This window comes from Simochromis diagramma, unplaced genomic scaffold (assembly GCF_900408965.1).
Source record: "Simochromis diagramma unplaced genomic scaffold, fSimDia1.1 OVJJ01000387.1, whole genome shotgun sequence".
Taxonomy (NCBI): Eukaryota; Metazoa; Chordata; class Actinopteri; order Cichliformes; family Cichlidae; genus Simochromis; species Simochromis diagramma.
The window spans coordinates 5,830-76,595 of NW_024387152.1; the positions used below are offsets into that span (position 1 = coordinate 5,830).

At 41.1% G+C, this 70,766-nt stretch overlaps 5 protein-coding genes across 7 annotated transcripts in view; 1 reads left to right on the plus strand and 4 right to left on the minus strand.

Annotated features, from left to right (window-relative positions):
* Positions 1-2,011: 2,011 nt before the first annotated feature.
* LOC120743896 (NUAK family SNF1-like kinase 1) lies at positions 2,012-14,494 on the minus strand. The gene is made up of 7 exons (XM_040047905.1): positions 13,926-14,494; positions 9,609-9,729; positions 8,533-8,684; positions 7,273-7,338; positions 5,614-5,733; positions 5,011-5,143; positions 2,012-4,903 (listed from the first exon to the last, which is right to left on the minus strand). The coding sequence occupies exons 1-7, from the start codon at positions 14,259-14,261 to the stop codon at positions 3,714-3,716; spliced, it is 2,118 nt and encodes a 705-aa protein (XP_039903839.1). The 5' UTR covers positions 14,262-14,494; the 3' UTR covers positions 2,012-3,713.
* A 2,033-nt stretch (positions 14,495-16,527) lies between these two features.
* LOC120743897 (bone morphogenetic protein receptor type-2-like) lies at positions 16,528-25,752 on the minus strand. The gene is made up of 11 exons (XM_040047906.1): positions 25,623-25,752; positions 25,194-25,403; positions 24,807-24,965; positions 24,225-24,326; positions 20,670-20,776; positions 20,344-20,565; positions 19,346-19,460; positions 18,926-19,083; positions 18,587-18,740; positions 17,310-17,446; positions 16,528-17,228 (listed from the first exon to the last, which is right to left on the minus strand). Exons 1-11 carry the CDS (start codon positions 25,657-25,659, stop codon positions 17,112-17,114), a joined length of 1,518 nt encoding a protein of 505 aa, XP_039903840.1. The 5' UTR covers positions 25,660-25,752; the 3' UTR covers positions 16,528-17,111.
* Positions 25,753-26,723: 971 nt separating this feature from the next.
* Positions 26,724-31,703, minus strand: LOC120744075 (kelch repeat and BTB domain-containing protein 12-like). 3 transcript variants are annotated; one of them, XM_040048226.1, is made up of 10 exons: positions 30,655-31,703; positions 30,347-30,522; positions 29,754-29,935; positions 29,521-29,653; positions 29,054-29,287; positions 28,582-28,940; positions 28,223-28,496; positions 27,574-27,721; positions 27,290-27,487; positions 26,724-27,209 (listed from the first exon to the last, which is right to left on the minus strand). In XM_040048226.1, exons 2-10 carry the CDS (start codon positions 30,515-30,517, stop codon positions 27,061-27,063), a joined length of 1,848 nt encoding a protein of 615 aa, XP_039904160.1. In that variant the 5' UTR covers positions 30,518-30,522; positions 30,655-31,703; the 3' UTR covers positions 26,724-27,060. The 3 variants fall into 3 exon arrangements, with proteins under 3 accessions (XP_039904160.1, XP_039904159.1, XP_039904158.1); XM_040048225.1 differs by having other exon boundaries at positions 31,254-31,702; XM_040048224.1 differs by having other exon boundaries at positions 30,347-31,703.
* A 10,525-nt stretch (positions 31,704-42,228) lies between these two features.
* On the plus strand, positions 42,229-58,886 carry si:ch211-117c9.2 (solute carrier family 26 member 6). Its single transcript, XM_040047396.1, is given in 19 exon segments — positions 42,229-42,388; positions 43,099-43,238; positions 43,499-43,609; positions 44,599-44,771; positions 44,886-45,050; positions 46,897-47,049; positions 47,262-47,344; positions 47,716-47,863; positions 54,686-54,799; positions 55,248-55,325; positions 55,441-55,536; positions 55,642-55,748; positions 55,863-55,932; positions 56,935-57,027; positions 57,186-57,316; positions 57,371-57,692; positions 57,778-57,832; positions 58,052-58,182; positions 58,307-58,886. Coding segments are annotated over 19 exon segments (2,337 nt in total). The 5' UTR covers positions 42,229-42,248; the 3' UTR covers positions 58,334-58,886.
* An 806-nt stretch (positions 58,887-59,692) lies between these two features.
* Positions 59,693-70,766, minus strand: part of si:ch211-117c9.5 (sodium- and chloride-dependent creatine transporter 1) — a 14,724-nt gene continuing 3,650 nt past the window's right edge. The window contains exons 3-14 of the mRNA XM_040047384.1: positions 68,405-68,536; positions 67,986-68,322; positions 67,580-67,712; positions 66,303-66,437; positions 66,084-66,187; positions 63,106-63,230; positions 62,884-62,996; positions 61,949-62,089; positions 61,399-61,501; positions 61,210-61,310; positions 60,963-61,133; positions 59,693-60,741 (exon numbers count right to left, since the gene is read on the minus strand). Coding sequence (XP_039903318.1) covers positions 60,613-60,741; positions 60,963-61,133; positions 61,210-61,310; positions 61,399-61,501; positions 61,949-62,089; positions 62,884-62,996; positions 63,106-63,230; positions 66,084-66,187; positions 66,303-66,437; positions 67,580-67,712; positions 67,986-68,322; positions 68,405-68,536 — 1,724 coding nt within the window. The 3' untranslated portion in view covers positions 59,693-60,612. The remainder of the gene's footprint in view (positions 60,742-60,962; positions 61,134-61,209; positions 61,311-61,398; positions 61,502-61,948; positions 62,090-62,883; positions 62,997-63,105; positions 63,231-66,083; positions 66,188-66,302; positions 66,438-67,579; positions 67,713-67,985; positions 68,323-68,404; positions 68,537-70,766) is intronic.

Here is a 70,766-nt window from a genome sequence, read left to right on the forward strand (position 1 = left end):
CCAGCTACCTGTATCTGCCCTCACCCGTCGCTAGGACAGATACGGATCGCATAATTGGCATCCCGGTACGATTCCGCATCCGCCGATAGGTCACATGACTATTTTTGGTCACCTGACCAAAAATATTCCGTCACATGTTGGGTCACTGATCCCTGCCATGTTGGGTATCTAACGACCCGGCAGGGCCTGCTGAGTACAGTGGTGGTGGAATCAGCTCGATCGGACACTCCTATCTGCCACTTTGACCTATTTATTCCGTCAAATTTTGGCCGATTTTGCCCTAAGTCCAGAACCGTTGGTGCTATCGACATGGGGTCTTCACCAGGGTGTCCGGAGGACCCCAAAACCCCCCCGTAGACACCACTTCCATCCCTCTATGACACTTACTTTTCCAGTTATTCCATTTTATTCCGTCAACTACTGGCTATTACCCCCTAACCTAACCCCCTAACCCTAACCCCTAACCCTAATTTAAAACAAATGTGTGAATTCGGAGAAATTTGAAGTATCCAGATGAGGTGCTGTTGTGTAACACCACAAGCTAAAACAGCTGTTTTTAATTCTAAACTTGGCTGTTTAATAATCAATCGTTATTGTTCATAAAGTCACTGCGTTACAAAAACAATCATGTGAGCAACATAAATCTTTGCACAGGCAAACATATAATCATCATGTGGTACCTATTAATGAATGTCCAGACAAATAACACAGAAAAATGAGATAATAAATAAATAAATATAATTTGCTTGGAACCAATCCATTAAATATAACGGTGCTTTGTCTTAAAGTGGCTAATGTTGCAATACCTTCAACTGTAAGAGAATCATTATTAAAAACATCCTATACTGTATGAGCGTGCCTTGGGACATAGATCACAATTTGGAGTCTAAAGCGTCATTAAATAGTCAGGAATTTATATGTTTGGGCATCATGGCAGTGCAGTGGTTAGCACGGTTCCCTCTGGAGCACTCCTACAGTTTGTCTCTCCATGCCCTTGTGGGCTTTTTTTTTGGATACCCAAGCTTTCTCCCAAAGTTCTAATACAAGCATTTTAGGTTAACTTGCACTTCAAAGCTAGAGCCTCCAGCTGTGCCACTGACACTGAGTTGGATAAGAAGAAGAACGTGGATAGATAGATGTTTTGATGATTTAAACATATTTCTTCAAATCACCTCCCAGTACAGTAGTTTTGATGACAACCCATCTTAAGCAATGATTGAGAATCCAGAAGTCTTGGGTGTAGATAAAGGCTGTATCACATTTACTCATCTACTCGCTGTGCATGCAGCATAAACATTAGCTCAGCACAGTTAAATGGTGGTTCTTATGTAACAAAATAGTCCCCATGAGACTGACGGGATATGAGGAGTGTTGTGAAAAGTCACCATCTGACCTTTGCTCTGGATTTCATCCTCTGCTGGCCAACTTTTTCTCCAATCATTCAATTCAAATTATATACAGTGTCCTAAAATGGGGAGAACACTTAAAGAAATTTACAACCAGGCAAGTGAATGGTATAAAATAATAATGTTTATCAAAGACCATGCCGGGCTTCTTCACATCTAAACAAGGCCTTCTGGTGAGTTTTGTTGTTTTGGAGATGTTGGCATTTTTTTAATCCATACAGAAAAATGTAATCCTTAAAATGAAAATCTCCAAACAACAATCTATGAAGTGTTTACTCATTGGACAGGCTTTCAAAACACAACATTGGAATAACTGTTTAATGAAACCTGCTTTTTCAAATCTGCTGTTTCCACAGTTAATGTTTCCTTTTTGTAGAGCATTTAAAGAAGGAAACTGTGCCTACTTCTTTTTATAACCAAGTCCATTAAAAACTATGAAAACAATCTGTGGGCCAACTAGAGCTGAGTTTATGGAGACAGAAACACAGAAGAAGACAGCAAGGTAACTAAATAGACATCTTTTTGTCTTCCACACTCAGACAAATAATCAAACTAACTAACATCCCTGCTTTCGAGTACAAACTCTATGGTTGTTCAAGATGCAATACGTCTTACAACATGCTGCTGATTTTATTTATCGTTTCATCAGAAAAGACATTGCAAACTGCTCAGATTCAAATAATTTATTTTACCCAGAAAAACAAAAATATTAAAAAAAAAAAAAAAGTTAAAGAGAATTCTTTGTATTTCCTCTCACAGTATGAAAATCACAGATTTAATATTGCATACATCTACTGCATACATCACCTAAACATCCAGAGCAGCACAGGTGGTGTCACGGTAAAAAGCAATGTGCTCTATCTGCTATTCACACTGTGTGTGTTGGTGCAAAGAAGCAAACTGTGCACAGTGAAACACTGTGTGGCATAAATATACTTGAAAACAAATATTGACATCGGCATTACTTTCCTTAGCATTTTAGATAAGCGGAATATAAACATTTAACAAATGGGGTTTAACCAATGTGAAGTGTCTGTTAACAACCATAGCTCCTCTTGTGCAAGCCCACAGTGCATAAACATAAGCAGGATGATGCGTGAACAGATAATGAATAAAAACACAATTTATTCTCAGATGAGAAATTAGAATTGCTGACAGATTATACAGGTTAATACTGAACACTTAAAATGTCCTGATATCTGCTACATTTTAGTGCGCTATAACCATGTCGCAATGTTTATATAAGGTTTATAAAGTGCTGCCACAAAGTATCCCAAAGGTCAACTGAGCAGAATTTATCATCATAACAGAAGTTGCTACAGTCTAGTTTCCATCCAAACACTGCACACATTTGAACACATTTCAGAAAATCATTAAGCTCAAAGCAAACTTCTATGCATATCTGTTTCCATATGTATGTGTGACTGCATGAAGGTGGATACTTGAGTATAAGTAGCTGATGATGTTAAATTTATTGCCGGGTGTTATCACAACCACTGCAGAACAACAGTGTGCAAATTATATATTACAAAAGATCGCCAGCAAAATTAGTAGCACTGCCAAAGTATGCAGAAAAAATGAAATTATATTTACATTTGTTTCATATATTAATTTAACTAATGCTCCCCCTCGCCATTAGTTCTCACATACATACTGTATGCTTCTATCTGACATGCTTCATGCACGATTAGTGTATAAAAAGCTAGTTTCAATTGCACTTTGCCACATTTCACTGTTATCAATACACACATAATTTTTTGAACTTTAAAAGTATTTTTTCTTCTTTTTTTCTGAACTTACACCTCAGATTTTATATCCAAAATGGTCAAAAAATGCAGGTGGATGGAAATATCTTTAAGTCTTTTGACTTACTCATACAATGATTGTCGATAAATCAAAGATGCGTGGATTACCACGTTAGCAGATGACAGCCTTCAGACAAAGATTTTGAGAGTTGTCACCATCAATCTGCAAAAATCTACAAGGAGAGTCTGTTGTGCAGGTGAGGTCGGACCGAGTCCATTCTGTCCTGTCTCTGCAAACTGCTGGAAATCAGGTCCCATTTGGAGGAACACAGTTAAACAGTCAGAGGCTACACTTTAATTTATCGCTGCAAATATGCTGAGACATGGTGCTTTACATCGGCAGTGCAATGGTCATGAGAGTCTGTGTACTTGAGATGCAACCTTTCTAGAGTTCATGAAGTCTTTTCAAGATCGCAGGCACTGATTATCACATAAAACTGAACTGAAGAGCTGGAATTAAACCCAGTTTTTCAGCACACTAAAGTTTCTAATACGCTTCGTATTACAGCATTTCCTTTTTTGTTTGTCGTTGTCCAACAACCCTGTCCGCCTCGCCTCTCAGCTGCTCCAAATCGTCCTCTGAGCTGTGCCGCACCCCCCTTGAGAAAATCTTGCGACGTGACTGGGAGCTAAGGTCCAGGAGATCAAAGGAATCGGAGGAGAAGAGGCTATCCTCGCTCACAACACTAGAGGGGCGGCTATGACGGCCCTCAGCATCCCCTGCAGTCTGGAGGAGATGCTGCAGAGCCTCTGGGAATATCGCAGGAGTTGGAGAGGGAGAGGACTGGTGGTTGTCAGGAAGATCCAGGCTGCGAGAAAACTTTCCATTACGTTTCAAAATACCCTTACGTCTTCTTACTGCTTCTGTGCGCATTGTGGGACTGTCTTCAACTCCAGGGAGACATGTTTGTTGTTTGTGGGAACAGGACTCACCTGCATTACTGTCTGTACTTCCTACACCTGAGCCCCTTCTGTCTGATGAGGAACCATAACCTGACTCCCCACCATACAAGTTCTTTAGTATCCCTTTCTTGGGCATTTTGGACGACGGCTGACTGAATGTAGTTGGAGACAGAAGGCTGGTTGATAGGACGTCAACATACGCATGAGTAAGACTGTGTGTTCGACAGGGCTGCGGTGCAGTGTTACAGAGCTGAGAGGGGGAGTTATCCCTGGGAGGGGTGTGAAAGACTGAATCTAAACTTCTCTGGTGTTTCAGAATACCTTTGGGCTTTTTTCTTTCAAAAGTGGAAGTGGAGGAAATCACCACGGAAGAAGCAGTTGCTAAACAAACGTCACTGCAAGCTCCCTGTGCAGTCTGGGGAATCGCATTCTCCTTGCGAGACTTCCTAAGACTCGATATTCCACCACGCACCCTTGCACCTCCCCCACATTCGTGCTTTAGAGGTAAGCTGAAGTAAAAGGGGTTGGAAGCGTGTTGAGGAAGACCGGAAGAGTCTGAGGACAGGCAGTCTGCATCCACCGTCAAACTGCTAGCAGCAGCAACCTGATTCTGCCAGTCGATGTAGCGAGCCAGCAGCGGGGAGGGGCACTCTTGGTGTGGAAATGAAGGGCAGTCACACACACTCTCTTCATATCCCCAGTTCACCCACCAGTGGTTAGCCACGTCCTCTATCGTGGCTCTCTCATCCACACGCACTGTCAGCAACCAGCCGATGAGAGCACAGGCGTCTGGAGGGGAAAGAGTCAACAGTTATTTATGGCCACTACGCTGACAAACCAGATCCCATTTGACAGCTTTAAAAATATATATAAAAAATAAAGTTATGAAGCTTTACCAGAGGAGGGGTTGGGTCTGCGATAGCGACCTTGGCTGATCTGCTCTGTGAGTTTTGTGTGACTGGCCCCATCGAATGGCATGCTGCTGTAAACAAGGGCATACAGCAACACCCCCAGTGCCCAGCAGTCCACCTAAGACACAAACACATACAGAATGAAATATTATATTATTTTAAAGCATATTCATGAACAAAAGAAGATGTACTATGGTTTAAAGCTACACTAATCCAGAAGATATGAATTTTACACTGCTAAATTAGTGTAATTTAGCATTGCACTATAAATAACAATGTTGGATTCATGAAAGACACAAAATGCAGCAGAACCAGCGACATCATAATTTTTTTACATTTTAAAGAGCTTTTTTTCATGCCAGCATCTGGTGCCTACAATACCCACAATGCAAGTTGTTAGAATTAGCTAATGTACTAGAAAGCTGTTGTTTTAAAAGAAAACCAGCCACATGTGGTGACATTAAATGATGATGTAATCTCACCAAAAGCAGCCCTCCAGTCTTGCAGTAAACAAAACTGATTATTCTGTGAACATTTTAAAACAACCTAACATTCATAATGCTGGGAATTAACAGCATGTTGACCAACCTCTGGTCCCTGGTATGGGAGCCCTTTCACGATCTCTGGGGCAGCGTAGAGCGGACTTCCACAGTAGGTTTGCAGCAGCGTGCCCTTGTGGAAATTATTTGAGAGGCCAAAATCAGCCAGCTGCAAAAAAGAAAGAATGCAAATTAACATATTTTGTTAATAATTATTTTTATTTCTTCCTACTGCTGACACTATTCAAAGCTTTCACAGCTGCTGGATGTGTCTGCGCTCATTTTCTGTGTCAAGTAAACACAAGAGGTTCATGTGACACTGTGAATCATAGATGGCGTAACAAACTAACAGCTGTCACATTACAAAGACAACAGATCTCAGTCCAGATGTCTCTCCACAAACTCAAAACACTGATATCTCAAACTTTATGTCACAGTGAACTAATCAGTTCACACTGAATCCTGCACTGAGTTTCATTCACTTTAGCACTCGGCCTCACGCAATCTAAATTCCTTTTCAGTGACTATGTACGGAAAGCTTTTAGTCATGTGGGAAAGAAAATACACAATAACTCAAAAGCAATTCCTTTTAAAGGAGCCAAAAATACTGCAGGTATGCTGAGCTTTTGCCAGAGTAAGTGTGAGCGAGGAAAAGGGGAGCGGGCCAAAAGCATCAGGCTGCTTACGCCCACGTAACGGAACAATCACTCACTCGAGGCTCCGAAAGCCATACGCAGACATACTGTGTCTCTCCTCTATCTGCAAAGATTATAAACATGCATGCTGGCTCACTATCAGCCCTCGTGGTGTTAAAAATATTCACAATGACAGCTTCACTTCCATGGTAGAGAGATACGGGGAAACAAAGACCTCATTGAAGACGACAACACTGTAAATGCAAGCCAGCTCACTGTTCATATATAGCCAGTGGCAATTAGCACATTTCTTTGGACTCCCATATGTTTGCATGCATTCAGCCTATAGTGAGACAGTTCTTCATGAAGCTGGAAGAGTGAATGAATGAATACCAAATGCTTACGAAAACAAAGTCAAACACAAAGTTACACTCTACAGACTAATATTCTACTTTCAACTTGACATGACCTAACATTTCACATATCCGCCTCTCTCTGCCCCATACAGATGCCATTAAGCAGCTATTGTGCAGACATAACAACGCATTGCACAGAGCCTCGGTCATTTCCTGCAGCAGATGCCGAGAAAGGCCGGTGTGGTGAACCTCCGGTGATGTGGTTGGCAGCGAATGAAGACCCGCAGAGAAGTCTGCACATAGCGTTTTCTTTTGACAGACAGAGCACACATACGTAAACCCCCTGACTGGCATGAATCCTCAAGATTGTCGCTAAATTCCCGGCATTCCCTGCTGACCATGCACAGCTCTGATATAGGGAGAACAATGCCCAAATAAGGCAAGAAATATTCCCTGGGTTCTTTTGTAAGGCCTTACATTGTGTTTTTTCACATTCACTGTGCATTGCTCAACGACACATTGAAATTCCTCTGGGTAGAAAATGCTCCAACATATATCCTGAAAGTACACTGTTCGCATTTTATGTTGGAGGCGGCAAAACAATCCACGTAGTATGGATCAGATGATAATGGGAAACTATGAATTATGTATCATTAAATGCTCAGGAAATGTGGCAAGATGGCTCAGTTAGTGCACAATATTTTCTTAGGATCCTACCTTTACATTCAAATCTTGGTCCAAAAGAATGTTCTCCAGCTTGAGGTCTCGATGCACAACCCCGTTCTGCAAGACAGGAGAAACACACTTGAGGTCCTGCTCTTGGAGAGTCTGAAGGAAGATCATCAGACTGTTTAATTATTCTCAAGCATGAGAAGGTGCTCTGTTTTTTCATCGGATGACGGTTTGAGCCGCCGACTGGTATTAAGCACAAGTGTGCAAGGAAAAGGCAGATGACTCAAAATCTACACTATTTGTAGCAAAATAAATTGCATATGTAGTACCTCATTAGGTGTGGTCACCCAGGAAATCATGTGACACTTTAAACATTCATGTCAGTTCGTCTTAAACAAACTTTATTTCATTTATTAAATTCTCTTCTTATGTGAAGGAAAGGGCCAATGACCTCAGACAGTGCTTTGTGTGCTACATGTAACTGCACTGTGTGTGTATGTGTGCAAGCACGGCAGACACACATATGGTTAGATGTGGTTTATCAGGTCAATATTATTACTATCGTTTAAAATGCCTGTGAACGGAGCAGTGAATGGCCCTCGATTATTTCCATTTTTCTCATGAAGCCTTGCTCGTCTTTCCATGTGCACCGCATACCTCTGAGACACATTCAATAATTCATTCACGCTGGAACATTCATGTCTATTTTGGGACAATATTCAAGGGCACGAGGAGCCCAAATTCCATCACCCTGCACACCACAGAGACGCAGAAGCTGAATGATAAGTTTAACGTGAGCAGATTCACACAGAGTCCAAACTGCCAAAATAAGAAAAGCAAAACAACTGCCTTTTTTTTTTCCATGTCCAGCTCAGCTGACAGTCAGGCAGATATCCTAAGTTCCACTGTAATGCACTTCTGTTTAAACAGGACTTAATAACTCCTCGATAATTCCTGCTTTCTGGCCTGATTTTATGTACACAACAATAAATCAGAGAAACAAAGAAGTGTTTGTTTCTATGCCAAGGCTTACAGTAATGTTGAAGGAGGCTCATTTAGCGTTTGTTAAATGTGTCAGTGTGTGACTGTAAAGAACAATCGAGCCTTATAATGCGCTCTTAACCCAAAGAGATCTGAAAACTCAAGTCAAGTTTTTCTGCAGTAATAGGATTAGGATTTATTGGTTTAAGCGGTACAGTATTTGCATGTGTGCACACGTGCCTGTGTGCAATTTGCTAACTTGTAATGTATTCCTGTTGGGCACCTGCAGAACACATGTGGGTAGGTTGTTTGGTGTGTATAAACCTTATGGCAGTAGTGGACAGCAGATGTAATCTGTCTGAAGATGCTGCGGGCTTCTGTTTCTGGCAGTCGCCTCCTCTCCTGTATGTAATCATACAGCTCTCCTCTGCTGGCGTACTCCATCACAATCACAATCTTATCCCGGCTCTCAAACACTGTCAACACAGGAAAACAGAAACCTTTAATGATGTTTTGGCTGTGTAGGTTTTCAACTCCTGTGTAATCCGTGTATGCAAATGCTTATTGATTTCAATAAATCTTCATAGAAACAGAAATATCTGCAGTTTCTGTCATTTGTACAACTTTAAAAGAGTCTCACTTGATGAATGGCTACCAATCGAAATGATATACTTAAGTATAGTGACAGGTGTGGGGCTAACTGGAATTTTTTATCTTATTGATGGACTATAACATCCTCCTCATTTGTTCTATTGAACAACAATACCCATCCAACAATAAATGGGAGACCTCTAGTGAATAAGGGTAAAAATCTTCTATTTTTATTGTTAAGTAACACTACAAGATGATGAAACAAGATACCAAAGACCATCTCTCAAGGCTGTTTTAGAAGTTTTACAATTCTTTTCCATCATATTGTTTCATTTCTGGGTGCTGTAGCTTTTAGCAAATCATTTTTGGGGAGATTACTTCTTGCTGCAATGAGTATTTTGGTGGTTTAGCCTGAATTGACCCAGAGTGGTATTTGTAGTAGTTTTGGGATATTTTTCCCAAATTAGTGCATCAGTGATATGATTTTAAGTTAAGTATTTGACAACAATGCAAGTTTATGGAACGGAGTAAGAAGACATGTGTACGATTCTTTGTACAAATAGGAAATACTTAGTTGGGTCGTGTCATTGTTGGTTTTGGGCTTCAAATAGGATTTGTGAGCATTACCAGCATTATCCCTTAGCCCCTGGCATTGTTGAACAACACTGCTGTAAATGCTGCTGTGTGTGTTGTGGAACTTAATATCTTTCAACTGACTTTCTTTAAAATATTGACTGCCTAAACGCTAGCTGGATACCAAACTATGAAATTGTCTGATTACGTGGGAAGGTGTGTCAGTGTCATCTTACCCTCATGGAAGCGTATGATGTTGGGGTGCCTGAGTGAAGATGTGATCTCAATCTCTCTCTGGATGTGAATTCTGTCCAGGTCGTCGGTGATGCGCTCCTTGCGGATTGACTTGATCGCCACCTTGGAAGGAAGACAAAGTTTAGAGGATATTATACAAAAAAGGTTGTGTCCAAATTTCATACACCATGTGTTAAATCTAGTGACTGAGTAATAAAACTTGAGCCAGTAGATTTAATTTCCATAAATTCCTCAGAAAACACACAAATTTAACCATTTTCTGCTTTACCTCCATCAAAGCAACAAATAAATAAACAGTTCATGCATCATCTGCACAGCCAAACATGGAAACATAGGCATACTGTACATACTGTTGATGCTTAAAAACACACACGCTCATACACTAATAAAATCTCTGGGTATTAGACATGATTATGTGGGTTTAAAGGCTGCATGGTGAGAGCAGATCTCGTGATGTGAGATGTTCAGAGGCAGAAGGTTGACAGCTGCAGTGTTCACACTCTGCTTCTTTAATCCCATACACCAGTGCAACCCGAAGCTTCTGAACACACACACGCAGGCCGACAATAAAAACATGCATCCTAAAACAAACCTATAAAACTGGTTGGATAGAATAAGTGTCACATAATCAACACTTTACAAAGACGAGACAAGTGCATGCAGGCAGACAACGAGGCATCGGAGTGTGCCTAAAATACACAAAGGACAACAGAGACGTGGAATATAACAAGTAGCTGAAGCCATGGGACTAATTTGTGAGGCTGATATTTAAACATGGGACGAAACATGCGCTGTATAATTTTGCATGTCCCTGTGGGTGAGCTCCCACAGGTCAAAACTCGAGTTTTCTCAGCTGGCGGGGGAAAAAAAATGTCTCCGAAAAACTGGAAGAGACACAGTTCGCACGCTCCATCAACCATGATAGTTATGCAACACAACACGAACACCATCCGGGGAACCCCTGAGACTGAAGTGACCTTCTGATTTATGAGGGCATCAGCTGAAGGGCAGATATTAAAAAGTTGGGGAGGCAGATTCTGATGCTCACTAAAGAGCCATTTATGACCCAAATACTTAAAGCAATGTGAGGAAGAGAAGGGGAGACTGTAAAATCAGTTACTGGGATGATTTAGTGCAATATAACAGATAAAAGTTGTGGATTAGACACGTCAAGATATAGACTGGGAGTCAAAAAATTCTACTGCCGTCTCAGCTCTAATTTACTACCAAGACTTTGAAGTGACACATGACACAGGGAATACAGACCCTCTGGGTATGGCTCAGGGCAAAGTGAGCATTTTATCTGACTGATTTCAAGGGGCCATGTGTGAGTAGAGGAAGCTGTGGTTGTTTGTGTTTGTGTGATCTCACCCTTATGCATGCAAATATCCTGCGGATGCATCACGCAGAGATATGACCTCTAAAGTATCCTTCTCACCAACAACATCTCATCGTTTCCTCTAAAAACTGCAACCATGCAAACTGCAACAATGTGTAGGAAACACAACGCAGCATGTGGGAGTCATTCAGGCGTTCTCTGACATCATCACGGCCTATATTATGATGGCATGGCAATTTTAGATGTGCAAAGGGATGTACTAGCTTTCCCATCCCCTTCTTGTTTTCCTGCTGACTCCAGTCTTGACTTATTGCAGGTGTGTTTGTCTGTATGAAGTCATCATGGGGGTTGGGGTGTGCACCAACTTCCTTCCTACACTGCTATTCTCACAAACACACAAATGTATCCCAGGAGCCTGAGCATCACTAAAGGTCCCTGCTGCATCTATGAACGATTTAGCGGCAGAATTATACAGGCTTTCTGCCAGAGTGAACCTTGACCTCCAATCATCTACACACAGCCTTAAGCCGTCCCTTTCCTTAACCAGGAATTGCAGAACTGATGGGAAACTGGGCAAAGACATATACATTAAATGCAAGAAAGGAAACAAGAATTTTTTTCTGATGGCATTATCTGATTGCTTCAATTCCTTTTTTTTTTTTTTCTTGCCTATGATATTTAAGCTTTAAAAACAAGTGAGGCTCCCAACCAGGGTAAGTGACCACAGAATACTTAGCTTGCATAACCAAGGCTGGTTATTCATCTTTCCTTTTGCTTTACCCTGTGCATTCATGAGGATGACTTACATTCCTTTCTTGCAGCGTCACAGGAAAACCACTTAGACACTTTACAGGAACAAGTCTCAAGTGAGCTCCTTAATATAAAATCAGTGATAGTGTCTTCTCTTCCTGCTCTTCTTCCTGCTTTCCTCTCCCATCTCCCCAAGCTCACAAAACAGCCCGCTAGCCTTGTTTCCAAAAATAATGCCTGTTTTGTTTCAAAGAATCCTTGGTATGTGCCTGCTAATGGCTCAAGGAATTCAGCTTTTCCCCCTTGTCCTACCAAACCCACTCACCCTGCGCACACACACACACACACACACACACACACACACACACACACACACACACACACACACACTACATGGCCTTGTTCCTCTCTCTGTATCCTACCAGCAGTCTCTTATACATGCTTCACTACATGTTAAGATATAGAATAGAATTGAATTGTACACAACAGAAAACAAGTTGCAAAGTGCTTGAAAGTCGTGCAAAGAAATGACCTGGTATGAATAGAGTCCGTGTGTGAGTGGCATGAGTGATGAGGGTAACTCAGGCCATGGCTCAGATTAGTGAGGTGATTGGGCAGGGGTGGGGTGTGGGGAGAAAGTGTTTTTTGACAGTCTGAATGTCCCAGGGGAAGAAGGTGTTTTTGAGTCTGAAGGTGTGGGACCTGATTGACCTGAGGCGCCAACCAGAAGGCAGCAGGTCATACAGGTGGTGGGCGTGGTGCAAAGGGTCGCCTGTGATGGCCCTGGTTTTCCTGAGATAGGAGGATCTGGCGATGGCTTCCAAGGGTGGTAGAGGGCAGTGACTGATGTTTTAGGTGATGTTAATTACGCTCTGCACAGGCTTCGTGTTCTCTGTTGTGGCCCCTGCGTAGCAAACACCCAGGAAGTAGAAGAGCACACTCTCCAATGAGGAGCAGTAGAAGGCCACTTCTGGTCCAGGTTATTCTTCCTCAGGACACAGAGGAAATGAAGCTGCTGTTGGGCTTTCTTTACCAGGGTGTTGTTGCTCCAGGTGAGATCCATGGAGATGTGGGTGATTCTACAGATTCCACCCATTCTTAATTTATAATGAGTGGGGAGTAGACCTATCTGTGCCTCATGAAGTCCATTATGAGTTCTTTTGTTTTAAGGGAGTTAAGCTTCAGGTTATTTTCTGAGCACCGTCAGGACATCATTGGCATACGTGTCGATGTCATTAGTTGGCTGGGTTGGTGTGCAGTCATAGGTGTACAATAGAGGGCTGAGAATGATTTGCTCTGTAAGCAAACTGGTGGGGGTTGAGGGAAGGGGGGTAGGCAGTCTCTGATATACTGAGACATTTTCTAGTTAGTGAGGGCTACGACGTCTCCACACCTGGCGGGGGTTACTATCAGTGAGGAGATCTGGCAATCACAGTTGAAGGAGCCAGACAAATTGTGAGAAACTCACTCTAATCAGGATCATCTTTTTTGTCGCAATCAGATTATGGAACTGTGTTTATTTACTAAAATAAACCAGAAAGGAAACTGATGAGGCCCCCGTCCTCTCAGATCACAGCACAGAGGGAGGGATTAAGGTCTGACCAGACATAAAACCACGATTATTCAAACTAATCTGGCACCACATTCTGTTTTAACCTAGATATTCAGATTGTGAAGTTAAATAGAAACTTGTTATGGTATTATGTCTCGCTCTCTCTGTGTGTGTGCTTAAGTCTGGGTTTTTAGGGGTCAGACTCTAGTTGGAGCAGACCTATTGTAGTGATTTTATCCCCTTTTTCAATTGCTGAGTGAGTCAGACCAAAGGCATCTCAAGCTGGCAGCACAAGAAATGGGTTCAGGATCAACGCATATCCTACCACACGCAGAGCGCCCCCCACGAAGTTCTTTCCACCTTCAAATTAATATTTAATTACCACTGAGCAACACTGTGGCAAGTGCAGCACGCAAGCACAGACGCATGAAGACACAGGCGAAAAGTAAAAGCATGGGAATCACATTACACTTTTTATAGGCTTTTTACAGGGTCAGCAGACGAGGTTAGGAGGTCAGATCAATTTCAGAAACTGATAATTGATCGTTTCCTTTCACCACATTTCACCCTTTGTTTAGGAAATAACGAGTCCTTCAGCCGCACAGCTCCGAAAAGCTTGAGGCAGTATAATATGATGGGTTATGGTGACCATCTTACCGTCTTCAGGCTCGCTCTCTCCACCGCTTTCTTCACTTTGCCGTAGGTGCCTTTCCCCAGCGTCTCCATCACCTCATAACGGTGCTTTAAGTTGTGCTTGTGCTGATGCTTTTTTACTTCAATGGACGCTGTGGCTGTGGATGCCTGGCCCAGCGCCTCCACGCCTACTTTCATGTTTCTCTGTCGCTTCTCCGCGTTGCAGGCACGGCGGCTGTCCATTCTCGGTGACTGCTCGCCGCCATGCTGGCTGCTGGACGCCGCGTCCTGCAGGCAGCCCAGCTCGGAGCGTCCGCTAGTGTTCATTGCGTCTCTGCTGTCCGCCTCACGTCTGCCCATCCTCTCTGCGCACTTTGCGCACCTGTCAGGAGCAGCTTTCCTCGGGACGGGATCCCCAAATCAATTTGAGTTTTGATAAAAAGCAGCTGGAGCTCTTTTTAATGATCGGGTTGTCCATATAGAGTCTCACACGTTTAAAGGAGGCTTCTGTAATGGTCTGAAAATTAAGAAATGCCCCAAAGCCGTCTGATCTATCGGCCCAGCTGTTGTTTTCTACTACCACTCTCAGTCTCAGGAGCACAGCAACAGGAGCGACGGGAACCACACGCTCCGAGGCGAGGGGTGGAGCCTCGACAAGGCAACATCCCCGAGCGTCACACTCGTTTGGGATTAATTTGGGTTTTTCCAGCGAATACTTGACCTACCCAGCGACAGAAACACGGGGGAAGAAGGCATGCGGGGAATGTCCTGCGGGTCAGATTTACCCTAAATCCATCACTTCAATCAGACATTTGTGGTGATGCTGTGCCATGCGGCGAGCTTTGAAGACTCTGAGGAAGTTGGCAGAGACTTTGCAGTCAGAGAAAAGGGATTTTATTCTTTTATTTAAAACGTACATTTTAAACAGTAAAACAAAGAAACAAAAAAACTGTTATAGATAAAGTAACCTCGGTTAAACGTCATGAAATAAGACAGCAGAAGCAAAGGACAGTGAGAGATACATGCTCTGTGGCTGTGTTGTGTGCAGAGTACAACTAACAAGTTAAGGATGGTTTAGCTGTCAGCAGTTGTTAAACCAGTATCTGCATTATATCTGCCAAATTTCCCTAGCAGAACTTAACACCAGGTAATGTGTGGCCCTTAATTTGAAACACAGCCAGAGAGAGTGAAGCAGCAGCAGCAGGTCCCACTCCAGCTTATGTGACACAAGGTGAGTTTAAAAAAGTGGAAACTACAAGTTATTCCAAATAATCATTAGTGTCAGTAGCAGTTTCAGCTGAAAGGACTGAGCTTTATCGTATGCTGGACGAGGAGTTCACAGCTACAAGATATTTTGAGGAAAGCAATGTGTTTGAAACTGAAGATATAGCATTTTAAAATACCACAGTGGCTCTGCTGCTTTATTAAAAGAAACGCTTTTGTTAGTTCTAATGAAACCGCATCAGGCAGGACACCAGCATAACTGTGAGCTCTCTAGTAGATGTTTCCGTGCATGACTAAATCACCCAGAATATCTGCAAGACCATTAGACTGCAGTACATGACGTCTCTGGCTTTTGTGGTTGGTAACATCAAAAGAACACTAACAGAAAGTGGGCTTAAAAGTAGGACAGGGGTTAAAATGAGGTTTACTGTTCTTTGTGGATTTTTGGAAATTGTTAAACTTATTCATCCTCGACTGACTCCTTCGTTGGGTTACCCACCACAAGCATATTATACTGGTTCAAATACTTCTTTCTCATTTGTTTCTCTGCTGTTGTTAAAATTTGATGACTCATAAAGTCCTATTTTTGGAGCTTTTGACTTAATCACAGCAACATTTGTAATGACAGTTACATACTGGAATTCAGTGCATGCAGCATACAATAAGGCAATGCCAAAGAAACAGTTTTAAACTTGTGGTTGAAGGTTGGAGATCAAAAGACATGCTGCTGAGGCATGAGCATGCATCTCTGAAACATCAGTGACATTTTTGCATGAAAACAACATTTCAGTTGAATGCAAAAGTTTAAACAACGAAATGCTTAAATAAATATATTTCAAGTGTAAGCCAGAAGAATGTGGCCACATGTTGAACATGCTGGCTTTTTTCCTTGTTGTAGTGTTGAGAATAGATTTGTGATGAGATCACAATCCATTGTTTCCACTGGAAACAAATAGATGTGAGTGAACAGTGACATCTAGTGGTCAGTTTTAAAATAATCTTTATAATTAATTTAATAAATGAAAATTCTCTAATTCATAAGTTTCCTTGATTACACATTTTTAAATGAATATTATATTTGGTATTCTGCATCACCTTCAAAGCCCAGCCACAGCAGTCAAATGGTGTACGCTTGGAGTTTGTCCCTGTTGCCATCCTCTCTTTCATAAGTGATAAATGGGATTAAAAAGGTAACATTATGCACATTAATTTAAAGGCAGCTAAGTTACACAGTGTAAGATATATGCACTGGGGCAGTCTCCTGGGATTCAACAGTTACTTAGTAACTTCAACAGTAACAGTAACTTAGTAAACAGCACTCGAATCATTGAGATACTGAAGTTAATGAAGAATAAATGTCAATAAAACATGAATTTCATGTTTCTTTGTTTGAAGACCTAAAAATTAGATTTAGCCTGAAATTTAAAACTGAAATAAATACTTGCACTTTCCAATAATCCCACTTACAGTTGATCATGGAATATTTAGTAAGAAACAAAGGAAACGCTCTGATCTTATCTTTTTTCTTTTTCTTTTTTTTAGGAGTGACCGTTTAGGGAGAGGTTCAATTTAAATTGAGTTTATGCGTATGAAACATTTGCTTTTTGGGTGATATTTGTTACATTTCTGAGATGTTTTGAACTTGCATGGCTGCTACCTTGGTCGGTTCTCTTTTGTAATATATACCACAGGGCTTTCCATAGCAGGAACACAAATCCTGTGGGCTTTAAAAGAAACAGTGAAACCAGTTCCTGCTGAAGTAAGGCGTCAGTGGTATTAATGAGATCAAATTCAGTCTCCTTGTCAGTATAGCTCTGAGTAAACTGGGACAGAAATGCCTATGAGCCTGCTGAGTAATGCTATCAGAGTTCACTTTATATCAGAACTGCCAGATAAGAGATCATTATGGCAGCTGATGCAGAAAAAGGTTTCTGAAGGAAAGCAGTACAAAATCATGTCTACCTGAAAAGACAACAGAAAAAGAAGTCACAGAGAGTAAGAAGACTGAAGAGAGGTTATTCTTTCCACAACACTGTGAGCTGTCAGTCGGGCTTCTGAATCACTGTCCCAGCAATCCTCCAGGAGCTCCCTCAGCGCAGCTCCCTGAGAACAATAAACATTTAGTCCACACATTACAGACACCACAGGTGTAAGTGGTACCACAAAGCCCCTATGCAAGAATACCTGTGGTAGCAGTTCCCAGTGTTCAGGTATACAGGGTCTTTTGTCCATATAGGACACGTACAGCATGAGGCTCTCCAGTGTTACATTGCTTCCCAGCTCTAGTTCATATGGCAAAAGATGCTGTGGTGCAGCTCCGCCTGCAGGTGGAAGCAGTGCTATTAGTTTTTTCTAGGCTTAGTGAATTGAAAATATGACTTGTCAGCCCAGAAACCAATGCATTAACTATCAGATTTCAAGCAACTGGGAAACCAGGCCGCCTGGAGCGCACTATTCACCAGTTTCTGATTCAGATCGGTTTTCCCCTTTCAGTGACACACCCACTGAAAAGCCAGTGTGGTAATTGTTCTTTTCTGAGAGGAATGAAAGCTGGACACTCTAGCAACAGCCTGAAATTGTACTGTTGATAATGACAACCCATTACAATAATAGGCTCGCCTTAAAGCAGAGAAAACTGAATGACCTGCAGTTTTTTGTTTCTAAATTCAGACTACATTAAAAGTATCATATTTGACTCCAAACACATCAGAAACACTGCAGGTGTATGACATGACATTTATCATTTGCACTGCTGCACCATTATTGTTTGTTTGTTAATTTATTTCAAACGTGTAAACAATATACAGGTACACTTCGTAAAGAAAATAAGAGTGAGAGAGAGAAAATACTATACAAAAGTCAATACATTTCAATATTGCTACCGTTCTGATTCATTTACATGTTGAAAGGGAGTGGGAAGAAGTACACACTTATTTAATCCCACCCATTTGCCATAAGTTATCAGTTAATATTTAGTCAGCTTCCTTACTGATATAATTTGTAATAAAAATAGTGAACAGATTTCTGAAATAATATATACTATATACTATAATATCACATCATGAAATTTTTTAAATAGAGACATTCACTTATTATCAATATTTTTCCTTTCTTTATAGTTCGAGAAGATCATATTTTTATAACTCTTTTTCAACTGTTTTCTGTTTGGACGTTGCGTTAATTCCATATTCAAACTGTTCCACAGTTTCACTCCATGAACAGAAACACAAAAGCTTTTTCTTGTAGTACGTACCTTACATGTAAAAAAAAAAAAAAAGGATAATTTCTAGTCAAATAAAGCTGCGCCTCACAGCTACACAATATACAGCAACCTTTTTACAGTTTGCCAAGCCGTTTAGGTACTCTGAATAACTTTACCTTGGCCTTCTGTACTACTCTAAAGAGCCTTGGACTTATTTTTGAACATCATAACATCATATCATCTACTCATAATGACTAACCTTCAAATAAATCATAGCAGCACATCCAGATCTCCCACAGCAGCAGACCCAAAGCGTAAACGTCACCCTGCATGAGAAACATGCTTTCGTTCAGGTTCACAAAGCCTTCCAGGATCTCAGGAGCCATGTAGTGCAGCGTGCCCAGTTGAATACACTACAAAAATACAAATTTATCTATTAGAAATAAGTAATAATATTGGATGTTTTGATTTCATGTAATTCTAGTGTGAAATTTTAATTACTTCAAAAAACAGCAGCAAGTCTAGGTCTTCAAGTTTTTTTGTTTTGTTATTTAAATAAGAGGATTTGAGTGGATAAACAGTAGTACCTGTGTCTCACCTTCGTGTTTTTATTCTGGTTGTGCCTGCGGTAAGGCTCTGAACAAGAACGCAGAATGGTGGAGCATCCAAAATCACACAGGGCACAGGTACCATCCGCCTTCACCAGCACGTTGGAGCTGCTGAGGTCTCTGTGGGCCACAGGAGGTTTGTGCAAATCTGTATGAAAAATCCAATAAACAATATTTTGTTCCTGTAGCTTACTCTCACATACCAAGACAGCCTCACATAAACAGCTTATCATTATTTAAGATTTGTGGCCACATTAGATGAATCACTGTAGTAGATCCATTGTTTGGATAAAAACAACTCATCTTTATTCTTGATGATAATAGTTTAAAAACATGCATTCTATGCTTCCCACATCAAACAGACAACCCATGCACACATGCATTTGTTGCAATATTATTCTGGCCAGTACCATGGCTGAGAAGGTCAGAGTGGAGATAGGAAAGTCCCTGTGATAGCGACTGGCACAGGTTCAGTGAGAACATCCAGCTCGTGGTTTGTTTTGACAAAAAGGAATGAAGAGATCCCTGAAATCAAAGGTATAATAGTCATTCGTACTTGAAGCATACAGTGGTTTCAAATACATAAAGCGCTATAGACTTAAAGCCATCGAACATAAACTATTCAACCATAAATATAGAAAAGCAATTATGTTTCACACATTAGCATTAGTTTTAAACTTTATGTAGAGCTGTTCTACTCTTACTGATCAACTGAAGTCCTACAAGGTTTAACCATACAGTACCGGATTATCCGATCTATGTCCAGGTTAGAATAACAGCTTAATATGACATGAATGTCTTCTGACTATGAGAATGTGAGAGCTCCACACAGAAAGACTAAGTTCAAACTAGGAAGCTTCCCTGCTGTGAGACAGCAATCCTGACCCCTGACCCATTAAACCTTTATTAATGGTTTTGTTCAGTATACCCATCTTAAAATCTTTACAGTGGTTTCCACTTAGTGTTTGCAATAATTTTATTAGCCTTACTCTACGATAATTCTGTCTCGGACTAGACATCTGATCAGAAATGGTTTTAATGATGAATGAGTCACATAATGCGACATGTTTCCTTCAGTCTCCGATGGGATCAAAAAGGAGCTGAAATCATTGTGATTAAATAAGAGATGTGGGTAGAATAGCTGGTTTAATAAATATTTTTAAACACAGTGGCTTAACCTGGCATATAATTTTACATTTTTATTGTAGCGCCTGTTCATTTATTCATTTTTCTTTAACATTTACTCACGTTACTTTAGATAATTTGAATAAATATTTTTCTTTTACCTATATATTCTATTTGTCACTTGTAACAGACTCTTAGTATTATTTACAAATATTTCTCTGGTCTGTTCCATGCAGTTTTTTCCTTGAGCAGCTGTTGTCTTCGTGCAAAGGTTTTCACTCACATATTCAGCAAACTGCAGCACGATGAACCAGCTTTTGTCATCTGGTTTCCTCCCAGCACCAAGAAAGTTCACAATGCTAGTATGCTTTGACAGCAGTAGCTCATAAATCTCCTTTTCTGTGTTAAAATTATGTTCATAGGCTGCAGGTAAAAATTTGACAGCCACCACAGAGCCCTGGTATGTCCCTTGAAAAACAGTTGCAAAATGCCCTCGGCCCACAATCTGCAGGACATAAACAAGTAAAGAATCAGAACCTGTATGCATTTCTTGCTGATAATTTGCACACTACCTACTGTGGAATTAACCTGTTTCATAGCAGAGCATACCTGCTGTAGCTCGATCTGACTGATGTCGATCTCAGAGGTTTTTGTCATTTGGCAGGAACAGGAGGGTCGGATGTGGCAATCATGACTGGGGGACTGTAGATTCTTCTCTGAAATATTATAGTAAAGAAGTGATTTAGTTGCCACCCATAGAAAGTAATCTGGTAGTACAATAAAGCCACCATTCATTTGAAAGCTTCCTGATTAGTTACTGAGAGCATGGAAATGTGACTGAAGAGTAGCAGAGGGAGTACCGTAACACAGATAAAAACCAAGGTCAGCGAAGCACATAGAATGAAGGCATTTCAAGGCCAAGACATCATGGGAACGCAATTTAAGTTGAGAAAATGTGGAAACAATAGATTTATTCTTCTGTGGAATTAAAAAAGACAAATGGACACATTATTACCATATTAATACTAAAAATAGACGGGTAAACCTAATATCTCATCACAGTTGATTGATGTGAACATGCAATGCAAATATTAAACACTAAAAATGTAAAACTGAAGGCAGAAAATGGACCTTAAACAAAACAGTCTTCAACCTCTGAGCTGGCCAGCTTGTTGTCAACTTTTATCACATGCGATGTTATCCCTTAATGAAATTCACGCAAGTTACACATCCCAGAGAACGACTCAACAAGTATGGAATGCCAGGACTGCCAAAATGAATTAATTAAATAGACCGTTAAATAATAAATAAATACATCATGAAATAATTAATTAAATGTGTCAATAATTAATCAAATATATATATATATATATATATATATATATATATATATATATATATATATATATATATAAAAACACCCAGCACGCCCCTGCGGGCGGTTTATCCTTCAAGCTCGGGTCCTCTACCAGAGGCCTGGGAGCTTGAGGGTCCTGCGCAGTATCTTAGCTGTTCCCAGGACTGCGCTCTTCTGGACAGAGATCTCCGATGTTATTCCCGGGATCTGCTGGAGCCACTCGCCTAGCTTGGGAGTCACCGCACCTAGTGCTCCGATTACCACGGGGACCACCGTTACCTTCACCCTCCACATCCTCTCGAGCTCTTCTCTGAGCCCTTGGTATTTCTCCAGCTTCTCGTGTTCCTTCTTCCTGATATTGCTGTCATTCGGAACCACTACATCGATCACTACGGCCGTCTTCTTCTGTTTGTCTACCACCACTATGTCCGGTTGGTTAGCCACCACCATTTTGTCCGTCTGTATCTGGAAGTCCCACAGGATCTTAGCTCGGTCATTCTCCACCACCCTTGGGGGCATCTCCCATTTTGACCTCGGGACTTCCAGGTTATACTCGGCACAGATGTTCCTGTACACTATGCCGGCCACTTGGTTGTGGCGTTCCATGTATGCCTTGCCTGCTAGCATCTTGCACCCTGCTGTTATGTGCTGGATTGTCTCTGGGGCATCTTTACACAGCCTGCACCTGGGGTCTTGCCTGGTGTGATAGACCCCAGCCTCTATGGATCTTGTACTCAGAGCTTGTTCTTGTGCTGCCATGATTAGTGCCTCTGTGCTGTCTTTCAGTCCAGCTTTGTCCAGCCACTGGTAGGATTTCTGGATATCAGCCACCCCCTCTATCTGCCGGTGGTACATACCGTGCAGGGGCCTGTCCTTCCATGATGGTTGCTCGCCTTCCTCCTCTTTCTTGGGTTTCTGCTGCCTGAGGTATTCACTGAGCACTCGGTCAGTTGGGGCCATCTTCCCAATGTATTCTTGGATGTTCGTTGTCTCATCCTGGACTGTGGTGCTGACACTCACCAGTCCCCGGCCCCCTTCCTTCCGCTTAGCGTACAGCCTCAGGGTGCTGGACTTGGGGTGAAACCCTCCATGCATGGTAAGGAGCTTTCTTGTCTTTATGTCAGTGGCTTCTATCTCCTCCTTTGGCCAGCCTATTACCCCAGCAGGGTACCTGATCACGGGCAGGGCGTACGTGTTGATGGCCCGGATCTTGTTCTTACCATTCAGCTGACTCCTCAGGACTTGCCTGACCCTCTGCAGGTACTTGGTGGTTGCAGCCTTTCTAGCGGCCTCTTCATGGTTCCCATTTGCCTGTGGGATCCCCAGGTACTTGTAACTGTCCTCTATGTCTGCAATGTTGCCTTCTGGTAGTTCAATCCCCTCAGTTCTGACTACCTTCCCTCTCTTTGTTACCATCCGACTACACTTCTCCAGTCCGAACGACATTCCAATGTCATTGCTGTATAGCCTGGTAGTGTGGATCAGTGAATCGATGTCTCGTTCACTCTTGGCATACAGCTTGATGTCATCCATGTACAGGGGGTGGCTGACAACTGCTCCGTTCCGTAGTCGGTATCCGTAGCCAGTCTTGTTAATGATCTCACTGAGGGGGTTCAGGCCTATGCAGAACAGCACCACAAGAAATCATGTGAAGAAGAAAATCTTCACACACACACAATAGAAAATATGTTGTTCTGCTCTAGAAAATCTGTAAAATAAAAAAACCGGACAGAGCATCTCCTTGGTAGATCCCGCACTTGATGGTGACTTGTGCTATGGGTTTGGAGTTGGCCTCTAGTGTTGTACGCCACATCCCCATTGAGTTCCTGATGAAGGCTCTTAGGGTCCCATTGATCTTGTACAATTCTAGGCATTCCAGTATCCAGCTGTGGGGCATTGAGTCATAGGCCTTCTTGTAATCAATCCAGGCAGTGCACAGGTTGGTCAGTCTGGTCTTGCAGTCTCGGCTGACTGTTCTGTCTACCAGTAGCTGGTGTTTTGCGCCTCTGGTATTCTTGCCAATTCCTTTCTGTGTCCCACTCATGTATTGACCCATGTGCCTGTTCATCTTAGCCGATATGATGCCTGACAGGAGCTTCCATGTAGTACTGAGGCAGGTTATTGGTCGGTAGTTGGAGGGGACCGGTCCCTTCTTGGGGTCCTTGGGGATCAGGACTGTCCGACCTTCGGTTAGCCATTCCGGGTGTCTCTCGTTAACTAGCAGCTGCATTGTATATATTGTTGCTATGCAGATTGCTCTGTTAAATAGCAATGGCCCTTTTTATTTTTAATCAGCCTTACTTTACTTTATATATATATATATATATATATATATATATATATATATATATATATATATATATATATATATATAATTAAATACATATTTGGACATATTTAATTAATTAATTAATTATTTATTATTTATTTCATATTTTAATTAATTATTGACACATTTAATTATTTCATGATAATTTTATTATTTCATTTTGGCAGTCCTGACCCTAGGGATTAAGACTGCCAAAATGAATAATTAATTAAATTATAGCATTAAAAAAAAAAGCATTAAAAGTGACATTGTTATTTTTAGGAAAATAGCAAACTGAATTTGAGTGTTTTTTCCCTGCATGCTGGACTTCTCTGAGAAATCTGAGGGTAAAGCATAACTTTGAAGGTGTAAAAGAAGATTCACTATTTTTTCTTTTCTTTTCTTTTCTTTTTTTGCAGTGGAGTCAGTCAGGTCAAACTGAATTACTCAAGTGGTATTTAAATCATAAATAATGTTTTTGAAGAAAAAAGAACTTTACTTTTCTTTTTTAGGCAACTTCTCCATTGAGCAGCAACGATCCAGAAACACATAAAGAGCAAAATCCCAACCAGAGGTTTCACAGCCTTTTTCATGAAGACGACTAAAAAGGGGAGAAAAAAGGATTAGGTGCCAGTTGAATTCTGAATGAATGATCATATCTATCGCACATGCAAATGGGTGAAGAATTAAAGGAAAAACACAACGATTTGAGCTAGAGATCTTTGTAATGGTGTGTGAGCCATTTTGCTGGCATGGTGATGGCTAACTGTTCCCTCCAAGAAAGCTCCAGATACTGACAAATCAATGCCAAGTGTTGGGTGTCTGGTAATGTTACACTTAATGTTGATTTTTCCTTAAATTTGTCAACCACCTGAATATATATTCAGTATAACAAGAGCCTAACAAGAAAAAGATCTTTGGTTTGATTCCCCGAGGGGCACAAATTCCTTTGGGGTTGCCTCGGGAAGGACATGAAGTGTTTTAGGCTTTTTAAATGCTTCTAATTGTATTATGATATATTATTCTTAAATTATACATTTATTTAGTAATTCACGGTTATATAACCTTATTAATACCATACCTGAAAAATAAGAGTAGGGGTGTGAAGCCTGTTCTTTTCCCCAAGTAATGTTGCCATTGCAGAGGTCTGTGTTGCACATGCACATCAAGAATTGATTGTTGATGCGTGTTTGTGCCTTGCAGGTTTCATCTGGGCATGACTTTTCAATTCTGTCACAAGCTGCAATCGAAAAATCAGGAGCACGACAAACAATATTACATACTTCATTATACTTCACAGCACGTGGCACATTTCAGCTGTTACAATTGGAGCGGGAGCTTTCTTTAAACTAGCTTATCAATCATTAGATTTTTTTTGCTAATGTGCTAAAAATGTGTTGTTGTTGTTGTTGTTTTCAATCACCCACTATACACTCCACGTACTTGTCCAGACATTCGGGCTTCTTACCAAGAATGTCAGCTTTTGGTGTGCCGTTAATGATCCGGTAGTAGCCCACGCAACAGTCCGTGGTCTCACAAACTTGCACTGACCCGCTCACACTGCCCGCAGCAGTGTATTTCTTATTCTGCCTGTAGTTATGCTTTGTACTTTCTGTTATTTGAAAAAAACACCTTCTCTTCTGCTGTAAGGGCTTGCTGTAGATGCACATAATACATTCTGGGAATAAAAAAAAAGAATAAAAAGAAAGTCGGACGTATAATGTAAGATGACAACGGTGATTAATAACATAGGAGTCTAAATTAGCCTAGTCAACAGTCCTTTTACAACACAAGCAACACAACCTGTAACTATTAGCAGCCATCATTAATCAAAATCAGACACAGAAAAAGGAACAAACAACATAGCAGATTGGCAGATGATTTTAAAAATACTCACCCAAGGCCAAAATCAGCCACCACCTTTCTACTAGCATGTTTATTCACCCTGAGCGGCGAAGTTGAATGACTGTCTTGAGAATGTGAGATTAGTTTCTCATGCTTGCAAGCGCACCTCCCACCAGCCCACACCTGCTCTTGTATCCTTGCGCGAGGACACTTGTTGTCTAAAACATTAAATTTAGCCTCCCAGACTATCGGCATCATCTATCATCATCGAGGTCTCACAAAATGGCAATTTCAAAGAACTCTGGAAGTATGCGCTAGGTTATCTTAAGTCACGATTGCTGTATCAAATACTACAGTGAAATCTGCATTCATCTTAATGAATTGAAATGTTGTTTTTTTAAGGGCAATGTAGAGTTTTTTTAGACTGACTATATCACTATTATTCATTTAAAAAAGTGCATGAAAGACCAGGTATTGTGTGAATGCTTGGGAATTTCCGATTGTATGACCCACTGTCTTCAGATCTGACCCTAGAATACTTTGGTATACAGATGTGTTCATTGGTGTTCATTGTTCTACCATGTTGATTGAAGCATGGAGAGTCTTTTGGGATTTTTGTAGTTAATGAACATTGCACAGTCTGACCTTGGGTCAAATCTACTTGGACGTCCATTCCTGGTAAGATTGTGGCATTGCGTTAACACACACCTGAATCCTCCATCTTTTTCACGTGACTTTATTATTTCATTTTATTATTATATCATTTCAACATGCAGTTATCCAAAAAAAAGGAGAGAAAAATATATTTAAAATGTTTTCTCACTAAGAGGTCACCAAGTTCTTCTGCTGACACCCTTTCAGTCCAAGTAATGTTTGACAACACACAGAAAAAAACAACAACAAAAAACAAGTAGCAGTCAGTGTGAGGCTTCTGTGGTTTCTGTAGTTTGATGGAAGAGCAAAATAAATAGCTTGTTAAATATAAAATTAGCTTTTTTTTCTTGCCATCCTTCTTTTTACTGAAAGAAGAGTTAAAGTGGTGGAAGGGACTTTTGTATAGGCAAGATTTTGTGACCTTAAACTAACATGTGCAGCCTTGCACGTGTTAGCTTAACAGTTTATACCACATATAGAAAATACACAGAACAGAATGTTGATTTTTCTTTTATTCTTACATTTACAGGTAAAATTTATTGCTTGGACAGGACATGTAACAAACAGACTTTTGACTGAACATATCATACAACACAATATATATTTAATTACAGCTAATGTCCCATTGATATATAACATAAAACTGCATTATCTAAAGTTTGACTTTGGATACTCATATAGCAAAAAAATAAGTTGTTAGTTAATTATAGTGAAAATTAATCTGGTTATTCTTTTTTCCAAATACCAAGAGTGAATAAAGCTTTTTTGAATGAGGCTTTCCGGGTTTAGCGTATAGACGCTTACTTTCCACACACACTGGCCCAGCAGGAGCTGGATTAGGGTGTGAAGAGATCTCGAGGATTAAGATTAGCCACCAGACAGACGTCGTAGCTGTCGTGCATGGCTGCTCGTCTTTCCACAACTGTCCACACATTGTCTGCAGGGTCCAATTCCAAAAGTTCCTTGGTGATGATCTCATGACGGCCTGCAGCCATTAGAGAAAAATTATTTGAGCGCATGCAAAAGTGCTTTTAAAAATTATTTGACAGGCATTCAGTAACTGACCAGCCCCCTTGTAGTATCCACAGAGATAGAGCTTTCCATCCACTACTCCTACGTTGGAGGCTTTCGTTCGAAGGGAAAGTAGGGATGTGGGGACGGTTGGTCCTGGTCTCCAAGCGTCTGTATCTGGGTTGTAGATCTCCACGGAGCTCAGGCAACGACGCGATTGCCCACGGTCCTCTCCATCGCATCCTATACCACCTGGAAACAAACGCATCTACTCTTGCTCCAGTGCAGAAATTTCACAATACTAACATAGATACAGTTATGTGTTTTGGTAGTCTGACCTAATACATAGATCTCTCCATTGAGTACAGCTGACCCACAGCGGTACCTGGAGTACTTCATGCTGGCACACTCTGTCCATCTGTCTTTGCCGGGGTCAAACTGAAACACACGATTGCTGAGCTTGTCAGGCTCGTCGTCAGGGTGATCCTGAAAGGCAGGAAGAGAGATTTAGGCAGAGAGATGAAGAAAAAGATGAGGACATGGGGACATATTGGACAAATGAGAAGCAGAAATATTTCAGTAACTATTTCACCATCTCTATCGTGTGGAATTGTTTTTAAAAAACGAAAATGATTTTAAATAAAAGTACAATACTGATGTTAATGTTCAGGGGAAAAACAACCAGTTTGTGGATTTTATATGGCAAGTTTTTGTAAATTTTTGAGACTTCCACAACTTCAGTATGATTTTTTTTCCCCGTGAAAAACCTAAATAAATTGTACATTACATTTTAAACTAATACCATGTAAAAAAAAAAAAAGGCCAGACACAACAAGTATGATAAAAATTCAAACTCACATATACAAATACATTTTTTCTTTTATTTTGTAAGAAGGTTCCATAAATACTCAGTTTAAAAAGATGAATTTTTGGGGCAATTATTTCATGGCTCAGGCTTTAAACGGTTAAGATGGTGAGTCTGGGTACCTGTGGTGTCCACCCCCCCAGCACATAAAGATGCTCCTTCAGTGTTACAACAAAGTGACTGGCTAATGGAAGAGGCAGAGGAGCAAAGCTGAGCCAGCTGCCTCCTCTCTTCAGCGACCATCTCTCCATGCTGTCTGTGATGACGTAGTGATTACACACTTTCATCTGACCACCGATTAAATAGAGGGCATCTCCTATGAGCCCTAAAGCATACATGTCCCTGTAAGCTGCTGAGCACAACTTCACCCAGCTGTTCTCCTCTGAACTGTCATACCTGGAAGATAAACAAGTAGTTCATTTGTTAATTCAGTGTGGTGCCTATTGATAAAAAGATTTCTGATATGCAAAGGGATTAAAACCTGTAGATATCAACCCCCTTCGTTCGATGTTGGTCTTCTGCTTCTACGGCCACCACTATGATGTTTTCTCGGCTCACTGCGCCTGCTGTGATCTGTCCCACTATGCTGCAGCCCCTCAGGGGAGAGGGGATGTAGTAAGTCTTCCTAACATGGGGGTCAAAGCAAAAACTGAGGTCAGCAAGTCCTCCACGCCGCGCAGGGACGCCCTCCTTATTCACACCACCCAAACAGAGGAGCAAATCTGTTGTCTCCATGCCATAGCGAAGAGCTCGGCGAGGAGGAGCTGCGGCCTCGCAGAGACCTGACGTCTGGAGAACAGCATCAATCATCCCAAAGCACTCAGTATCCCGCAGAAGCACCTGAGAGAATCATAAGTATAAGAATGATATATCTATATACTTATCTCAGGACAAATATAAATAGGGAGTCTTGCTCCTTATTATATTTGGACCTCATTCCAATCTCTTCATACCGGGTTTCTCCTCCTTGCTTTACGGAGAAATCCAGGATCCACAAGCTCCAGTCGGACATGCCTGAGCAACTCCACAGCCTGGGCTTCCCTTTCTGAGTCACCCCTGTACTTTTCCACCCAGCGCAGCACCAGCTCCAAAACAACCTCCTCCTGTGATACGTTAAGGTCATCTAAGCCAAGCAGTTCCCCAAGACTTTGAGCATTCAGCTCTAGCACTTCTTCTTCTTCACAAACCTAGTTAAACAAAGATAAAGAAAGACAGTATAAGTAATGAAGATAAAATAAGAACAACATCGCAAAATGAACAAAAGATTTTCAGAGATTTCCTCAGTGTTCAAAAGCTTCACTGAACTTTGATTCTTCTGATAATTTAGGGCAGGCCTAACTTCATTAATCGTAGGTTCATGAACAATTTTTAAAGACTATGACTGAGGGATTATTTCACATTGGTAATACTTAAACCCTACCTGTGAAAAGTGTTGACAAAGATATCGCAAGGCACAGTCAGCGAGGCTAGTTGCTCCCAAGTTCCTGGCCCAGTGGTACAGACCAACACAGTTTGACGGGTCCATACAGGCCTCCATGTGACTCTGGCACAACCTTACCTCAGTAAAAACAAGGAGAGTACTTCCTAAGCATAAAACTTGCACTTTAACAGGTGACACCTTTACCAATTACCCCTCTGTCAGTTTCACCCCACCTGAAGGCTCCGTCTACATGTAGCAGAAAGGCAGCAACGGCCACTCCCTGGATGTTGTTGTTTGTTAGTGGGAGCTCGCCACAGTATATGTAGTCCAGCAGCAGCCTTAAGCTTTGTGCAGAAGTGTCTCTGAGTGGTATTTCTCCTCCGTGCGTCTCCTTCAGACCACATGTAAACATGGCCTGGACACAATGATTCACCAGAACAGTAAGAAATGATACAACTACAGCCTTGCGTATCATTAATGCATTTGCTTGGAGTAGTTCAGAAAAAAATAATGAAAAATATGGTAACACTTTATAATATGGCCTGCAACGAACGGCTTAATTCCCCTGCAATACAACATGATTTCCAATGTATTTTATTTGGAATTACCGGAAACAAAGAAATAATTATACTGTAAGTAGATTTTAGTATTATGTTTATAATAATAAGTAATATGGAAGTAATTTTATGTAGTGCATAAGTGCTTTTGAGTATTGCATATCTTCAGGTATTTTACAGGAAAATAAAAATAATTGCATTGCAAATAATTTAAATAGTGTTCTTCATTTTCCTTCAAGCATACGGTTTATTGTTCCTGACTATTTTACCTGGAAGTAAGGACTGAATGCAGACAGCACCACCTTGTGGCAATGGAAGGGGATCCCTTCAGCTAGCAGCACCACGTCAGTGAGCTCCTTAGTTGTTCTCATCCTCTCTAGCTGCCTTAGCAAAAGTGAGCCATGCTCTGCTTGAGCAGAGTGCAGCACCTCAGCATCCATGGACTCTTGTTTTGAAGAGAGGGGAGTTGTGGAAAATGCATCAGTAATTACAATTAAATAAATCAATAAACAAAATGAGTGAACATCTGAGAAAGTTTGGTCTATGCACACTTGTATGCAGTTTCAACTGCATCTACCTGCTCTTCACTATCGCAGCTTCGCTGTTGTCAGTAGGTACTGCATGGAAAGTTTTCTCCCACGTGAGACTGAATGACTATGCACTTTTCCTCCGTAGGTCTGATCCATACGCGGAGCATATTTAGTTCCACTTTTTGTTTATTCACGTTGAGCTAATGAGTACCAAGTGTATTCATTAGCTCAGCCGGGAGTGCTTCGCATGAGTGAGCTAACTCATGCCAGTCACAATGGCCATTATATTATGAACACATGAGCAGTGTGAACTCTGATCATGCTTTTAAGTGTGAACAGCGGTTCAAATGAGCACATCTTTCTTTTGTTTTTATAAATTACGTTGACATGTACACCAATCATGTTAAAGAGTCTGCCTTAACTAATGCGACATTTAATATACTTCATAAAGCTAAATAGCATTGACCTGTTTGTAGATTACGTTCTACTACATGTTGACCTGTGGTTCCACCCCTGCAGCTGATAACCACACTCTGTGTGCGTGAGCTACACATAAACAGCCCACAGACACGCACACACGGTTCAGAGAAGCAGAAATAGCATGCATTATATTTGCTAAGCACATGCAGAAAAACAGTTACCATACCAGTGTTGTCCAAAGAACCAAGATTAGAAGTATTAAAATGAGATTACGTCAGTTTTCCTTGCCAAAACTACAACACAGGCTGGGCTGTTTGTGTCAAGTTTTTGTTTGCTGCCAGTTCTCTCGTGTTCTGTGCCATTTTGTTTTGGTGAGTGGGGGTCAACAGCATGTTCACTGTCAAAACCGAGTTTAAAATAGACCAGCAAGTGCTGGTGGGGCTGCAGGCCTGTTCAGGTTTCTATACATGACTGAGCAGTCTGTCCTTAAACTCATTCATGCAGCGTTTCACTCTAATTACTTTAAAATGTGCAGATTTCTCTTTAGAATTATTTTAAGGAAAAATGTGCAATTTCATTAAGAGACCACATGAATAATTAACATGACGTGAACAGGTATGTTTGAAGATAGTTAACTAAAATTAAATTAAAATCTAAAGTTATGTGATTTTTTTTTTATAAAATAAAAATAAAAACTAGACTTTGAAAGAAATTAAAACAAATAAATTAAAACTAAGGAGAATATAAAACTAACTATTTGTTAGTTTTCAAAACTACATGCATGTAGTCAACTGTTTTCAAAAAGTTCTATTGATTTTTCTGCCACTGCAAAAAAAATTATTTGTTAAAATTATGAAATAAGTAATTTTTTTTTTTTTTTTTTAAAGTGAAATGGTAAGTTATTTTCTCCATTTCCAACAATATTCCCAGAAGTTTCAGTTGGGAAGTCTATAATTTGACGTTTCTGTCACTTAAGGGAGGACTTTTAAAAAATATTTAAAAAAAGCTGGAGCAGCTTCTCTGGTTACAGATGGTACCTACACCATTTTGGTGCTTTAAATGTTGTTGGGCCCTAAGTTCATAGTAGTGACAGATACTAGAAAAATTTAAAAAAATGGGGAAAAAGGTCTGAGCACATTTGGCTCTCTAGTAAAAACAAAACAAAAACAAAAAACACACACAAAAAAACTATTTAAACATTTATACAAAGGCAACATTTCAATCCACAGCTTCTGTTTTTCCTGAAAGTCTGTCAAAAAAAAAGAAAGAGTGGACATTTTCTAGAAGGTATAATCAAATCACTGTTGAAAAACATCACAATAACATAGCAACAACAAGTCCAGATAAGAAACAGAAACTGGTTTTCAAGGGTGCTTTCCAAAATAATTTAAATTATAACCTTTTCTTGAACTAAAAGAAATCGGTATCATCCATGTAAGCTTTATTATCAAAGCATTTTTATTACATATGTTTTACAGTCCACAGACTTTTGCTCTTTTTCTTTGCTGATAAATGCTTTTTAATAATAATAATAAAAATAATGGATTAGATTTATATAGCGCTTTTCAAGGCACCCAAAGCGCTTTACAATACCACTATTCATTCACTCTCACATTCACACACTGGTGGAGGCAAGCTACAGTTGTAGCCACAGCTGCCCTGGGGCAGACTGACAGAAGCGAGACTGCCATATCGCGCCATCGGCCCCTCTGGCCAACACCAGTAGGCAAGTAGGGTAAAGTGTCTTGCCCAAGGACACAACGACCAGGACAGAGAGCCCAGGGATCGAACCGGCGACCTTCCAGTTACAGATGCGATTCCCAACCCCCTGAGCCACGGTTTTGAGGTGTTTTTGGTCACACTTGCTATTTACTTTATCTAAAGTGAAACAATATCAATTGACAAGTAAGTGTTACTTTAATAAGGACAGATCCTTTGGAAGAATTGAACGTGATTTACTGAGATAGAGAAATTAATAAATTTGACTCCAATTACCCATCATGACAGAACAGAAACCCAAGCGGTGAGAGGATTTAGGAGAGGACCCCCCTCCCCCAAAGTCTAGACGTGGGTAGTGGTGAAAATGAAGACTGAGACTGAGGTGGAGATGGGGAAGAGGTTGGAGTCTAAGAGGGAGAATGACGGAGAGCATGGGTTTTAAACCAGGGGTGTCCAACTCCAGGCTTTAAGGGCCAGTGTCCTGCAGGTTCTAGTTATCACCTGGTGTCAACACACCTGAATTAAATCATTAGTTTATTACCGGGGCTACCGAGAACTTCAAGACATGTTGAGGAGGTAATTTAGGCATTTGAATCAGCTGTGATAGATGGAGGGCACATCTAAAACCTGCAGGACACCGTCACCTGAGGCCTGGATGATTGATGATGGAGTAGAGTAATAATGTTGGTATTGAGAATGACAACATGGTGTCATGGTCTGGGTGAGTCACAGTACTTTTCCACAGTGGTTGCTCTCGGAGCAACCATCGCTCCTCCCAGGATCACCACCTGTGACTGATACAGGGAGTGCAGAATTATTAGGCAAGTTGTATTTTTGAGGAATAATTTTATTATTGAACAACAACCATGTTCTCAATGAACCCAAAAAAACTCATTAATATCAAAGCTTAATGTTTTTGGAAGTAGTTTTTAGTTTTAGCTATTTTAGGGGGATATCTGTGTGTGCAGGTGACTATTACTGTGCATAATTATTAGGCAACTTAACAAAAAACAAATATATACCCATTTCAATTAGTTATTTTTACCAGTGAAACCAATATAACATCTCCACATTCACAAATATACATTTCTGACATTCAAAAACAAAACAAAAACAAATCAGCGACCAATATAGCCACCTTTCTTTGCAAGGACACTCAAAAGCCTGCCATCCATGGATTCTGTCAGTGTTTTGATCTGTTCACCATCAACATTGCGTGCAGCAGCAACCACAGCCTCCCAGACACTGTTCAGAGAGGTGTACTGTTTTCCCTCCTTGTAAATCTCACATTTGATGATGGACCACAGGTTCTCAATGGGGTTCAGATCAGGTGAACAAGGTGGCCATGTCATTAGTTTTTCTTCTTTTATACCCTTTCTTGCCAGCCACGCTGTGGAGTACTTGGACGCGTGTGATGGAGCATTGTCCTGCATGAAAATCATGTTTTTCTTGAAGGATGCAGACTTCTTCCTGTACCACTGCTTGAAGAAGGTGTCTTCCAGAAACTGGCAGTAGGACTGGGAGTTGAGCTTGACTCCATCCTCAACCCGAAAAGGCCCCACAAGCTCATCTTTGATGATACCAGCCCAAACCAGTACTCCACCTCCACCTTGCTGGCGTCTGAGTCGGACTGGAGCTCTCTGCCCTTTACCAATCCAGCCATGGGCCCATCCATCTGGCCCATCAAGACTCACTCTCTTTTCATCAGTCCATAAAACCTTAGAAAAACCAGTCTTGAGATATTTCTTGGCCCAGTCTTGACGTTTCAGCTTGTGTGTCTTGTTCAGTGGTGGTCGTCTTTCAGCCTTTCTTACCTTGGCCATGTCTCTGAGTATTGCACACCTTGTGCTTTTGGGCACTCCAGTGATGTTGCAGCTCTGAAATATGGCCAAACTGGTGGCAAGTGGCATCTTGGCAGCTGCACGCTTGACTTTTCTCAGTTCATGGGCAGTTATTTTGCGCCTTGGTTTTTCCATACGCTTCTTGCGACCCTGTTGGCTATTTTGAATGAAACGCTTGATTGTTCGATGATCACGCTTCAGAAGCTTTGCAATTTTGAGACTGCTGCATCCCTCTGCAAGATATCTCACTATTTTTGACTTTTCTGAGCCTGTCAAGTCCTTCTTTTGACCCATTTTGCCAAAGGAAAGGACGTTGCCTAATAATTATGCACACCTGATATAGGGTGTTGATGTCATTAGACCACACCCCTTCTCATTACAGAGATGCACATCACCTAATATGCTTAATTGGTAGTAGGCTTTCGAGCCTATACAGCTTGGAGTAAGACAACATGCATGAAGAGGATGATGTGGACAAAATACTCATTTGCCTAATAATTCTGCACTCCCTGTAGAGTCGGCTGTATTTAAGATCAGCGTTCACAACCAGCCTTTGCCACATTGTGTGCTAACCCACGCTGGTTCTTGGCCTCATGTCTGTGAGTCTTGTGACACCTGTTGCTCTAGTACTCACCTCTGTGTTCTTGTCTTCTCAGTTGTTTCCTGACTCACCTTGCAATCCTACAATAGCTTCACTCACCTGAACGCTAATCTCCAGTCACTCTTCAACAGCCACTAAACTCTCAGTCTGCCTGCCTCCCTGCTCTTGCTGTTTGGGAATCACGGATCACTACTACTGACTCACCCAGGCCTCCTCCTCTCTCTCATTAATCCACCTGCAATCAAGTAAGACTGTTCAGACAAATCAGATTGGATTTATTCTGTTGTTCCTACAAGAACCAGCCTGACTCTTCCCATCTGTTTCAGTGCCTATCCGTCCTCGACTCTCACACCACCACTCCCCTTGCTGTGCCCTGTCTGCCACAGTTCATGTTCTGGGATATTCTAGTTTAAAATCCCCTAAAGCTCATGTACATAGTGTCTCACCCACCTTCATAGTTTGTATATCATAGTATGCCACTGGTTATTCATAGCTTTCCCTTGGTTCATGTTTCATGGTGTGTCGCAGTTATTTACAGTTTACATTCATTGTAGTTTTTGAATATCATTGTGTCTCGCAGTTCCCGTTCACTGTAAAAAAGTCATCTAGCTTGTTAGCTAATAGTTTGTTTCCTCACTTTAGCATTGCGTTAGGTTTAGTTTCAACACTGTTATTCCATTACGTTATTGTAAATAAAAGTTACTGAGTCTCAGTTTGAATCTGTTTTGTGCCGTGACACGTGGGGGGGGGAAAGGAAGTAAAGTAAAGAACAGAAAAGCAGGAAAGTTGATCCTAGTTTGGGTAAAACTGACCTTTTGTTCACAAATATCAAAAGTCAGAAATGTTTGTACTGTGTACAAAATGCTTACTTTTATTTGGTGATTGTACATTTTCACATGTGTTGATGTCACCACAGGGAGAAAAAAACAGTAAACACAGAGAAAAATCACAGAATGAGAGAATGTTTAAAATATCGACTAGTACTGTGTCTTCATTTTCTCATGTGTCTTGTATGCAAGCTCGCATGAATGCACGTCTAAACACTCATGTACAAACACATCAAAGATAACAATGGCTAGAACTGGATTAGACAAATGTTGCACATTGGCATGAGGCATGCAGCAACTTTGTTCAAACATCTACTGAAACAAATGATTGCTGAAAATAAACCCCAAAAAGGCCTTGACACACAAAAAGTACATAATGGCAATTATACAAACTTTTTCACATATTCAGATTTTTCAGGAGGTGTGTCTGCTTCCTGGGCGGGTCGTAAAGGTCACACTTTGGCTAATTATTCACAACTGTTTTAACAGACAGTCAAGCATACTGCAATACACAACAGTAGATACAAGAAGCGTGATCCTCGCAGATTACAGGAGGTGTAGATTAATCAGTGACACATACTCCGGTCGTCTGTACATTAACATCTCTGAAATGTGCCTCCTTGCAAATGTTGCATCCTGAAACTGTTGTCACATGGCCAGCCCCTATCCCAGTTTTCCAACAGGACCTTTGTCCACAGATTTACTTCGGAAAGTCCGCAGTTTATGATGATGAATGTGTGTGCATTGATAAAGCAAAAGTGTCTGCAGAGCTGCTTAAAAAATGTTGAATTATTATATGCAACAGGGCAGTTATTGTTTTGAACAAACCCTTAAACTTAATATATTATATTAGTTATTTTTTCATTCTCCCTGAAATGTTTCCACAAAAATGTCAACAGAAAGGAAAAAAGCAGTCAGGAAAAAATGGGAAAGGCTAAAATATAAGACATTTCTTAAAAAAAAACAAAAAGACAACTTAAAAGTGACATCTTCCTAAATTTACTAAACTTACACAGATTACACAAGTGGGCTCAGCCCAGGCCACACTGAGCACACTCAGCCGTTATCTTTCCAAACTGGCTGTTTCATGCAGGACTTATGGCACTGCTTTGGTGTCTGTTTGCGTAGGTCTTTAGCTGTGCAAAAACAAAAGGTTGAGGCTACAGAGAAATTTATACCATCTCACCTGGCAGGGATGACATTATTTGTAGGTCACAGGCTAAATGTTTAAGAAGTTGGCTTCACTGAGAAAAGAAGCCGGAGTGGAGACTGAGACTGAAGAAGTCACATGAATGAGAGTACAGTGCAGCATTCCTCACTGCACTGTACAGCAAACACCACATTGTTAAGTCTGTGTTTTGGAGTTTTGTCTTTCGGGTGAACCAGTTTTTGTCTGAGTGTGTTGCTGGGTCTGAAATGCACCGGGATGTCGTGCTTGGAGAAAACTCTCCTGAGTTTTTCTGATACACCGGCTACATAGGGGATGACAATGTTGTTGCGTCTGTCCTTCTTATCCTCCCTCGCTGGTGTCTGATCTTCTTTTCTGTGCCTCTTTGCTGACTTTAAGAACGCCCATTTAGGATAACCGCACGTTTTGAGTGCTTCTTTTACATGCGTGTGTTCCTTCTTTTTCCCTTCAGGCTTAGAGGGAACATGTTCTGCCCGGTGGTGTAGGGTCCTAATTACTCCAAGTTTGTATTCCAAAGGGTGATGGGAGTCAAAGAGGAGGTACTGGTCCGTGTGTGTGGGCTTCCGGTAAACTTCGATGTTGAGGTTGCCGTTCTCTTCAATGTGCACGGCGCAGTCCAGGAAAGGCAAACAGTTCTCCTTTGTGTCTTCCCTGGTGAACTTGATGTTTTTATCCACAGCGTTAATGTGCGCAGTGAAGGATTCCACTTCTTGTGTCTTGATTTTGACCCAGGTGTCGTCTACATATGTGTACCAGTGGCTGGGTACTCTTCCTTTGAAAGAGCCAAGAGCCTTCCTTTCCACTTCCTCCATGTAAAGGTTGGCTACAATAGGTGACACGGGGGAGCCCATGGCACAGCCATGTTTTTGTCTGTAGAAGCCTTCGTTGTATTTGAAATATGTAGTGGTAAGGCAGAGGTCTAACAGTTTGCAAATCTGATCGGGTGTGAAGTTGGTCCTGTCTTTCAAGGAGCTGTCTTCTTGTAGTCGTTTTCTGACAGTCTCCACTGCCTCCATGGTGGGTTTGCAGGTGAAGAGAGAGACTACATCAAAGGACACCATGGTTTCATCTGGATCCAGGGTAAGTTTCTGGACCTTGTCGGTGAAGTTGGTGGAGTTCTTGATGTGGTGTGGGGTGTTCCCCACGAGAGGTACCAGGATGGTAGCAAGGTGTTTTGCAATGTTATAAGTGGCTGAGTTTATGCTACTGACTATGGGTCTGAGTGGGACAGCTTCCTTGTGGATTTTAGGAAGTCCGTAAATGCAGGGTATGGCATCCCCTGGGTAAAGGCGGTGATATGTAAGGCGGTCAATGATTTTGTCCTTTTCAAAGTCTTGAAGGCAAACTATAACTTGCAATTTTTGTAGCTGCTTGTGGGGTCTAGCTTCAAGGCTTCGTAAGTATTCGTAGGGATTCTCCCACTAGGTTTAAATCTGGGACTCTCCACCATTTGACCTTAGAACTGAAGAAGCTTCTCGGATGAGAGGTGAAACGTCTTCAAGTAACTTAAAGAAGTCCAGACGCTTTTCTTTGCAAGCTCCTTTGACTAAACAGCTTGATATGAATTTTCTTTGCTGCACCCTTCTGTATTTCCTTTTCTGTCTTTACTATTTTTCCAAATGCAGAATGCAAAAGCAGTTTTGAAAAAGCGGAATCCATTTTGTTGGTTGCTTGGTCGGTTGCTCTTTAGGCATTTCCATTTATATTTAACCTTTTTACTTCTAACTCAGTCAGGGAGAAAAGCTTTTTTGGTGACAAAACAACCTGAAACCCTTTACAAGCGAGTGAGAAAAGAAATCATTTTCAGAGCACCTTGTAAGATAAATATCACAAAGTGCTTCACAACATAATGTTAAAAACATAAAAACAAAAAACTGGTTTAAAAGAATGACTTCTGAACTGCTTTTTAAAAGAAATCCTGAATCTGCAGATCTCAGGCTCAGTGGGCGAGAGTTCCCGAGTCTGATGGCCACTGTTGTAAACGCTCCATCTCCTTTAGCTCTCAACCTAGTATGATGCACAGCCAGCAGACCCTGATCACATGACCTCTGCGACCTGCAGTAGTATGCATGTAAAAGTTGACTGATGTATGCTAGAGCTTTTTCATGCAGAACCTTAAAAGTCAACACAAAAATGTATATATGTGTTAAGTGATAACACACAAGGCTTCACCTTTCCATCCCTGCAGTTAGAGTGTTTACATGTTAACAAGCGTTAATACAAACAAAGGGATGTGTGGTGAGATCCAGTATTTGAAAAACCTACAGAGTAAGTGCCACATCAATCATAAGAAAACAATGGGTTCATTTTATGAATATTTTTCTCTATCACTTAAATTATACTCAAATTCAAATTCAAATTCAAATTTTATTTGTCACGTACACAGTCATACACAGTACGATATGTAGTGAAATGCTTGGACAACTGCTCGTGACCTAAAGAAAACAAAAAAGGAAAAGGCTGAATAAGATAGGAAATAAATATGAAAAATTAAAAAGGGTAAATTTAACTAGGAAGGAATAAAATATAAATTAAGGTTAAAAATGAAATAACTGTACAACACAAATTAGAATGAAGGGTAAATTTAACTGGGAAAGAATAAGATAAAATATATAAATTAAGTTGAAAATAAAATAACTGTACAACAAAATACACAATACACAATATAGAACTATATAAGAATGTATGAAGAAATATAAATAAATATATACACAATATCAGCAGCTGTACAAGTATTAACTGGAAATGAAGAATGTAGTGACCAGTGTTGTGCAATCCACATTATGTCTTGTGCAGTGCAAATATGCTTAAAGTGATTTAAGTGATGAAGTGAAAACAATGTCCAGAATGTCCAGTGTGTGTGTAAGAACTATATGTGTGGGTCAGTACTGTGTGGTGGTGTGATTGAGAGACCGTATCGCCTGCGGGAAGAAGCTCCTCCTCAGTCTCTCTGTGTTGGTCTTCAGGGAGCGGAATCGCTTTCCTGACCTCAACAGAGAGAACAGTCTGTTGTTGGGATGGCTGAGGTCCTTCACGATCTTCCTGGCCTTGGTCCAGCACCGCCTGCTGTAGATTGAGTGCAGGTCAGGGAGCTCGGAACGGATGGTGCGCTCAGCTGACCGCACAACCCTCTGTAGAGCACGTCTGTCCTGCATGGTGCTGTTCCCGAACCAGGTTAAGATGTTTCCCGTCAGGATGCTCTCTATGGTGCACTCTTTGATATATGTATGAAGCTCATAATTATAATGCCCTCCTTGGAGCAATCTGCTTATAATGATTGCTTTGTCAGCTGTCACTTGATCACACAAAAACATGAAGAGGCTTAAATGACAAAATAAATGTATAGTTTCATACAAGCATGAAAAAAATTCAAACTGGCACGTGCAGAAACGAAACTTTTTCTTTTAATGTTTAGAACAGAAAAAAACGTCAGAGAAGCAGAGGGACAAACTGCTACACTTTATCCATGACTAAAATGAACCAAAAACAGAACAAAAGCTGGGCTTCAAGGGCTCATCTCCTAGTGATATGGGTGTTTTGTCTTGTACATCAACCTGTCATCCTCATTTACAACATCATAAAAACATAAACGTCTGAGGACAGCATTTAAAATGTGAACCAGTTAGAACACAAAATCATAAACAATGTCTGACTAAAGTTATGTGTCCTGCCAAGTACAGTTCATTGACATGTCGTCCTAGATGCAAAAGAAAAAAAATTTTTAAAAAAGGATTGATAAAGATTGATACAATTCTCTTGTAAATATGAACATATTTGCCAAAAGTGACAAAGACTATGCTGCTTTTCAAAATATAAATACCTTTTTCAGTGTGGGAAAAATATAAATCCTTCATTTAGTTCAATGATTCCCTCCCAGCTATATCACTGACTATGTTATCTATCTTTTTCTGTTCAAGGTATGAAGAGCCCAATCAATAGTTGAAGTCATTTTGACAAAAACCTTTAAATGTTAACCAGCTCAACTTTAAACATTGCATAGATGCCAGCGGTGTGATTGATGAGTTTGTTTTATAAGGCCAAATGGTTCAGGACTAAATGGCCAGAATTCTTTATATTTAAGTGGCCGTACTGACAGACATACACAGATCATGTGTACAGACACAAATTTTTAGGGTTTGACATCCCCCCCAGATGACTTTTCAATATCTCTAACAAAAATAAAACCTTTCTATGTTGTTTTTTGATTTTTCAAACATGGCATGTGTAACAAAGTTACCTTATATGTAAACAGGCAGCTGGGATACATAAGATTGGCTGGTGACATTTAGACCACGAGGGTGTTGCCTGTTTTTACTAGTCTGCCAGGTTCAAAGAAACATATCAGACACCGTAAGAAATATCTGGCATGGATTTTCTGCTGACAATGAAAATGATGTTATTTTATCTCTTTACTGAAGCTCAACAGCAATAAAGATAATAGATAAACAATAAAGATAGTAAACATTTTTAAATGTACAATGACAATAAAAGGTTATTCTATTCTAGAAAGTGTTTATAGATGATTTAGAAGCAGATTATGAGAGAATGGTTCAGAATAGAATAGAATAGAAATATCCCTTATTGTCCCTCACTGAGGAAATACACTTTACAGAAGAAAACTAAAATTAAAATAAAATTGAGTAAGTGTTTAAAAAAACCTCTGTATTAATGCACATTCGTTACATTATACAACACATGTTCTGTTTTTCAGTTGCAGTTTTCTGCAGTTTCTGCAATTCATCCTTTTAAGTTACTTTTAGCAAATTATTTGCCATAGGCCAACACACATGTATGTTCACACAGACACACATTACATCAGGTGTGTGCAAGTGTGCAGTCAGGGACATGCGGGGAGGTGGATCTTCTCTTACCAGGATGGAAAAGGAACAGTCACTCCCACAGACGCATTATTACAGAACACTGAGGGGGGTTTGTTCTCTTCACACAGTGGTGACACCTGTAACTGTCCGTACCACTCAAAGGGACCCTCAAAACAAACCCAACTTTACAGAGGTCTCGGACATTTGCTCAAGTAGACAAGGACATGGAGGAGAAGGACTTGCAATCCGTTGAGTATTTTGTGAAGAGGGAGGTTCTGGATGAGTTATGCCTGGATGAAGTGGCTCAAAAAGAGACCTGGTCCACTAAACTGACACTGGGTGATCAGGTGAAAGAGCCCCTGAGGTAATTTTTTTAAAAAGACATGGGAAGTTATCACAAAGAAAAAGGGTTAGGGTTAGAACTTCTCAACATTTAAAAGATATTAATGAAGTGAGCTAAAGAGCTGAGAATGAGTTTGCATGTTTAGATAGAGGTTTGACTTGTCTGGTTGGTTAACTGTTTTGTTATCTCAAAGCAAAGTTCATCATTTTTGAAAATTTTCCCTGGTTAACCTTTAAAACAACTTGTGATACAGCACATCATATCTGACCATAAAAGTGATACTGATGAATCACAAAAGCAATTATTGACAGTTCAATTACATGAATTCATAACTGTTAACGTGTCAACATGGCAGAGGAGGTCGAGACTTACTTTGTTACCTTACATATTTCTTTGGGACAAAGAAGGCAAATATTCATGCAGGAGAAAGGCAATTAATTATTTTATTTATTTATTTTTGTTAAATACTTGGTTATTACTCCATGGAAGCTTATCACATTTCTACCCTAAGCCACAGTGACTTAATCTTTTACAACCCCAGCTGATAAAAGATGTAACAGGTGGTACAGTTCACAAGTTACATTGTCAGTCTTTTTGTATATATCCCTCTTCAGCAGACTAATAGATATAAAAAGGTACATAGATATTCTTTATTTATTTAAGCTTAAAACTACAAACTACAAAGTCGATATCAGCACTTAAATTGTGTCTTTCTGGAATGACTGTTGCAGATGTTCGGTGCCCAGGCTGAAACACATACTTCTAACCTGGTTCCCTGTTCTCAGCTGGTTGCCTCGTTACTCCATCAGAGAAAATGCCTTAGGAGACCTGATTTCTGGCTGCAGTGTCGGCATCATGCATCTGCCGCAGGGTTTGTATGTGGGAATTTGTGCACTTGAGGGAGCTCACTCTTTAGCCACACAAATTCAGTACAAATGTTTGTAATAGAAGCAGCTACCTTAATTTTATCCAAATCTGAAGACAATAATTAGGACACAGGCTGATATCAATTCTCCCACCCCACTCTAATCAGTAAACAGAAAAAGGATGTTTCTATCAATCTTTTAAGCAACCAAAATGTGTCTGAAGGACTTTAAGCTGACACATATGCGTTCTGTCTTCTTTAAAAAGGCATGGCATATGCTCTTCTGGCTTCCCTGCGACCAGTGTATGGCCTTTACACCTCCCTCTTCCCAGTGCTGGTCTACTTCATCTTCGGTACATCGAGACACATTTCTATAGGTAAGTGATGTGGAAAATGTCTGTTTTCCTAATTCAAAAAAGCTTTAACATCATTGCTAATCTGTCTTGATGCATTCTCAATCATCCAGGTAAGTAAATCTCCAAAAGTTGATTCTGTTCATCTGGACGTAACGTTTTCAGTGGGAGAAACTGTCATGGATAGTGAGGCAGACTCAGGCGCAGACCACAGTTTGATTTGTGAAACATGGAAGACATCATGGATTTTCATATTGTGAGGGAGCTTCAGCTTCACAGAGACAGGGTTGACTAGGGCAGAGATCTCAAAAGGACTCAAAATGAAAATGAAATTGGGTGTAAGTTTTTTGGATTCGGTCCTGACGGGAACAAAGCGGGTAGAGAGCCACACCTTCTGACCGGCAGAGTATTCGGGTGCTGGGGTCCGGTGCCGGTCTGCGATGCGTTTGTTGTTCTCCTTTGTGCGTAGTGGCCCGCCAAACCCGTCGACACCTGCGTAGATGAGCCTGGACGGAGGGTACAGAGTGCTCACCTTCCACAGCAGGAAATAGGGAAGGCTGATATCCCAAGGAAGCTTCGAATGGGACACCTACTGTACCTCTGTGCCAAGTTTCATCCAGATTTACTGTAAAATTCCTCAGAAATTAAATGACATTTATATTCAATTCAATACAGCCAATACACTACAATTATGCCAATTTCCTAAATTCATTAAAAATCATCCTGAATAGTTGATGTCCAGCTTTCAACACATCCCTCCTCTGGGACACCTACTGTACCTCTGTGCCAAGTTTCATACAGATTTACTGTAAAATCTGTATGAACTAACTAACCCTAACCTGCAGTCAGCTGAGACTGAAGAAGTCACTCGGATGAGTGTCGAAACGTTTCTCCCACTGAAAGTAACTTACGTCCAGGTGAACAGAATCAACCTTTTGGAGCATTGCTAATCTGATTCTTCCATGTCTCTATGAATATCTGTGTGTCCACATGGCTGTATTTTGTATGCTCAGGTACATTTGCTGTGATCAGCATCATGGTCGGGAGTGTGACAGAAAGGCTGGCACCTGACAGTAACTTTATTGTGAATGGCACTAATGGGACGGAAACTGTGGACATCGATAAACGCGATGCTTACAGAGTACAGGTGGCATGTTCCCTCACAGTCTTGACAGGAATCTTTCAGGTGTGTGTCTATTTTGTGTGTCAGACATACAGCTTTTAGTGAAGTGATGAGCAAACCTTTCAGGGCATATTTCACGTCCTTTCCTTCACTGACTTTGTCATTTTACATCCTAAGATTCTGTTGGGTGTGGTGAGGTTTGGCTTCGTGGTCACCTACCTCTCTGAGCCCCTCATTCGTGGCTACACCACAGGATCGGCATGCCACGTGTGTGTCTCCCAGCTCAAGTACCTGTTTGGAATCACACCGTCTCGCTTCACTGGCCCCCTCTCCCTCATTTATGTGAGTGTGTTAATCATTATCTATCCAATTCACACTTAAGTACACTAACATTTTAAATTGCTGTCACTATTTATTTACTTTTTGTGCTACTTTGACCTTTACGATTAAACATTTAAAAAATTAATTTTGCAAAGTTAAAAATGTATATCATTAACTTTTATTTAATGACTGCACTGGACTAATTACAACAGTTTTATGATGCCTGCACCTACATAAATGGATGAGTTATTCCTATTACCTTTGTAAATAAATACAAAGTTTGTGTGTTTGTGTCCTTGAGTGCAACAAAGTGCATGATATAAAATACTATAAGAACATGGCTTTTAGAGTAAAAGTTTTGCTTGGCCAGTAATGCCAGAAAAGAGCTTCATGAAATATACCAGTCCAATTACAGTCACCAGTACGGTTCCAGTAGCTGAAGCTAATCTCACTGGAGCTATGCAGGGAATTACAGGAGCTTACATGCTAGATGTTATTACACACATATCAGATTAGATGAAGTTGTAATTTTACCTGCTGTAATGAGACAATATTGAACTTGGAAACACACTTTGAAGAAGTCAGATCAAGCAGTTTAAGAGAATACACACATGCCTCCGGTAACACTGTGAGAAACCTTGGAGTCATTTTTGACCAGGACATGTCCTTCAACGCACATATTAAACAAATATGTAAGACTGCGTTCTTCCATTTGCGCAACATCTCTAAAATTAGAAATATCCTGTCTCAGAGTGACGCTGAAAAACTAGTTCATGCATTTATTACTTCCAGGCTGGACGACTGTAATTCATTATTATCAGGATGTCCAAAAAACTCACTGAAAAGCCTTCAGCTAATCCAAAATGCTGCAGCAAGAGTCCTGACAAGGACTAGAAAGAGAGAGCATATTTCTCCTGTTTTGGCTTCCCTTCATTGGCTTCCTGTTAAATCCAGAATTCAAAATCCTGCTGCTCACATACAAGGTCTTAAATAATCAGGCCCCATCTTATCTTAATGACCTTGTAGTACCATATCACCCTATTAGAGCACTTCGCTCTCGCTCTGCAGGCCTACTTGTTGTTCCTAGAGTATTTAAAAGTAGAATGGGAGGCAGCGCTTCAGTTTTCAGGCCCCTCTTCTGTGGAACCAGCTTCCAGTTTGGATTCAGGAGACAGACACTATCTCTACTTTTAAGATTAGGCTTCAAACTTTCCTTTTTGCTGAAGCATATAGTTAGGGCTGGACCAGGTGACCCTGAATCCTCCCTTAGTTATGCTGCAATAGACATAGGCTGCCGGGGGATTCCCATGATGCATTGAGGTTTTCCTTTCCAGTCACCTTTCTCACTCACTATGTGTTAACAGACCTCTCTGCATTGAATCATATCTGTTATTAACCTCTGTCTCTCTTCCACAGCATGTCTTTTATCCTGTCTTCCTTCTCTCACACCAACCGGTCGCAGCAGATGGCCCCGCCCCTCCCTGAGCCTGGTTCTGCTGGAGGTCTCTTCCTGTTAAAAGGGAGTTTTTCCTTCCCACTGTCGCCAAAGTGCTTGCTCATAGGGGGTCATATGATTGTTGGGTTTTTCTCTGTATCTATGAAGCGCCTTGAGGCGACTTTTGTTGTGATTTGGCGCTATATGAATAAAATTGAATTGAATTAGACAGGCACAAGTTTGCTTGAAATTAACTTGCTTCAGACACAAACACACAAAGATGGCTGGGTTTAAGTGGAAGCTGCATTTTGATGACATGTATTCCTTACTGCTGGAGATTTCTGCTGTATTTAAGTACTAGCCGAATTTCCAGTCCTCTTGTACTATCATTGTTTGTATTGCCTTACTTGTTTGTTTTTCTTCTTTTCACAGACTGTGTTGGACATTTGCAGCCTGCTGCCGCAGACTCAGGTGCCAGAGCTGGTGGTCAGCCTGGTGGCACTCGCTGTTCTCATTGTGGTCAAAGAAATCAATGACTGCTACCGACAGAAGCTGCCGTTGCCTATTCCAATAGAGCTCGTAGTTGTAAGTCTTCCTTTTAGTTTTTCTTTCATCCTTTCTCTGCCAGTAAAACAGCAGGTGTATTGATTTATGCACCCAGCAGGGGGCGTCTTGACCCCAATGATCACACTAGACCCAGGGAACGCTATAGTTGCACACGAAAGGAGCTGTTTGCAAGAAAGAAATATAAAAAGAACTAATGATACTGGAGTGACATTGTTTTTTTTAATCAACAGGTCATAGCAGCAACAATCATTACACATTTCTGTGAACTTCCTAGTAAATACAACATTGACGTGGTTGGAGAAATTCCCAGTGGGTAAGCTCATCTTTGTGTGGAAATAAAGTGCTGGAGTAAACCCAGGGCACAAAATTTCCTCCCTTTTCATTTCTGCCAGAAATCCAGAATTTGTTGATAAGACTGTCACACAATCTGCAAAGAAGTGTGTGTGTAACAGCGTGTCTCCTGAAGGCTCCTGTTATGGAAAAATCCAGGTTTCCCCACGGAAGCCATAAAACAGCGTGGGGTAAACACTAGCCATAATAGGAGATTAATGTCATACATGTATACAACAGCTACTGGCCTTTAAAGAGGGATTCATAAAATTTAATTTGACGTGTTTCTAAATTATTAAACAGATTCATGTGTGTGTCGCTGATAAAACAGCTCATGTTTTTCTTCTGCTCCAGGCTCAAGGCCCCTCGTGCTCCAGATACCACTTTCTTCTCAGGCGTTATAGGAGATGCTTTTGCTGTGGCCATTGTGGGCTTTGCCATCAACATTTCTCTGAGCAAAACATTTGGCCTCAAATATGGCTACAAGGTGGACAGCAACCAGGTGAGGAAAGCATACACGCACAGTGGCCTACACAAACAGTACAAGCAGTCCTCTGACTCTCTCATAACAAGGAGGAGTAAAACTTTGGCCTAAAATTAGACTTTACTCTGTAGTCTGCTATTCCTGCCACATTAGTGGAAACAATCACTCAGGTTGTCACTGATCAAGCTTTGGCCCAGCTGCATAGGCTTCTGTTCATTTTGCTTCAGGTGCTTAGTTCATTGAAATAAATTTACTTCAGCTAATGCTTTAGAAAAGTAGTGTCAAACATAAGGCCCAGGGGCCAGATTCAGCCTGTCAAAGACTCCAATTTGACCCGCTGGACAGCTTTACCAAATATAATGCAGGGCATAAATTTTAAAATGTAAATGTCTTTTAAATGTTTTTTCTTTTTTTCTTTTTTTTTTTTACCAACTTCCCTATGGCTATTCATACTACATCAAAGTAATTAAGAAACAAATAACCAATTAAATAAAGGAAAAGTTCCTGCAATTTCTGTATCTGCTACACTGGCAGAAAGGGGAGTTTTATTAGTTTGGCCCATTTAGGATCAAACTGTGCTGGATTTGGCCCCAGATGTCAAACGATTTTTGACATCCCTGCATTAGAATAAATAACCAAAGCATTATAATCTTACATCTTATGTTTAGATTGTAGCCTCAGACAGTGTGAGCTGCAACAAAAATACTTGTCTACATTGTTTCATTAACTCTTATTGTTTTTTCTAAAGCTTCAAAGAGAGAGACTACGCTATTCATGCAGTGCATTTTTATTTATTCACTTAGTTCTAACTAGTAGTGTAATTTTGGGAAATGGCTTTCTCTTATTTCTTCAGTACCCTCCAGAGTTATTTAAAGTGTCACAGGTGTCTGAATTAGCCAAATAATAATAACAGACTATAATTGAATCAGTCAGTTACATGATTCAATGTTAAAATAAAAAGATACATTGTGTGAAACAAGAAGAAATTAAACGAGTTACAAGCAGTACAGAAGCATCACTTTCGATTTTTTGCTGGTTCTTTGTAACCTGATTAATAATTCCCCATGCAAACTCATGTCCTGGAACTGAACTGCACTGTTTATAATTTGCTGGTAAATCAGGTTTTGTAATCAGTTCATTAGAGAAATGATTAATGTTTGGTTAAATTAGATGCATGCAAAAAAAAAAAGAACCTGGATGTTTTGTTTTTTAAATGCCAAAACAAACATAGAGGTGTATTAAAAACAGTGTTGGGCAAGTTACTTTTAAAAAGTAACGATTTATAGTTACTAGTTGCTTCTTCAAAAAAGTAACTGAGTTAGTAACTGAGTTACAATATTCTAAAAGTAATTAATTACTTGAAAAGTAACTATTGCGTTACTTTAAAAAAATGTTTAACCCTCTGGGGTTCAGGGTATAATTGGCCATTTTAACTACTTTTGATGTTTCCTCCACATTTCACTTTTAAAAACTGTTTACTTTGCCTTGTTTGGTATCATTCTTTTCAGCACAACCTCACGTGTCTGAATTTACAGTTATGTTTTCATTTTTTACATACTGTATGAACACAATTGATCTAAAATCGGACAAAAAAACATAAAATCAGAGTAGAAAAAGTTATATTTTTTACTGTAACAACCACAAACATGTTTAACCCTTGTGTTGTCCTTGGGTCATTTTTGTTCCCTAAAGAAATCTTTTGCTATCAAAAATGTGTTTTTTATTCATCAAATGGTCTGAAAATAACAGAAGCTATTCATTACTATGCTATGCATGATCGGAATAAGTTTTATGTAATTTGATTTATTTATGGGGTTTTGCAAAGTGTTGCAAAGGGCCATATTTTCACACCATACTGCTTTCAAACATCTTTGATCTTGGATCATTGATGTGTGGGGTCAAGCAATGGTCATAACAACCACAACAACAACAACAGGCAGCACAATGAGGAGAAAGATGTTCTATATTGAATTTAATTTTATTTACACAGCACCAAATCACAACAACAGTCGCATCAAGGTGCTTCATATTGTAAGGTAGACCCTACAATAATACATACACAGAAAGTATGCTCACAGGCCTCCATTGCACTGGAGGCTTGTGAGCATACTTTTTTTTACCATGTTGTGCAAAGCAATGAGCAGTAGAACAAAGCACATTGTCCTCTAGTATAATGAGGAGGAAGAATCAATGATCAGGAAGATCGAGGGTTAGAAGATAAAGAAAATATTGTCAATATTTAGAGCACATGCTACCCTTTCTCTGAAAAAGCACATCACCCACCTGCAGAAGTGGAAGAAGGCTATGTGAAGAAAAGTGATGAAGAATCTGAACTATGTTCAAGTAGGTTCTCAGGCATCCAGGACATGGTAGTCTGAGGAGCTTGGAAAGAAAGTGACTGGGCTTCTTGAAGTTTCTTGAATTTTCAGAATGTGAAACTGAAATAGAAGATGTGTCAGAGGACTACACATCATCCATTTCAATTATGATGAAGACAAAGAATCAAGCAAGAAAGAGGAGTCAGCTGAGACAGAGGAATATTTGCAGTAATGTGAGGAAACAGAGGTGAAGGGAGCCACCAGGCTGAAGAAGGAGTCCTATCGGGCTTGGTTAGCCTGTGGGACTCCGGAGGCAGCCGACAGGTATCGACAGGTCAAGCGGAGTGCAGCTCGGGCAGTGGCTGAAGCAAAAACTCGGGTGTGGGAGGAGTTCGGAGAGGCCATGGAAAAAGACTTTCGGACTGCCTCGAAGAGATTCTGGCAAACCGTCAGGCGTCTCAGGAGGGGAAAGCGGTGCTCTACCTGCACTGTGTATAGTGCTGGTGGAGCGCTGCTGACGTCGACTGAGAAAATTGTCAGTCGGTGGAAGGAATACTTCGAGGACCTCCTTAATCCCACTGACACGTCTTCCGAGGAGGAAGCAGAGTCTGGGGATGAGGGGAATGACCCGCCAATTTCCGGGGGCAAGGTCACTGAGGCAGTTAAACAACTCCTTGGTGGCAGAGCCCCTGGTGTTGATGAGGTCCGCCCCGAGTTCCTGAAGGCTCTGGACGTTGTAGGGCTGTCCTGGTTGACACGTCTCTACAATGTTGCGTGGAGATCAGGGGCAGTACCTGTGGACTGGCAGACCAGGGTGGTGGTCCCCATCTTTAAGAAGGGGGACCAGAGGGTGTGTTCCAACTACAGGGGGATCACACTCCTCAGCCTCCCTGGGAAAGTCTATGCCAGGGTGCTGGAAAGGAGAGTTCGTCCGCTAGTTGAACCTCAGATACAGGAGGAACAATGCGGTTTTCGTCCTGGTCGCGGAACACTGGACCAGCTCTTTATCCTCTCGAGGATACTTGAGGGTGCATGGGAGTTTGCCCAACCAGTCTACATGTGTTTTGTGGACTTGGAGAAGGCATTCGACCGTGTCCCTCGGGGTGTCCTGTGGGAGGTGTTGCGGGAGTATGGGGTGTCTGGCCCATTGCTACGGGCCATTCGATCCCTATACAACTGTTGCAAGAGCTTGGTTCGCATTGCCGGCAATAAGTCGGACTCGTTCCCGGTGGGGGATGGGCTCCATCAGGGCTGCCCTTTGTCTCTGGTTCTGTTCATAATTTTTATGGACAGGATTTCTAGGCACAGCCAAGTGGTGGAGGGCTTTCACTTTGGTGGCCTCAGAATCTCATCTCTGATTTTTGCGGATGATGTGGTTCTGTTGGCTTCATCGGGTGAGGGCCTCCAGCTCGCACTGGAATGGTTCGCAGCTGAGTGTGAAGCAGCGGGAATGAGGATCAGCACCTCCAAATCTGAGGCCATGGTTCTCAGCCGGAAAAGGGTGGAGTGCCCACTCCGGGTCTGGGATGAGTTCCTGCCCCAAGTGGAGGAGTTCAAGTATCTCGGGGTCTTGTTCGCGAGTGATGGGAGAAGGGAGCCCGAGATCAACAGACGGATTGGGGCTGCAGCTGCAGTAATGCGGACGCTCTCCCTTAGAGATAGGGTGAGAAGTTCGGCCATCCGGGAGGGGCTCAGAGTAGAGCAGCTGCTCCTCCACATCGAAAGGAGCCAGCTGAGGTGGTTCGGGCATCTGACAAGGATGCCCCCTGGGCGCCTCCTGGGTGAGGTGTTCCAGGCATGTCCCACCGGGAGGAGGCCTCGGGGCAGACCCAGGACACGCTGGAGAGATTATATCTCTCGGCTGGCCTGGGAACGCCATGGTGTTCCCCCGGATAAGCTGGAGGAGGTGGCTGGGGAGAGGGAGGTCTGGGCCTCTTTGCTTAGGCTGCTGCCCCCGCGACCCGGCCTCGGATAAAGCGGATGAAGATGGATGGATGGATGGATGGATGTGAGGAAACATTGATCTGGTCTTCTATCCTTCCCAGTGACAGACGATGCATGACTCTCTCATGTGCCACAGTCCAAGCACATATGCCAGGTCCCATACTCCTTCAGTTGCTTTTCTACTCGAGCACTGAAAGCATTATACACAGTGTATTATGCTTTAACTTTCTCACTAAAGTTCAACATACAACACTCTGTAGTTAGTCAGATAGTCAAAATAATCTGAACATTTAAATATTTTATTGTCTTGTTTTATTTTCGCTCAAAAACAGAGTGTACTTTATGTAAACAAGGCCTGGTGGCCCTAAAATGTATAATGTAGGGTAAATTTTGGGTTAATGTGTTGGTCTTAAGTAAAACTCAGGTGTAACACTGAATTGATTGACAATTTATACTTTATACTTTAAAAAACGGTCAAATCTTTCTCTCTCTCTCTCTCTCTCTCTCTCTCTCTCTCCTAAAACTTCCCCATTTTTATTTTTTTATTTTTTTGGGGGGGGCGGGGTGTCATAGGCAGAGAGTGCTCTGCGCTGTCCTTAGACAGTAAACGTGACGAAACTATTGAGGAAAAAACAGGCGTATATATTGTTAATCATGACTCTGGTTTTACGTGGCCTATCAACACAATTTATAAACTGGTATATGTCACCTTGTTGCTTTGTCTTTAAGTGGTCATGTGATTGGCTTACCACAACTACTTTTTTCTTCCTCAGTCAAACAGCAGCACTCATGCGATTGTTTTGCCCCCTGAGCTCCAGGTCTCGTGCTAGACCAGGGGTCGGCAACCTGCGGCTCCGGAGCCGCATGCGGCTCTTTAGTCCTTATAGTGCGGCTCCGCGTGGTTTGGGAAAATAAATTTTATTTAGCTGAAGTGTATTTTATTTATGTTAGTTCTTTTTTAACTTGTAGTTCTAAATTGGAAGATTATTGTGATATTGAAATATAAAAATAAAATTATATTCTATTATTTTTTCATCGCTCAAAATAAGCGTTACACTGGCGGAAGCCGGTATACCCGCCGAAACGTCGCGCATTTATCGAGATTTTTAACCCCAGGTAGCCCAAATATGGCTCTTCGGATCCACATTATGTCAGCAGCTGTTCTCCACCGTGAACTATGTTAAAAACAAACAGCGCTCACGCCTCACAGATGACAGCTTACAGTCCTGCGTAAAGATGAAAGTGACTTCGTACAGCCCCGACCTGCAGACGCTGTGCGCAGAGGTTCAGGAGCAGAAGTCCCATTGTAAACATACCACGGCAGACCCGACGATGTTTGCATGAACACGCTTTTCAGTATCTCTTTATTGACCACTTTTCACACATGGTTGCTGTATGCATACAGCCGGCTGCAGCTTTGCAGCTCACAGCCCAACACACACCAACACAACAGCAGAGAGAGCGCAGACGTAAAGGCGGCGAGTCGTGACTGTGGGTGCTCAGGTGCGTCCTCCTCCCCTGCAACGGCGCTGCAGACCACGACCTGCCACACACATTAACCAGGTAAAATACATATTTAGGCAGAATTTTGCAAATATCTATTTTTCATCTTTAGCAGCATAGAGCGTTTTTTCCAATTATTTTTTAAAAGTCAGTTCAAGGCTCCAAAATCCCAAAGGCGATATAAGGGTGGCGGCTCACAACAGTTTTTGTTTGCTGGATCATTTTAGTTCAGCTGGGTGTCTTTCCTTTTGTTATATTTCTTTAAGAGTTCAAAATGTGTTAATTACATAAATAAAATGTAATTTTCTCTGTAGCACTTCAAGGATTTCATAAGGAACACACCTTAGTTGTTCACACAAAGCATAAATGTAAAAAACAATATATACAGTATTATCTTCATTTTAGATGTCAAAAAGTGTTTTCTTTTGCGTGGAACCCGGGTCCAAATGGCTCTTTGGGTGTTAAAGGTTGCAGACCCCTGTGCTAGACAGTGATCGTGATTACCGTCCGTGGGAGCGCGCAGCTGCTTAAAGCTGTAGCGTCCATATTACTTAAGTAGTCAGCTACTTCCATGCAACTGATATAAGATGCGGTAAGCTGAACACAGCTTCAACCGTCTGTTTGTTGAAAAATAGTAACGGACTATTTTTCTTGTTAGTAACTGTAACGGCGTTGTAACGATAGGAATAGTAATTAGTTAGATTACTCGTTACTGAAAAAAGTAACGCCGTTACTTGTAACGCCGTTATTCCCATCACTGATTAAAAATCATTCTGTTGTTTGCACACTTTGACACACGTGCAGAGCTATTTAACTGGGATCAGAGGCAATGTGTGAACAGTCAAATGCTCTAAGGGCGAGACTGCTAAAAAATTAACGCCCAACACGCTTTTTTGCAATCAGGAATCTTAACTACTGCGACCACATCTCTCAGCGTGGCAGTGACGTGCTGGCCTGGTCAAAAAAATTAATAAGGAGTGCACTGATGTCATTGACCCAAAAGTTGTGCTGACCTGAAGTCACATCAATACCATTAACCAAAGTGTTGCGTCTTGTCTGCCTTTTGTCTTTCCAGGAGCTCGTCGCGTTGGGTCTCAGTAACACTATTGGTGGATTTTTTCATTGTTACTCTGTAACTTCCTCGTTGTCACGGAGTCTTGTCCAGGAGAGCACAGGGGGCAAGACACAAGTAAAAACAACTACTTCTGTGATCGAACAGCACAAACTGCAACTGTGCAAACGATTCAGGCACTAAAATAAGAAAAAAGGATGAGGAAGAACAGTTTTTTTATAAATTAATCTTCAAATATACAGAAAAAAAATCAGTATTTGATGTGACAAACATAAGATTTTAAACACATCCATTTAAATTGTTAACACACACAGACGTATGGCAGGTAAGTCATTAGAGACAATCCATGACCATTAGAGGTCATGGATTGAGGGTCATCTGCCTTCATGATGATCTTACATTGAAGGGTAAGAAGGAAAACTTCTGGACTGGCTGAATCATTTGCACAGACATTTTCAACAAATTACACCTGATTTTTATGGTCATCTTGAGACCATTTATTGTGTGTGTGTGTGTGTGTGTGTGTGTGTGTGTGTGTGTGTGTGTGTGTGTGTGTGTTTGGAAGGTTGCGGGGGTGATTTCCTCCATCATTGTGCTGATCACAGTTTTGAAAATAGGGCCTCTCTTTGAAGATCTCCCCAAGGTAACACTCTCCTTCCTGAGCCATTTCTTGCTAATGATCGCCATCCCTCCTGGCAGTTTCAGAGCCGGTGAGGTTATGGGTATGCGTGATTTCAGTGTCTGTGTTTGCTCCTCAGGCCGTCTTATCCACAATCGTGTTTGTGAACTTGAAAGGAATGTTTAAGCAGTTTATGGATGTCTCTTTGCTGTGGAAGACCAACAAGGTTGACTTGGTAAGACTTAATCCTCTTTAGCAGGCACTCTGCTCAGCTGAATACTGTGTGACCTTTGTGGCACCGTGGACCTTGTTAACGTTTCGTGTTCATACCGCCCTCTAGCTGGTGTGGCTTGTAACATTCATAAGCACCATCGTGCTCAACTTGGACCTGGGCCTGGCTGTCTCCGTTGCGTTTTCCATGCTTACTTTCATCTTCAGAACACAACTGTAACTACACAACTCTAATTATTAATTAGTAATGTCTATGCAATCACGATGAGGTACTTAAATGAGATGCAGGGAAATTGTTGGTGTAATTTTGACATTTTTAATGCCTTTCAGACCACGTTACTCAATCTTGGGCAACTTACCAGGCACTGAACTTTATCTGGACACAGACACCTACAAGGAGGTAAATTAAATATAAAATAAAGTTTAAGCTGGCCCAAATTCTAATAACAACAATAAATATATTACTTGAGGAAATTAACCATGCATATAGTGGTAGATTTTTAAAAATCTGAGTTTTAGAATTCTCCACTTCTCCACTAGTTAAACTAATATCAACTTTAAGGAAGCGACTGAAAGGCTACTAGTTGAAATGAAAGACACCACTAGACTGACGCATGAACGTGTGAAACAGAGTGCTCAACAAGTTTGTTGGACCACCACTCAGTGTTTATGCCTTAAAGTAATAGTGGGGCTAGAATCTGTCGTTACGTTTCTGTAATCCAAGCTGTTCAATCAAAAACATATTTTTAATGCTTAAATATAATTATTGTTGTTATCCATGATTTTTCAAATTGACTGTTTAACCAAAAAAGCAGCAAAAATAGTCCAGCGTATTATTTTTTTATTAATATGCCAAATTGCAGCTACTTAGTTGCATCCTTTGACATGTTAGTTTTGAATGTTGTGCTTGGTTAACTTTTAGTGTCAAACAAGCTTTTGCCAAATTTTAAAATATTTTAATTTTCTTGTTTTTATGACAGGTGGTCAAACATGTTTGTTAAGCACTTCTGTATTAAAGGGTTTCCTAGACAAAAAAACAAGAGTAAACCTTGGCATGTTTGTTTAAACATTCAGATTTTTTTCCTAAATGTCTTCCTCCTGGAGCTGTAATCACAGCTTCACAGAATTGCAGATTTTTAGTTTTAACTAAATTAGGTTGTTCCCTTTCCATTTACACCGATTGCAGTAAGGTGGCAAGCGTGCAACTACCTTCTTTAGATGCTAATTTGTTTTGATTTACCCTGGTAGTGGGGCACTGTGAGTAAGGCTACATCTACTTACAATCATTAAGTAGTAGAGGAGCTCCGTTTAGTCAAACAACATCTGAGGAAAGCAGAAACTGCAAATGAGATAAGAGCAGGGTGTGAGTTTCTTAAACCTTCTAATGTATGATTTCATGCAGGCAAAAGAGATTCCTGGAATTAAAATCTTCCGTTCATCTGCAACTATCTACTACACAAATGCCGAGATGTTCTTGGAGGTCCTGCAGGAGAAGGTATGTGGTTGCGTGTTCAATAATCTGTGCTCTGTGTGCGTATGTGTGAAATCTGCCTCTGCTTTCTACAGCACCCTCAATTGCTTTCACTATCTCTCTCACTCTTCTCACTTTCTCTCCTCTTTCTGTTTTAATGTGATGCTTGGCTCTTGTTGCAGACTGGAATCGAGATTGGGAAGCTGCTATCAGCAAAGAAGAAACGAGATGCAAAGCAGAAGCGTAGACAAGAGAAAGAGAAAAAGAAAACCAAGAAGGAGGCAAAAAAACAAGTATGAGATCTGAAATTAAGGTTTTGCTAATTCTTCCAAAATATATCAGTAAGTCAGAATCTTTAGTCACTAAGTTGCACATTCTCTTTAAAGGAGTCCCAGATGAACATAGAAAATGTCTCTGAAAGAACAAAAGGAGAGAGAAACGGGAATAGTGTGGCCTTTAGCATGACAGAAACAGCTACAGATGGCCTTCATAAAGGCCAAATGAACTTGGCTTATGAACCTGACATAACCATGTCAGATTCAGACTCAGCCACAGGTTCTGACCACATCACAGAGTTTTCTCGGCACGGCGATGAAGAGAAAATCTGCGAATCGGGCACGCACAGCATCATCTTGGACATTTCCACAACCAGCTTTGTGGACACAGTCACTGTGAAGACACTGAAAAATGTATGTGTGTGCCTGCTGAAATGTTATCATTTTTCTAACGGATGACAAAGAGAGAACTAACGTGAGATTTGTCCTTTTCTCCCAGATTTTCAGGGACTTTGGAGAAGTTGATTTGGACATCTACTTAGCAGGCTGCCAAGGTAAAGGACACATCGGACAAAAACAGAGACAGAGGGTTCTCCTTAATGCTGAATTAAGGCACTGAAGCTTTACATAATGAATGCGACAAGGTCATAGCCTCGGTGGAGCCCTGCTACGCCCTGTCAGATGACAATGACACATGAATATTTATTTAGATGACTACAATATGCTCTCTCATTGTCATGCATATTTCTCTCCATTTATGTGTGGTAAAACAGCTTGTGTCGTGGAACAGCTGGAAGCAGCGGATTTCTTCTCAGCCTCCATCCCAAAGAGCCGGCTGTTTATCACCGTCCACGATGCAGTGCTTTATATTCGCAAGAAACAGTGGAAGGCTTATATTGTGCTTGTGGGTCACCATCAATACTTATCACACTTTTGACTTCTCTGTTTATTTATCACTTGCCATCGAAGAAATACATTCTTTGAGATATTTTCACACATTGAGCTCTGGATCTTCCAATTTCTTTCAGGATGTGTCCCGCAACACCCAGATGTGACCAGCAGGGGTCAGATTCACTCAAATTTAGCCCTCTTCCTCCTCCTCTTTTCAGGCTGCTTTCTGTTTCATCACTCACCATCGTCTCCTCCCCTTTCAGTAAAGGGAGAATGAACCACCTTGACATGGCGCCCGGTTGCTATGGAAACATAGGGAGCGGTTGCTGTGGCAACAGGCTTTTTATGATATCCTCTAATGAGATATACAGCAAGACGTCACTGCAGCTCTCTCACACTGTGGTGCATGCAAGGGACAGGGAAGGGGCGGGGCTTTAGTGGGAGAATGTAACAGTGGACTAATAGGAGTCTGTATTTATAGCCAGTGTGAGAGAGCAGAGAGTGTTAGAAAGAAAGGTTGACCCCAGAGGGACACTCATATGTGAGAGGCGTGCATCTACCAGTTGATATTTTTTAAAGACAACAAAAGCCAAAAGTCTCCAACGCATAATCAATAAAATCTAAACAGTGTTACTGTTTAGCTGTGCCCCCCCCCCAAAAGCCTTAATTCTTACAGTACCCCTTCCCAAAGCCCGCAGTAATGAGCTGAATGGCATGCATTGTGTAGTAGCTGTTACATTTTAGAGTAACAAAATGCGTGTCTATTTACAGTCATTATTTACATGTGTGGTTGCTCTGACATCTTGAGCTCCCTTCTATTTTTGGGCTGCGTGTCATCTGCTATTGCTCCTATCAGAAGCTAAACAGTGCGCCTGTTTAGAAGCTAAACGAGAATATGATTTGCTGTCTGTGTGCTGATAACTGCCTGCTTTTTTCCCTCATCTTTTAAATTTTAGCTTTCAAAAATGTAGGAACTGTATTTGATAGTGCACAAATGTTTAGACAGCGTACAATGTGTATTTATGTGTAAACTGTATAATAGACATGTTTATGACTCTTAATTAATGAGATGCTAACAAAATAAATGATGAGCCTGCAGGAACACTGATAAAGGTCTAAGCTATTTTTTTAACTACCTGGATGTTAACTAACGGTGGTCCCTGAGGACCACAGGTGTATGGAAATCGGGAGGACATTATGAGGGTTAATGAAATGGGACCAAACGGAGCAGCAAACTGAGGTTAAACATTTATCTCCATAAAACAAACAGTCCAAAGACCACTGGATGACATCACAGTGGCTTCATCCATCTTTTACATACTAAACAATCGTCCCGATTTCCATACACCTGTGGTCCACAGGGACAAAATGTCCCAAGGACAACACAAAGGTTAAAATTTTGAAAACATGCAGTTGTTGAACATCTATGGAGTTTGTTTTTGTTTTTCTGTACTTTCTGTACATATCTTATTTAAATAAAAATGAATGAGAATGTAAATAAAGACCCATAAAAACACATTACATCCATCTTTATCTGGCCATTTATTGCATCTCATCAGGCGTCACAGCAATTCTCTGTCATCCCAGCCTCCTGCTCTTTAAACAGCTCACCCAGAGGTTTCTCTCCTTCTCTTCACGTGGAAATAATAATCATCATCCCCTCCAAATATTAACACTGATTCACAGACCGTACAACACACTGGATACTTAAGTTAGTTTATAATACATAGCTGGAATTGGTGGTGCATTGCTTGTCATGATAATTTTAGTTTTTAACAAATGGAAGTTGTTTTTTTTGTACAGTTAATTCACAGAGAACAGTTGGCAGGAAACAATGGCTGAAGGCAATGTTACATATAAATGGAAAATACCATCGCCACAGACCGTGGCCCACGGTCTAACGCAACACCCGTTCATACAGACACGCACGGGACATGGGTTATAAACACAAGGGCACAGGCATACGTGCATCTACACACATAAGCATTCAGACCGTGGCATTATCAGCAGCAGATATGAGGTCTTTAATTTTAAAACAACTCATCAGACTCTTTTAAGTTTATGCTCATTGAAGATGGCATGACTGCTTGGGTTGAGTGAGGCTGTTAAAACGTGGACAGGAAGGAGTGGAAAGGGAAGATATTGCAAACTACAAACTACATCACACAGACAAAGCAATACAGGACAGAACAGCACAAACGCAGGAGTGGGACAGAAAGAGAGGGGCAAGCCAGCGAGGTAGAGTCAGAAAACAGAGCAGAGGGTATATCAGCATGTGATGAATACATGGTTGTTTTTCTCCAATCTAATCTTTGGTCCATTGTCCAGGTCTTTCTTACAGTTTTAAAGTGGAAGGGTGTGTAATTAATCTATAAGTTTGTTCGCGTATGTACGTGTCTGCTGCTGTCAAAGATGACCCTTTTGTTCTGTGGAGCTCAACTCATCAGATGACACTCTCAAAGAGCAGCGTCCCCTTGGTTCCTGCAGGGGGCAGCAGTTTGGCCTCACTCTCAGGGGCCAGGTACTCCAGGTGATGTCTGCCCCAAACTGGTGTGGTTAGGTGCTGCCAGCGCTACAGAGTAAAAACACAATGAGATGGGTTTTTTGGGACGGGACGGACAATTTAGTTTTCTGCCCTAAGCCCTCTTTAATGATTAATGAGGAAATCAGTTGAACAAATAACTCATAGACGAGTGATGGCAACATCCAAGGAGACGCATTCCTACTGATAAAAAGCAAACAGAAACAGGAGAATGCAAGTGAACAGACATGCCAGCACCCATGAACACTGACCTCCCGCAAAGATCCTTTGCAGCGCAGTAGTTTGTAGAGAACAGTGACAGGGATACAGAGCATAGAGGATAGGGCCAGCGCCCAGCCAAGTGCTTCACCCCAGATGGGGTATGTGTACACTGTGTTGTAGGTCAGGGGCTTGTAGTTAACCACGTGGAACAGGAACACTCCCTATATGAATGCCAAGATATTACTAGTTTTCCACTTGCAGATACAGTTTACTTAAAAAAAATGAAGTAGCACGTACCACACAGACAAAAGGTGTGATGTAGGACCAACACCACTTCATATAGGGTAGGGGCTGATAGCCGATCATACGAGCCACATCGTCCATGAAACGGTCTGCGCCTGACAGGGTAATGTAAGGATGTTGTGAGAATGCCCTGGACAGTGCAGTTTGTATAATTTGTGCTGTGTTTGTGCAGCGCTGTCTCACCATACACCCATGCAACCACCACACACTCCCAGAAGGCCTGCCACAACAATGTGATGCCACTGGCAGAGTAGTAGTCAAACAGCTGGAAGACATACATCCCTCCCTGATAGAAACGGTGAGAGCAGAAGACCATCAGAACCATCCTTTTAATAATTCATAACCCATTTCAGACATGCAGTTCCTTCCGTTAATCTTTCCACAAATCTAAAGTGAAAGCTACGTCTGAATGACAGAATGCATTCACTCTAACAAATTTAGGAGCACAGCAGTGGTACAAGGCTAAAAGGGCCAATATGTGAGCAGTTGGTTTCTAAGAGTGGTTTACAGTTCCAATTACAAGTTCCAACAAGCACATTTTATTATTAGTAAAAGGAGGTTATGATGCAAATCTTGAGAAGCTCCATAAAGGACACTTATCTTTACTACAAGACTGGTAAGAAATTAAATCTACCTAATTAGAATAATTAGTAATCTACAAATAGCTAACTAGAAAAATACCTAATTCTGAAGAATACAACTAAATGACATTTAGTCAAAAATTTGACTTTACCTCAGTAACCATGGACATGTCAATGAGGAAGCAGATGATGCAGCAGATGGCAGCTACTACCTCTCGCCGAAGCGAGCCCAGGGCAGATTTTGGGGGCAGCATGTCCATGATTCCCGTTATCAAACCCTCAACCCCGACAAACTGGAAATGAAAAAGAGGGAACGTAGAGGAACAAAAGTGAATGAGAATTCTTCGACTCTGTGTGTGTTAGTATTTTTGTCTGATATCACAGACACATTAAATATCACACAAAAATATCCATAAAGGTGCAGAAATGAGCTAGTTCTTGTTTCCAGTACAGAGGTGGACGCTGTGTCATCCCACCAACTACTCTATAAACTCCTCTTTCAGACAATCGTTGTACATCAGATGCAGTGAAGTGACACTTAAAAGTTTGCAAGTGAGCATTTTATCATGAGCCGTCTCCCTGTTAAAGAATGCTTATGCGTATCTCTTCGAAACATATTACAGCAACCATAAAGAGTGGAGCAGATAACAGCTGCGAAGCTATTTTTACATTATTTAACAGAGATGACAGGATATTCATAGGCTACGCCAGTTAAAAAAAAAAAGAAGGGAAAGAAAAGGGAGAGAATTGAAAGTGAGAGTAAATGAATGGAGAGCAGACAGACGCTCTCTGTGTGAATCACACAGAAGCTCATTGACAAATCCCTGGGCTGTAAAACAATGGATGTAGGCAGTGGCTCAAACAGACACACAACAAACAGGCAGCTGAGAAATGCAATCCTAAAACTGGTTTTTCAGGCTGTTTCTGTCTCTCTTTGGTGAATGGAAGAATGATAGAAAAAGAGAAGGAATTAGATTGACACCAAAAAATAAAAGCACGTAAGATTCAAGTAAAATTAGTATATATCTTGTGTAAGATGAGTTCTTTCTCCAAAATTATGATATAAAGGAAAGTCAGTCATTAGTACCTGACTGTCCAGCCCCAGTATGAGTAACATGAAGAAGAAAAGTGCTGCCCAGAGCGGTGCCAGAGGCATCAGAGTCACAGCCTTGGGATAGGCTATAAAGGCCAGGCCTGGACCTGCACATTAAAAAACAGAGCCATCACTGTGGACATGTGGCTCTCACTGGTGATGCTTATTACTTAATACAAATTACACAGCGTTTCAGGGGGGAAGGTGTATTCATACCACTCTCGGCTACTTTACTGATGTCCACTCCTTGTTCTGTAGCCATGAAACCCAGCACAGAGAATACCACAAAGCCGGCAAAGAAACTGGTTCCACTGTTGATGAGAGCGAGCACAAATGCATCCCTACACAGAAATACAGAGAAGAAGAAAAAAACAAGGCAACTATCACATAAAATAAATGAAATGAGATAGAAGGATGCATTATATTGTACTGTAACATAAGGCCTGTGTCAGAGACTCAAGACAAACACTGGCATAGAGAGTAGAGATGGGCCGGGAAGCTAAACTGGGGATCAATAGCAATTTCTCTAAAAGCAGATGTTGTCTTTGCAGTTGTCAGGTGGAGAATAGAGAGCAAAGAAGCCTGTCTCAAGGTCACGGATGATACAGAATGAAAGGAAAATATCCGATATCTATGATGCATATCAGTGATGTTAGGAGATTCGAATGAGTATTACGTCAACAACGTCTCTGTTATCTGCCTACACGGTGAGCAGGATTCCTTTGTTTATTCTGACAAGTCTAACCAAGAATGCTGACTGATATGAAGAATGTACAAACAGCAGTTGCATTGTGATGATTATTATAACACTGTTACACAAATGCATTCAACAGCAATTCAGTCCATTCAGTCAGCACTATCTGTACGAATCTGAGGCAGCACACAAAAGCGTGTGTGTGGATGTAAACAATCAAAACAAGTCAGAATGACAGTTTGTTTTAAGAAAGCAGTCCGTAATAAGACCCAAACTGTTCAAACAACCTAAAGTTATAATAATAATGTACACTTTTATTGATCCCCGTGGGGAAATTCTTCTCTGCATTTAACCCATTCACTCAGTGAAGCAGTGGGCAGCCACCAGTGCAGCGCCCGGGGAGCAGCGTGTGGGGATGGTACCTTGCTCAAGGGTACCTCAGGGTAGCCGTTCAGGGGATTCGAACCCCTGACCTTCCGATCACGGGGCAACCGCTTTACCTACTGAGCTATCCCTGCCCGCTCTTTATGGAGCCGCTCTTTATGGAGCCGCTCTGTGAGGCTGTAACTGTCATCACACACCAGGAAATATGGCTGTTAAATGCTGAATTTAAAAAGTTATACTCAACATAACAGAGCTGCTACCATCTATCTAAAACTACGCCTAACTTTACTTTTATTTTTTAGCTTACTATTTATGTGTAAAGACTGTGTAAGTATATTCAGAGGATCCAATCACTCACTCTAATAAACTACTTATTTTTTATAAAATACTAGAACTGTTCATCTTTTGGTTATTAAAAAGTGATGTTAACTTTATCTACGATAAATGTCTAAAACGTTATTTACATTTCCTAATATTCCACAACTTATAGATGGACTTTCAAAAAAACTGTATTTTGTCTGTCATTTATATCTGTTTTTTCTTTATTTTATATGAATTTTTCCCTTGAAGACTTCACTCTGTGTCCGTTTTTGAAATTCCTGTGTTGGCTAGCGAGGCAAAAAAAATACATACCTGTATCTATACCTGTAGCACGCTTGTAAATGATTAAACTTTTGAAAAAAGCTCAATAAGTGGTTTATCAAGCTCAATCCAGAACAGGTTATCGCCACAGGCTAAAAATAAAATAATTGCCAGCATCACTACAGGGGCAAATTTCACTGGCCGGTTCTCACCCCCTTGCATGTGTGAGGTTTTTGCCCTCATAGCCAAAAGGTTGGTTGGACCAGGACTTTGGTGCAAAACAGTGTGCTGTTTCTTTGCAACTTAGGCACCAGAAACTGCTCGATAAATCTGCATTTTCCTGTCATAGCTTGAAGAGATATGTCAAATGATCATAAATATTAAATGATATATATGGAAATATCCAGTTATTCTTGCTTGCATCACTACTTGGCTGTTTTTGTGCACAGCTAGCATTCTTAGGCTGTGTTTATATGAATCAGCAGAGGAATTATTGCATTATGGCCAGGAATATGTTTTGCGAGGTCACAAGGACTGTGACCTTTGACTGCTATATTCTAAACAATTCACACCTGAGTCAGTAAAAGATTCTCTTATGGCAGTGTGTGCACTTTGGGGCATATAAGTGGTGAACCAACAGGTGGAGATGCTGATAGTTTGATCCCTAAACAGATCATTAATCAAGCTATGTTTGCTTTACTTTTAAAGCAAGAAATCTGTAACCCAGATGCAAAATATACTACATGCTCAACTCTAAGAATAGCTTATAGAAATCTTGCCATCTATTTCTGGGCCTACTTTAATGTGTGTAAGAAACAGGGCTGAAAAGCTCTCATGTGAACTCATTTTTCAACTTGTGGTCAAGAGAGGAAAAAAATGTGGCCCATGCTGTTAAGGGCCCTCTAAATAAGTACGTGCCTGAGATTTACAAAAATAAAATCCTTGTTACTACTGTGTAGCCAAATACCTCAAAAGGCTCTTAATAGGTTTACGTATCTGTCTCTTCTGGCTAAACATATGCAAGCTTACAAACCAATGAAAACTTTCATTGAAGCCATGTGAGAGTTTTCACTGAGTGCATACTTGATATTCTACATTTGTTGGAAATGCATAAAGGGGTGTTTGCTTGAAGATAAAATAGATCTCTTATATATTTACGACTATTTATGACTGTGAATCTTCGATCAGACTTCTAATGCACAGTGTTTTAGTCTAATAGTCATAGTGTCGTTCAGAGAAAAGATCAGATCTTACAATAAAGCATTCAAAGTGCAAGTGAGGGAATGTTTCAGATCTTTTTGGGTCTTCATGTGATCATTAGCAAGGTCAGACTGAGGTTGCGCTTCTCCCTGTCATTGGGTGTATAGTGAAAGAAAGCCTATTTGTAGTGGAAATACATTTTTTTTTGGTTTATTTTAGTACTGAAGTCCACAGTCACATGAAGCAGAATGCAGATTCAGGCTATGACTTTGTGCTGATTTTGGCCCCCTTTCAGTGACAGTAGTGTCTGATTCTATGTTGTGTATAAACTCACTGGTAACAGTTGTTATGGAAGCGATTGTAGCTACCCAGCGCAGTCAGGGCACCTAGTCCGATGGCATAGGAGAAAAAAATCTGAGTGCCGGCATCTATCCACACCTATTATAGAAAAGACACGTGTGAGTAATTTCCCCCCAAATTTGTTTTGACTTACATTTCTTAGATGTCATTTGAACAGTTCTTATCCAAAGCAAAGCTTATGCAAAAGTTAAACCTGTGCTTCTCCCAGTTTGGACCAGTCTGGTTTCAGGTAATAAACAATGCCATCCAATGCTCCAGGCAGAGTGACCCCATGGGCAAGAAGAACAACCAGAACCAGGTAAGGGAAGAGAGCTGTGAAGTACACAACCTGCAGAGAGATAAAAACAAGACCTGTTAAGCACACCTCTAAATACTTTTAAGAACATTTCTGGGACATACTTGGGGTGGGGAGGTCAAGTTTGAAGACTGTGCAGTAACTTGCATTAAGTGAAAGGAGAAAACTAAACAGTTGGGCCCCTCATATTAAATGAACAGGTTAGCTGGAAATGCTTAATGCTTATCAACATGGTTCATCAGCTTATCTAGCTGGGCCTAAGCATGTTTTTATCACTTTGATTAAACAATTACCTGCTTTGCAAATACTCGTGTCATAAGTAGAAGCCCATTAGGTCCTTCCTGTAGTAGATGTGTAATGAGGCCTGTCATATTACTTTGGAGAAAAGGTAGCCTGTAAATGGAAAGCCAGATATTTTGTAAACCTCCTGCAATAGCAGGGGGTTTTGGCAGTCCTTTTCAGAATGCAGTCTTTGTCACATTATACAGAGAAAGTCACAGCTTGCTACCTTGCTACCTTATAGAAAAATCAAGTCCAAGCTTCAGTATGGTGAGAGCAAAGCAGTGAGAAAGCACATATTTGCCTTGATCTAGGGGAGAACATGGACAGAAAAGCCCCTTTCCAGCTTTCAAACATGGTGGAAAGTTACTAATCGGCTTATAGCTGGCTGGCTCAGTGGCTTTCATTATTTTTCCCCTCTTTCTATGAGCTTTGGCTACTCTGGAGACACAAGTATGCAAACACACACATCTCAATATGCTACAGCATAAGGAGATTCAAAAGAATGAGGAATGGGCATTTTGTTTTACAAAACGGAAGGCTGAGCAGTCTGTATGCAGAGTGTTACATAATAAAGATTTAGGGATTGCAGCCCGAGTGAAAAGATATACAGAATATGACTAACTTTTAAAAGAACAAAAGTATGCATATATTTAGAGTAATTTGTGTTTCAGTCTAGACACTGATCCCCACATTACACTAAAGCTGATTTGGGGTCAAAGGGCAAAAATGCTGCAATTATTTAAATCTTTCCATGAAGCCGTTCAAACATTAGACTGCACTCCATGATCCCTGACAGCCTTTTATGTGCAGCATACTAACGGATATAAATATTAATCTGCACTCAGCCCTGTAACATTATGTATTTTGTATTGCACAGGCAGAAAATACTTTACCTTGCCAGTAGATTTAACTCCTTTCCACATACAGAAGTAAACAATGATCCAGGTGGCTATAAGACACAGCACCATCTCATAGCTTATATCACCGGGCTCGTGCAGCCCTCCAGACAGACGAAGCACTTTACGTCTAGAAGAAAGAACAAAAGATGTGAAAAACATTGTTTCCAAACACAACAAAGACATTTAAAGCTATGAGGTAAATAATGTTCAAATATAAAGTGCACAGCTGGATTTCAAGTGAAACTATATTTCCTTATACATCCTGCAAATGGCATATAAATGCCAGCAAAACTTAAAATAAGATGCATTTTGCAACTGGTAAAAAAAAAACCCTGTCTGCACAGCCTTAAAAATGTACTTAAAAACTGCAGAAAGCCTGCTTAATCAAGGGATGACATACTCCCAAAACTCAATGACAGGAGAACGCAGGCCCTCAGCATCCATGCAGCTGCCATTGAGGAGGAGCTGGGCTGAGGAGAGGTTCAGCGGAGATGTGGAGGAGAAGAGGCTGGAGTTGGTGGCGGCAGATGATGGTAGAGCAGGCTGGGCAGTACTGCGGTTGTGGCAGGTGCGTCGAAAGTCCTGTGTACAGTTGGGGGTGTTCCAGGGGTGTCCGCAGGTGGCCCAGGGCAGTGGGTTAGTGAAAGAGTGAAAGAGAAAGTAGAGGCCCCACACCAGGATCATGATATAGTAGGTGTTACAGAAGAACACGATCACCATTGAGGCCAAGCCCAGACCTAATGGAGGAGGAGAGGTGAGCTCTAAATCAAAAAATGGTGGCTAGATTTATAGCTTTTCAGATAAATGTGTTGCACGTACCTTTAAAGAGGGGTGCGATGTTCCAGGCAGAGACCCCTCCCTGCTTCATGAACTGTCCCAGGGCAATCTCCAGGAAGAAAACTGGGATGCCCCCGATGAACACAATCAACAAGTAAGGGATCAGGAAAACCCCTGCAACACATGGCACTCATATTCATCACAGGCAGGTAGAAACAGTGTTCAATACTGTACTATTGTAATATTAATATTGTTTAATAAACACAATGAATGCCTCATGTGCTAAATTAAACAACTATGAGAAACTTTGGAGAAATACATTACTTAATTTTTTCATGTTTAAAAATGTAAATAGACCAAGGACTGACTTTGAAAAAGAAAATTAGCAAAGCCGCACTCCCACAGACGTTATGCTAGGAAGCATATTTAGAGACAATTAAATGCTATTCATTAATATCTTCAAATCTTCAACTAATTATATCATTAACATTAAATTCAACTAATTCATATTATAATTTATTCTAATTTCAACTGCAGAATTAACAAATTCAGGCTCTTTGAGTATGTGTGACAATGAAACAGGCAGAAAACGTGACATGAAAGTCATATTTAATGTCTTTAAGAATGTGCACACACACCAACAAGGCTCATCGTAATTAAACGTTCAGCTCAAGAAGAAATGGTTAAAAGGAGGAAGAAGCAACACAGAACACGGGGGGGAAGTCAGGGAGGAGGACAGACAAGGCCACAGATAAAAGCTGCGCTGAAAGTCAGTGTGGGAGACAATGTCTCCCGCGTGCAGAGGCAACTGCACTAGTTTGTCCTTGAACTCAAAAACTGCAAGGTGAGGAGACAGAAAAATGGGAATGTGAGACGACAGTGGACTCAGATGGGAATTATTAGTCCTGATAGAGACATCTAGGACTTGTTTTGTTTTGATCGGCAGCAGCTGGCTCAGAGCAAGTGTTTTCTATAAATAACTTCATTTTGAATTCTCACACTGTAGCCTGCTCTGATGAGGAAGAAGAAAACATAGCAAAAAGGTGCAAAAAAGGCAGCACAAGAAATTTACTTCCCTGTATCTACCTGCAATGATTTGGGTGGAATAGTAATAAACATAACTCGGTTATGCCACCACAGCGTGCAGATGGGAGTGGAGTCACATGACCAGCTATGACGCAGAGCAGAAAGAGGCCAAGAAGAAAGGAGGGAAAGATGGACAGATTACCGGAGAGGCTGGCAGAAAAATTGGGACATCAACGTGTCAGAGGTTCAACAAATAACAAAAATGACACACAAAGGCATTGACCTGGTTCGCTGTGCAAATGCTTTACAATTTCTCTCTCATCCGCTTCATTTTTCTTTATGTGATTCTCTGAGAGGAGAGGGCTGTAGCCATATAAGGGAACATTCGTGAGCGAGAGTCTAAGAGAGAAAGGGGTGGGAGACTGAGAGAGACGCAGAAAGAGGAAAAGAGAGAGAAGGGGAGAAAGATGCGATAGGACGACTGAATGGAATGAGTGGAGAAAATTCTTGTGCTGACATACCCAAACAAATTGGCCAAATCATCACGCAACTGCATCCTTAATAGGCTTAAGTAAATCCTCTCTAATCATAGCTAAACCGGACACATCAGGCCTAACAGCTGGGTTACAAATAAAACGATGAGATTGTCTGGGCAATAATTTTGTGCTTTCACAGTGTATTCACCTGCTATTGTCTCCAGAGGAGCGTGTCCTTGTTTCACCAACAAGCAGTGCTCACTTAAAGCCTCAGCTCTTATCTGATACTTTTTGTTGAGTTACAAGGTGTACCCTGGGTTGGTCAAAGGTGGAAAGTGAAGTACTGTAGCGGATGTTACTGCGCTGACGCGGAGGGAAAGGACGGGGCGCAGTCACAGGACGGTTATTGTGTGACATATCCATATGCCTCCTTATCAGCAGGCGGGTGGGAAAGAGCACCTTTGTTTGTCTCATGAGCGCTGGGCAGGAACACAGGGGGGTGGACTGTGTGAGGCAGGCTATTGTTATATGATACCAGAAGGTGGGTATCAGAGCCACTCGTCACAAGACACATAGATGGGAGACAAAAAGGGCTGGACTAAGACACACAGTCTCTCATTTAGTTTTACTTCAACTAAACACCTCATAATAAAATGAAAAGTGGGTAGGGCAGAGATAAGAGAGATAAGGAAAAAGTCTAGGCCAAAAGCTGCAGTCAGGTCAGGTAACGAGGGAACAAAGTTGGCACAGATGAAAGGAGGACTTGGAACAGCTCAAATAACATCATATGCCAACATAAGGAAGAGGAAGATCGTAGTGCAGCTCGGCCTAAGTCTGCCTATGAAGCAACAGGCAGCTATAATAAATATGGTGATATCACATGGTGGGGCATGGCTTTTGAG

Bases quoted from the DNA above. Each gene is read 5' to 3' on its own strand.
- LOC120743897 (XM_040047906.1), bottom strand. From the start codon at position 25,659: ATGCTAGTAGAAAGGTGGTGGCTGATTTTGGCCTTGG. The intron at 19,084-19,345 runs GTACTGGCCAGA...TTTTTCATACAG, and splicing joins CTCTGACCTTCTCAGCCATG to ATTTGCACAAACCTCCTGTG. The intron at 17,447-18,586 runs GTTAGTCATTAT...TTCCACCTGCAG, and splicing joins CTGCTATGATTTATTTGAAG to GCGGAGCTGCACCACAGCAT.
- LOC120744075 (XM_040048226.1), bottom strand. From the start codon at position 30,517: ATGGATGCTGAGGTGCTGCACTCTGCTCAAGCAGAGCATGGCTCACTT. The intron at 29,288-29,520 runs GTAGGGTTTAAG...TTGTTTAACTAG, and splicing joins TTTGTCAACACTTTTCACAG to GTTTGTGAAGAAGAAGAAGT. The intron at 27,210-27,289 runs GTCAGTTACTGA...TAATGGCTGCAG, and splicing joins TGGATACTACAAGGGGGCTG to GCCGTCATGAGATCATCACC.
- LOC120743896 (XM_040047905.1), bottom strand. From the start codon at position 14,261: ATGGGCAGACGTGAGGCGGACAGCAGAGACGCAATGAACACTAGCGGA. The intron at 5,144-5,613 runs GTTGGTCAACAT...TTTGTGTCTTAG, and splicing joins TCCCATACCAGGGACCAGAG to GTGGACTGCTGGGCACTGGG. The intron at 4,904-5,010 runs GTAAAGCTTCAT...TTTCCCCTCCAG, and splicing joins CAGACCCAACCCCTCCTCTG to ACGCCTGTGCTCTCATCGGC.